Source organism: Pan paniscus, chromosome 20 (assembly GCF_029289425.2).
Source record: "Pan paniscus chromosome 20, NHGRI_mPanPan1-v2.0_pri, whole genome shotgun sequence".
NCBI classification, from domain to species: Eukaryota; Metazoa; Chordata; class Mammalia; order Primates; family Hominidae; genus Pan; species Pan paniscus.
Window position 1 is genome coordinate 16873241 of NC_073269.2, and position 72089 is coordinate 16945329.

Here is a 72089-nt window from a genome sequence, read left to right on the forward strand (position 1 = left end):
AACAAACGTGGCACCATCTAAGTCACCATGGGAAGCTTGTTTCATTGTAGTAAGGTGCTCTTGCACAACACAAAGGATGGGGGATTTCATGAATCACAGCCATTTTCAGGATTGCCCACCCACCCCCATCTCCTTTCCACACCCCTTACTCTTTTTGCATCCATGTCTTTGATTTGACTCGTCCTGAGTTGTATCCTTCATAGTAAGTGGGCAAATGTAAGTGAACTGTGGGTAGTTCTATCAAATTATGGAACTTGAGTAAGGTGTTGTACAGGACCCAGGTCTAGATGCAGTTGCTGAGAAGTACAGGTGGCCCCTGGGGCTTTGAGTGGCATCTGCCAAGTGGGGCTGTGTTGGGTGAGCCAGGAACTCATGGAGTCTCTGCTAACTCTGGGTGGCTTCTGAATTGAGTGGTTGCATAACTGCTTAGTGCTGGAGAATTGGTTGGTGTTCAGCAAGCACCACACATCTGGTGTCAGAAACAAAAGACACCATAGGTCAGAACCTTCCACTGACTCACAGTGAGTGAGTGGTCTTTGGTGGGCATTGAGACCCTGGTGGAAGGATTGTGTCCACACTGTGGGGAGGGGCTACAAGGGTGTTAGTAGAAGTCCCAGAATTAATTTTCTGACTGCTCACATTTGCCTCACACACTGCCTAGGAGTGGGCCAGCCTGGCCTGTGTCTCCACAGTCCAAGTGGTTCCTAAGCTTGGGAATGTATAACTATTGGAGTGTGGGTTTCCTTGTGAGCTGTGGGTGAGGCAGGCTGCCTACCTGAGCTGCCTCCGTTTTGTTTCTTTTATAGAATCTTGCTACCATGGAATTGCTCTTTCCGCATGCATCAGATAATTCATTCGTTTGTTTGCTTATTTATTTATTTATTTATTTATCAAACAGAATCTCACTCTGTCGCCCAGGCTAGAGTGCAGTGGCGTGATCTCGGCTCACTGCAACCTCTGCCTCCCAGGTTCAAGCGATTCTCTTTGCTCAGCCTCCCAAGTTGCTGGGACTACAGGCACATGACACCACACCCTGCTCATTTTTGTGTGTGTTTTTAGTAGTGACAGGGTTTCACCATGTTGACCAGGCTGGTCTCAAAGTCCTGACCTCAAGTGATCCACCTGCCTCAGCCTCCCAAAGTTCTGGGATTGCAGGCATGAGCCATTGCACCTGGCCACATCTGAGAATTTTGTTTTATGATTTGGGTGTTAGGATTTTAATTAGCTGGTTGGAACCTTAATGAGTAGTTTGGTAACCTTTGCAGAAGGAAATAGTTTTTTAATAAGCTGTTTTATGCCAAGTCAAAATAATAACAATATGAATACTCAGACACATACCACCCCAAAAAATAAATAGGCCTTGGGCAGTTCTGGTGTGTCTCCTTGGTCTCACTTATTTTTGATATGCAAAGGTGATCAAAGTTTTGATTCTTTTTGTTATTCTTTGTATCTTTGTCATCTCTTTGTCACAAAGCAGAATTTTCCCACTTTGGAATTCTCAGTAACATAATGTTACCATTAATACACCATTAGTATTATGCTGAGAGGGTGTGTTTCTGGGTTTTTTGCCTGAGCCTGTTGTAGACATGCTGCTCTGTGAAGTTGTGGGTCATGTAATTGATTCTCTTATTTCGCTGCTTAATGGGACTTGAGTTGGTTCAAGTCTATCTTTTGATCTTATTGATAGTACTCTTCTTGTTTTTGTCCCTAATTGGAAATAATTGCTGGCTTGTAGATTATGGATAAATTCAAATTTACTACAAAATGTCGATAGAGTATGAATGTAACTTCTGAATTAACCATCTCACCTTTCATGCACGTGTCTTTATTCTTGTGATTTGTCAACACTTTGAATTATCTAACTCACTTTTTGTTGCCCATCTACTCTTAAGTAGAATCTCTGTAAGATTATGTATTTTTTCACTGGTTGCCATTGGTTGAGCATTTTTCTTATATGATCTTTCATCTTCTGTGTTGCAGTTCCCAGTCATCCTCTTACATTTGACTAATTTGTAGTGTTTTTTTTTTTCTTTTTTTTTTTTAGACAAGAGTTTGGCTCTGTTGTCCAGGCTGGAGTTCAGTGGCGTGATCTCACCTCACTGCAACCTCTGCCTCCTAGGTTCAAATAATTCTCGTGCCTCAGCGTCCCGGGGCGCATACCACCACCCCCAGGTAATTTTTGTATTTTTAGTAGAGATGGGGTTTCACCATTTTGGCCAGGATGGTCTCAATCTCTTGAACTCGTGATCTGCCCACCTTGGCCTCCCAAAGTGCTGGGATTACAGGCGTGCGCCACCACGCCCGTCTCTTGTTTTCTTGTTTTTAATTTGAGACAACCTTGCTCTGTAGCCCAGCTGGAGTGCAGTGGTGTGGCCACTCACTGCCCACTGCAGCGTTAAGCTCCTAGGCTTGAGCAATCCTCTCACCTCAGCTTTCTGCCCAGCTAATTTTTAAAAGTTTTTTGTAGAGACAGGGGTCTCAGTGTTTTGCCCAGGCTGGTCTCAAACTCCTGGGCTCAATGAATCCTCCTGCCTTCGCCTCCCAAGGTGCTAGGATTGCAGACATGATCCACCACGCTCAGCAATGAGCGGTTTTTTTTTTTTTAAACCAAGATATCTGTACATGTTTCTGACAAATATTTTATTTAAAATCTTTAACAACTGCATACTAACCAAGGTTATTCTGTTTTTCATTTTCATTATGACTACTTGTTTTCCTTTCTTATTCTCATTTTTTACCTAGATAATTAAAATAATTTACCATGTAGTGGCCCTGGCATGCATTTTGCTCCTTCATACAGTCATACAGCTACCTCGATGTCCCTTCTTTCTGCCATTCTGAAATTGGACCTCATTCCTTGACTCTTGCTCCCCATCTGCTATGTGATAAAGTCCTGTCTGATTACATTGTCTCCAAAGCCTCTTTTATAGACTTCCATTTGCCCCTTGGCATGTCTTGCATTAACTCTCCTCGAAATATGTACTTAGAGGCCGGGTGTGGTGACTCACGCCTGTAATCCCAGCACTTTGGGAGGCCGAGGCAGGAGGATCCCTTGAGCCCAGGAGTTTAAAACCAGCCGGCGCCACAGAGGGAGACCCTGTCTCAAAAACAAAATTTATACGTACAAGCCCTAAACCCCAACACGGTCATATTTGGACACAACGAACCTTTTAGGATATCACATAACATTTATAAAAGAGGGCCCTCATAATGGGATTAGTGAGACAGAGAGAGAACTCTGTCTCTCCAACATGTGAGGACAAAGCAAGAAGGCATCTAGCTGCAAGCCAGGAAGATAGCCTTCACTAGGAACAAAATTGCTGGCAGCAAGATTTTGGATTCCCCAAGCTCCAGAACTGTGAGAAACAAATTTCTGCTGTTTAAGAAACTGAGTCCATGGTGTTTTGTTATACTAGCCTGAGCTAAGTCACCCCAAGAGTCCTCACATTAACCATATACTGTCGTACAAGTGCTGCATTTGGATCTACCTGGAATGTCTCCAAATTTTCTACTTTTCCTCTTGGACCCATTGTGAGAATAGGTTTGCTTCATAGGAAACTGCTGGTAATAGTAGTGATAGCCTAACAGCTAGGGACAAAAAGGAAACTTTCTTTTTCTTTTTCTTTTTCTTTTTCTGAGATGGAGTTTGTGCTCTGTTGCCTAGGCTGGAGTACAATGGCGCGATCTCAACTCTCTGCAACTTCTGCCTCCTGAGTTCAAGAGATTCTCCTGCCTCAGCCTCCAGAGTAGCTGGGATTACAGGTGCGTGCCACCACATCTGGATAATTTTTGTATTGTTAGTTAGAGATGGGGTTTCACCATGTTGGCCAGGCTGGTCTCGAACTCTTGACCTCAGGTGATCCACCTGCCTCGGCTTTCCAAAGTGCTAGGATTATAGGCGTGAACCGCCACGCTTGGCCTCTTTTACACACACACACACACATATATATATTGTTTTCTTTTTTAAATAAAAATAAATAGAAACTAGGTCTCACTATGTTGCCCAGGGTGGTCATAGCCCAAGATTTTGGTCTCCAGCGATCTATCTGCCTTGGCCACCCCAGTGCTGGGATTAAGGCGTAAGAAACTGTGCTAGGCCAAATGAACGAAACTTAGTGGGAGGACGGGCGCGGTGGCTCACACCTGTAATCCCAGCACTTGAGAGGCTGATGGGGGTGGATCACCTGAGCTCAGGAGTTCAAGACCAGCCTGGACAACATGGTGAAACCCTGTCTCTACTAAAAATACAAAAAATTAGCCGGGCGTGATACTCCCACTCTCATAGTGAGAGAAAGATTCTTTCTTAAGGATTCTACCTGCTGGAAAGCATTATATACTGCCAGCACTTGTTCAATACAAGACTGTCTGGTTTCATCTCCATGTCCTGTTTCCCAGGCTGGAGTGCAGTGGTGGGATCATAGCTCACTGCAGAAACTCCTGGGCTCAAGGGATCCTCCTGCCTTAGCCTCCCAAGTAGCTGGGAATAAAGGCACATGCCAACATGCCCGACTGTTTCTAAATTTTTTTGTACATACGGAGTCTCACTATATTGCCCAGGCTGTTCTTGAACTCCCAGGCTCAAGTGACCCCCCCACCTCAGCCTCCCAAAGTGCTGAGATTACAGTCATGGACCAATGCACCCAGCCCTGAAACAGATATATTTCAAAGGGAGAACATCTAATGTTCAAGTTGGTATCTATAGAGCAGTTAACCGGAACTATCATTTAGGGTCTGTGGGATTCTAGGACACTAGGTATGAAACAAATATGAGGAAGGTCAGAGAACAAGCTGACTTAATGATTAATGCTGAAGGTGCTGCAAGCTTGGTTTAAGTTTTCCTCCTCCCATCCTCCCTGATGAATTTGATAAAGTTTAAAGGGATGGTTTCACCAGGGGCTTTTTCCATTGACTGCAAGGAGGTCATCCCGCCTGGTAAATCCTCAGTAGGCCAAGCCTCTTATGTGGCGGAATGATCCAGTCCATGAGGAAATATCACCACCTGTTATGTTTTACAATTAGACCATCCAAGGGGGTCAGGGTTTCCCCAGGTAGTTTGGTGAGAGAGAGAGAGAGAGAGAGAGAGTGCGTGTGTGTGTGTGTGTGTGTGTGTGTGTGTGTGTTTTGAGACAGTGTCTTGCTGAAGTGCAGTAGCCTGATCATAGCTCACAGCAGCCTCAAACTTTGAGGCTCAAGTGATCCTCCTGCCTCAGCCTCCTGACTAGCTGAGACTATAGGTACACACCACCTCTCCAGGCTAATTCTAAACAAAGATGTATGGAGTTGGGAGTGTCTCACTTCACTGCTCAGGGTGATCTCCAACTTCTGTCTTCAAGTGCTCCTCCCACTTTGGCCTCCCAAAATATTGGGATTACAGGCGTGAGCCATGGTATCCGGCCTCCCAGGCTGTTGTTGAAAGGTTTTTGCAATCTCTCAGAGTTATGCAGCAGTTTATTCCCTGACAGTGATACTCTCATCCTTTGACCCCATTTTGCAGCAGTGGTTGAGCGTTCACTTTTCTTTCCATAAGGGGGCGAGCTTGCCGGTGACTCTCTCCCCCCTCCTCATCAATGACTTCTTTGTCATCAGAGCCTTCCTCTTCATAAATTCCCACGGAATCCAAGTTTTCACGTCCCAATCGGGCTTAGTTATGATAGCCACAGGCCCACACCAGCTGCCACAGCACCCCCGTCCCATGGAAACCACCCGACTCTCTTCTCCCCAAGCGTCCTGTCCCGGGAGCCCCCATCTCTGCTCTCCCGGGCTCCGGGCCCTAGATCCGCTCTGCTGTAGAGCCCAGTTCCCAGGGTAGCTCCCTCCACCTGTCCACATCCAGCTCCAGCTCTCCACCCTCTCTCCAACCAGCCAGGCCTGGAGTTGCTGCAGTGTCACTGACCAGGGGACCCTCAGCTGCCACCTCCACCGCGATCTGAAAGTCTTTTAAATGCACTTAAGTTATCTTAGAATTTTCCTCGCCCATTTTATACATAAACAGGAGGAGAGCAGGGGTTTGAGGGTGTTTGTCTCATAGAACTGATCAGTCGGGTGAGAAGTAGCTGAATAACCTGCAGGGGGCAGCAGAGCCCCAGGCCAGTGACTCCACGCTGAGGCCAGTGTGGATCCTGCAAAGGAAGAGAAATTCTCGAGAGATTCCCTGGGGTCTTCCCGGGCAGCCCGCCCTCCCCTACAAGTGGCCTCCAGCCGCTCAGAGCAGCTCCAGAAGGAGTGTGGATTCCGAGAAGCTGCAGAGCCCTGGAAAGCAGAAGAGACGTGCAGACGCCTTTGTGGGGTTCTGTCCTTTATGGTGTTGTACCTCTGGAGCCTGGGACTGTCTTTTGGGCAGGGTTTGGGGTTTGACACGCATGGGGTCGCTGGAGGCAGAGTTGTTTGTATATATAAAGAGAATGTGTGAATATCAGGCTAGAGACAGAATTGTTTGGGGGCGACACCTGGATAAAGGGTTCATGAAGTTGACAGTTTATTTAGGTCAGAAGGTTAAATTAACCCCAGGTGAGAGTTTCCTGCTGGTGAAAATGAAGATCTGGAAGCAGGGAGCATTTTCACACTGTGAGGAGGGGATGGGGGTGTGTGAGCAAGGCTTGGCCATGCCTCATTCCCAATTCCGGCCCGCTCAAGGACATGTGCCTCTCCTGGTGCAGTCGTGCCTGGCCTGGTCTCGGTTCCCCTGCTGCTCTGAGGCCAGCAGATGGCTCCTATGGACACTGAGTCTGAAATTCCCTGCACACTCCTGTGACCCCGTGCAGAACGAAGGAGCGGGGAAAATCCCTTGAGTGAGGAAGACGCTAGTGTTCTCTTATATCTGTAGCAAGTCTGGCTGAAATGCAAATATCCAATAATCAGAGTACAGGAAGCACCTCGCCCTTAGAGAAGCTGTGGCTAGAATCCGTCAAGTCAGTCTGGCTCTGCCGGGCCTGATACCCAAGGCTTCCGCTGTCACTCAGAAGTGAGGGGCGGGGCCTAGCATTCCATCCAATCAGAGGTGCTGGGGCAGGGCCCTGCCCATTGTTTATCCAGGCACAGAGTGGGTCGCATTCCTGTCCTCACCTTTGTCCTTGCGCAGCCGGTGGTTGATATCCGCTGTATCCATCCCCGAGAGGGACCTGGTGCCTCTACCCGGGTGTCTATCGCTCTGTCTCCTGCGCTGTGCCCTGCTGTAGTCACAGGAGCTGTAGAGAGGACCCCAGGACATCTGAAAGCCAGGAAATGGTGCGTGTGCATGGCCGGTTGTCCCAAGACGGGGTAGAGGCTGCCTGGAACCGGCCGGAACCGGCTGCGGCGGGACCCGGGCTTCCCTGCGGGCGACTCCAGGGTCTGGGACCGAGTCCTCCTGGAGCTGCTCGGCCCTCGGTCCCCTCGGCCGCTGGATGGGGCGGGGCTGGGCTGGCAGCCGGGACCCCGGGTGTCCTGTCCTGTCCCTGCGCGGTGACTGCGGCCCTGCCCCTGAGCCCTCTCTGGGCAGTTCCGCGCCCGCAGCCCCGCGTCTCCCCAGATTGTGCGGAAGCCACGGGAGGGTCATGGGGGAAATCCCGACTCGTGTGTAGGGTTCGTGCGTGGGAGGAGCAGTGGTCTGTGGGGCCCCCAGTTCCCACTTTCTCCTGTTAAAAATGAAGCTGAAGTACATTAACAATTAAAGAGTTCATTTGAGCAAACAGCAATTCAGTAATGAGAACCACCCAGTCCTGGCTTGTGGTTTGTCAACTGAAAAAGCCAAACAATGTAAAATAAAGTTTATTCGTAGCCAAATAGGAGAGACCTTGGCAAGGGAAACACAACCCCAAGAAGCCTATAGTGAGTGGTCCCGAGGCGGCTCAAGACAATTTGGTTTTATTCATTTCAGAGAGACAGGAATTGCAGGGAAAATCATGAATCAGTGCCTGGAAGGTGTAAGTTCCATTGGCAGAAAGGGCGGGACCTGTGGAAGGGGGGTTAGAAGGCACAGGTGGTTGAGGGATTCTGTAGGTGGCCGCTGGTTGAGAGTGTGAAGCTTTGTCTAAAGTTTGGAGGAGGTAGGAAGGAATGCTGAAGGAAGGGGGTCTGTTATCTGCCACTTGATTCCATCCCAGCCAAAAAACAGTCCTGTTTCTCTAGATTTTATGAATTCCAAGGCATGACTTACCCTTACCTGGCGTGGCCTTAGGTCTTGTTTGTAATTTGGTATCTTCTTGCCACAAGCAGTCTGTTTTTCCAGTCAGATAATGTCTGTTTTTACATGAATGTGCGTCAGTTGCTGCATGTAAACTCCTAAAGGGAGAGGGTATAAGGAGACCTGTCTCACCTCCCATCCTGTCATACAGAGGCACTCAATTTTCAGGGTTTTTTGGGGGTTCCCTTAGCCAAGAGCCAGTCACTTCACTTACCTGGGAAGGTACTTTGTTTGTTTTTGTTTTTGTTTGAGACAGAGTCTCCTTCTGTCGCCCAGGCTGGAGTGCAATGGCTGGATCTCAGCTCACAGCAGCCTTTGCCTTCTGGGTTGAAGCAATTCTCCTGCCTCAGCTTCCTGAGTAGCTGGGATTACAGACATGCATCACCATGCCTGGCTAATTTTTGTATTTTTAGTAAAGATTGGGCTTCACCATGTTGGCCAGGCTGTTCTCAAACTCCTGACCTCAAGTGATCCACCTGCCAAGGCCTCCCAGAGTGCGGGGATTACAGATGTGAGCCACCTCGCCTGGCCGCAAGGTATGTTTTTAAGTTTGCAGGTTGAAGACTGGGCTTTTATAAGGTACATGAGGAGACAAATGAGATAAATGCCTGATTGGTTGCAGAGATGCAGTTGCCTTATTTGGACTTGTCACTCCGAAATAATCGAAAGGTTCAGATTTCAGTTGGAAGAGTTTATTCAAGCAGAAAGATAGCAATGGCCCAAACAGGAAAAACACAGACTCTAGAGAGAAGGACTCAGTCCTCCAAAATTGGAAGTTAAGTTCTGGCTTTATATTACCCGGAAAAGAGGTCCTCATCAGCCCCCAAGAGGGTTCTTGGATCTCACACAGGAAGGAATTCAAGACAAGTTGCAATGTACAGTGTGTAGAGAGTTTATTGAAAGCTACTCTGGGCCAGCATGATGGCTTAGGCCTGTAATTCAAGCACTTTTCAAGGCCAAGGCGGGAGGATCACTTGAGGTCAGGAGTTCGAGACCAGCCTGGGCAACATAGCGAAACCCCTTGTCTTCCAAAAATAACAAAAATTAGCCGGGTGTGGTGGCCTGTGCCTATAGTCGCAGGTACTTGGGAGGCTTAAGCGGGAGAATCACTTGAACCCAGGAGGCAGAAGTTGCAGCCCAGCCGAGGACTCGCCACTGCACTCCAGTGTGGGTAACAGAGTGAGACCCCATCTCAAAAAACAAAAAGAAAATAAACAAGAAAGAGTTGAAGACCAACCTGGCTAACACAGCAAGACCCTGTCTCTTTTTTTTTTTTTTTTTTTTTTTGAGACGGAGTCTCGCTCTGTTGCCCAGGCTGGAGTGCAGTGGCGCAATCTCGGCTCATTGCAAGCTCCACCTCCCAGGTTCACGCCATTCTCCTGCCTCAGCCTCCCGAGTAGCTGGACTACAGGCACCCGCCACCACGCTCGGCTAATTTTTTGTATTTTTAGTAGAGACGGGGTTTCACCGTGTTAGCCAGGATGGTCTCAATCTCCTGACCTCGTGATCCACCCACCTTGGCCTCCCAAAGTGCTGGGATTACAGGCATGAGCCACCATGTCCAGCCCCTGTCTCTATTTTTAAAAAAAGAAAAAAGAAAAAGAAGGAATGTTCTCTGTTACAGAGTAGGGCATCCTCATAAAGCAAGTGGAGGAACATTCTGTCTAAGTTTTTCTTATGTAGGGGTCTTGTCTATGTAAAGACTAAACTAAGCTGTGCCACATGAACGTAGGTTCATGTGGGCTGACAGTGTCGCAAAATTTATTACTCTGTTGATTTAAAGAAAACTATCCTTTACCTTTTAGCACACAAGTGCATTAAAACATAACTATAATTATCTTGAAAGCACATACTATTATGAGTATTGGGACATCCGGATGTTCTGTTGTTGTGGGAGTGTAAGGATACTTGCAGGCATCTTCAGGCTGTTTTCTTAATGTCAAACATTTTATGACCATGGGTTGTGACTGGCAAGGAGTGTTTCTTGTTAGTCTCAAGATGGAGCTGAACTTAAATTGGTGTTTCTCTGGCTCCCCTAGGCACTTGCTTCCCTAACACTTATATAGGCAAAAGGCAAATAAATATAACAGGATTACATTTTCCATAGAAGGCTGATGTATGAGGTACAATAATTTAATTTTTTTTTTCTTTGAGACAATGTCTTGCTCTGTGGCCCAGGCTGGAGCAGTGGTGCGATCATGGCTTACTGCAGCCTTGACCTCCCCAGCTCAAGCACCTCAGCCTCCCCAGTAGCTGAGAGTACAGTTGCCCACCAGCACACCTGGCTAATTTTTTGTATGTTACGGAGATGGGGTCTCGATATGTTGCTCAGGCTGGTCTCTAGCTCCTGGCCTCAAACAGTCCTCCTTCCTTGGCCTCCAAAAGTGCTGGGATTATAGACATGAGCAAATGCACGTGGAAAACAACTTAATTTGTAGTGGTTTGCTTTTTTCCCCCAGAGCTTGTTTTCTTTTCTTTCTAGCTGGTTTATATTTCCTTTTCAATTTAAAAAAGTGAATTTAATATTCTAGCTGAAGACAACATGATAGCCATGAAGTCTTCGTGTGAGAAAGTTAAGAGGGAAATTAGTCTACTATAGAGATCAGTAGTAGAGAGGGGCCTGGTAGGATGGCTCACACCTGTAACCCCAGCACGTTGGGAGGCCGAGGCAGGTGGATGGCTTGATCTCAGGAGTTGAAGACCAGCCTGGGCAACATAGTGAGACCCCATCTCAATTGTGAAAAATCATATTAAATTTAAAAAAATAGTGACAAGGGAAAGGGTCTTTCCTGTTTCCCTTCAGTCATTTACAACATTTTACAAAACACTATAGGTAAGAAAGAAGGCAAATCTGTAATCAGGGAAAGGAGGGTTCCAGCTAGCTATGTGAAAGCTGTGTGTCATGTGACTCAACCCCATGATCACATTGCTTCAAGATGATGTAGAGATTCATCAGCTTAAATTTTTGAATTACTTGGTTGTTTTTGCTTGTTTGTTTGTTTTGAGACAGGGTCTCACTCTGTCGGCCAGGCTGGAGTGCAGCGGCGTGATCTCAGCTCACTGCAGCCTCTGCCTTCTGGGTTCAAGTAATTCTCTGGCCTCAGCCTTTCCAGTAGCTGGGATTACAGGTGCGTGCCACCACACTCTATTTTTAGTAAAGACAGGGTTTTATCACGTTCGCCAGGCTGGTCTTGAACTTCTGTCCTCAAGTGGTCCATCCACCTTGGCCTCCCAAAGTGGTGGGATTACAGGTGGGAGTCACCGCACCAGGCCTGACTTACTTGTTCACACAGCCTATATAGGTAGAAAATTTCTAGTTATGTAATCAGCGGTTAATTGGTGGATTGTGCCTGATTAAGCATAAATTTCATTTCCCTATACATTAGTAATTTCCACGAGTTGTATTTAAATATCATTTCAGGATCCTTAGGTAGGACCTTAGGACACTACACACAGTTTGGCCTCATTGCTTCTTATTTAAATTTTTTCACATTCTCCAGGGCAACTGGTTTCCCCTTACATTTTCCAAATATATGGGATGCAGCGTCTCAAATCCTCCACCCTCATACCACAGCCTAACTCTTCAAGGGCTTGCAGTGAAATCTGTTTCTGAACATTTAACATGACAGGAAAGCAGAGAATAACCACTAGACATTTTCCTGAAAAAACCTTTCTGCCTCTCCTCCTTTTATCTTTCCTAGACACAGACACCTTATCAGGATGTCTTTGGGATGAGATTCCTTTCTGGAAACTTTACAGGGTGATGTGTCTTCAGTACACCCTCCTATCTTTTCCTGGTTTTGGGTTTTAGAATTGCCTGGGGCTGGCTCAAGATCCCCACAACTGCCACGTCTCCTGGAGGGTCTCATGGGTATTAGTGCCTAGGGGAGTGAGACCTCCCGAGGGAGCAGCTGAATGCCTTATGGTGGAGGAGATGCCTGGTATACTCTTCATCTACATAACCAATTCTTGGGGTGCTCAGCTTCTGTCTCCCAACTCCACTTTCCATTAATTGGAGACACATGGCTGTTCTGCCAATCGGATGTTGCTAATGAGGAAAAACAGAGATGATTCCTGTCCTCTGGATTGTCTCAACTGTGAAGAGAGAAATATCCCAAAAGACAAGGAAAGGCCACTCCAACAAGGATGTATTTAGCTGTCCCACAGGTGGTCACCAGAATGCAGCTGAGTAAGTCCTATATGTGAGTTAAACACATGGAGGAACTGGGAGGAGGTGGAGAAATAGAAACTGTTCAGAGTTTGAGTAAAGTTTTCTTCTGTTATAACAACGTTAAATCCATAAAGAAAATGCATGCTAAGGTAATATATAAATATAAGAACTCACTATAACAGGTAACTCTAGAATTAATTAAATTATTGTATATGGAGATGATGGGAGTAGATTGATTATTCTCCTGTAGATAACCATTTGTCCCTGCTTTTTCTGTTAAGTGTTCACCACTTGTATCATTGGCTGGCAATACCTGGTTTGTCATAGTTTCACATTACCTTAAATAGATGTCCAGACCAGGTGCAGTGGCTCACACACTTTGGGAGGCTGAGGCTGGCAGATCACCTAAGGTCAGGAGTTTGAGACCAGCCTGACCAATATAGTGAAACCCCATCTCTACTGAAAATACAGCATTAGCTGAGCGTGGCAGCGCATGGCTATAATCCTAGCTACCTGGGAGGCTGAGGCAGGAGAATCGCTTGAACCTGGGAGGTGGAGGTTGCAGTGAGCCGAGATCCCGCCTTTGCCCTCCAGCCTGGGCAAGAAGAGTGAAACCTTATTTCAAAAAATAAAAAAAAACTAAAAAACTAGATGCCCTGGTCTCACAATTTGCTGTTTTCCATTGGTCTGTCTTTCCATCTCTCTGTTAATACCATTTTCTCTTAATTAGTGTAGAGTTCAAAGCTGCAGTGTATAGTAGGGATATTGCTTCTCTATCTTAGTCATCTTGGGCTGCTACATCAAATTACCATAGACTGGGTAACTTAAAGAATAAACATTTGTTTCTGACAGTTCTTGAGGTTGTGAAGTCCATGTTCAGGGAGTTGGCAGATCTAGTGTCTGGTAATGGCCCTCTTCCTGGTTTGCAGATGGTCATCTTGTGGTTTCTTCACATGACAGAAAAGAGAGGAAGCTGGCTGTCCTGTGTCTTCCTATAAGAGCACTAATCTCATTCAGAAAGCATCTACCTTTATGCTCTCATCTAATCCTAATTAATTCCCAGAGATATCAACTTCTAATACTATAGTGGGGGGGTAGGTTATTAATGTGTGATTTTTTTAGAGTGATGCAAATATTCACGCCGTAACGCCCTCCAACCATATTCTATAGAGCATCTTGGCTGTTCTTAGTCATTGTCTTCTATTTCAGTTTTTAGAAGTACTTTTTTTCTTAATTTTAGTGAAAAAAACAAACTGCCTTATAAATTTCATGGAATAAAATATAACTGTAGTCGTATTTCAAAGAGGTTACATCATAGTGTTATTTAATCTCCTTTTAAGGACACATGACATTTTTCCATTTATTGCATTTTATATTGATGTTTTTCAGTGTAGACTTTTTGTATAATAATCATTTTATATCCTTCCTGAGACTTTTTTGGACTTCAAGAAAATTAGTTTTAATAGAAATTTTTGGCTGGGCGCGGTGGCTCACGCCTCTAATCCCAACACTTTGGGAGGCCAATGTGGATGGATAGCCTCAGTTCAGGAGTTTGAGACCAGCCTGACAAACATGGAGGTTTCCATGTCTACTAAAAATACAAAATTAGCCAGGCGTGGTGGCAGAGGCCTGTAATCCCAGCTACTCAGGAGGCTGAGGCAGGAGAATCGCTTGAACCCAGGAGACAGAGATTGCAGTGAGCCAAGATGGTGTCATTGCACTCCAGCCCAGGCAACAAGAGCAAAACTTTGTCTCAAAAAAAAAAAAAGAAAAGAAAAGAAATTAGTCCAGCCTGGGTAACGTGGCAAACCTTGTCAATACAAAAACATACCTGGTCATGATGATGTGTACCTGTAGTCCCAGCTACTCAGGAGGCTGAGGTAGAAGGATCTGTTGAGCCTAGGAGTTTGAGGCTACAGTGAGCTATGATTGCACCACTACACTCCAGCCTGGGCAACAGAATGAGCCTGAGACCCTGTTAAAAAAAAAAAAAAGGGAAGAAAAGAAAAAAGAAAAAAATTAGTTTCAATAGAGTATGTTGTCTTTTAAAAATTACATTCAACAGGTTGTGGCTGATAATTGAAATTCACTGAGATTTATTTCTGTATAAAGTGTGCATTCTAGAAACTTAGTAAAAATATTACATATGCACAAAATACATAAAAGAATGCACAACGAATCCAAATAATGATGGAGCCAGTATTGGGAATAAGATAATTGCCTTACTTTTTATACTTTCACAACCTGGGTATGCATCCCCATCAGTATATTTTATTTTTGCACGTTTTTTATGCAAATGATAACCAATATGTGATATTTTATATTGGATTTTAACTCAGTTATGAACCTTACATGGAATGTTAGTTAATTCACTTTCTTATTTCATTGATTTTATTATTTAGAACAGTGGTTGTTTGCCCAAAACGTTGAGCAGATAATCCACAGAGTTCCCACATTTTTCTTCCAAGCTCATAGTTCCCCCTGTTTTAAACATCTTGACTGGCCAGATGCTGTGCCTCATACCTGTAATCCTACCACTTAGGGAGGCTGAAGCAGTAGGACAGCTTGAACTGCAGTGTTGGAGTTCAGCCTAGGCAACACAACAAGACCCTGTTTCAAAAAAAAAAAAAATGGTTTTAAACCATATTGACTGTGTGTAGTATATCCCACAATTGATGCAAGAATATATTACATGTGAATACGATGGAAATTGAAGAAACCAATATTATTATTACCTAAAGTCCATCTTTTACATTAAACTTCACTCTTTTTGTTCTGTGGTTTAAGACAACTACATGTGTCTTGTATCCACCATCACAGTCTTATACAGAAACGTTTCACTGCCTTCAAAATCCCCTGTGCTCCTCCTAATTCTATCTCTCCCCTCCCTCTTTTGCCACCCCTGTTTATCCCTGGCAACAAATGATGATGTTCCTTCCTCTAGAGTTTTGCATTTTCCAGAATATCACATATTTGGAATGATGCTGTAAGTGGCCATTTCAGACTTGCTTCTTTCATGTAAAAATATGCCTTGAAGGTCTCTCGATACCTTTGTTGCTTGACGACTCATTTATTTTTTATTTTTATTTATCTAAAAAATTTTTGTTTTGTGAGAGACAGGGTCTCAAACTCCTCAGCTCAGGTGATTCTCCCACCTCAGCTTCCCAGAGTGCTGGGATTCCTCTTGTGAGCCACCACGTTCGGCCACTCATTTTCTTTCATCACTAACATTCCATTCTATGGGTGTTACCATAGTTTGTTTCTTTATTCACCTATTGAAAGGCTCATCCTGAGCCTGGTGTGATGCCTCATCCCTGAATTCCCAGCATATGGGAGACTGAAGTGAGAAGATTGCTTGAGGCCAGCAGTTAGAGACCAGCCTGGTAGATACAGTGTGAGACCTCATTAATTTTTTTTTTTTTTAAAGACTCACCTTGTTTGATTCTAGTTTTTGGCAGTTATGAGTAAGGCTGCTAAAAATGTTTGTGGGAGGACTTTTGTGTGAACATCAGTGTTCAGTTCATTTAGGTTAATATGTAGGATTGAGACTACTGAATCAGTAAGACCATGCTTATTTTCTTCAGAGCTCCACAGACTGTCTTCCAAATTGGCTGTAGAATTTTCCATTCACATCCATAGTGAAGGAGAGTTCACTGTCTCCAGCATTTGGAAGTGTCAGTGTTTGGGATTTAGGCTACTCCACCAGGTGTTTGCTGGTGCCTCATTGTTTTCTTTTCTTTTCTTTTCTTTTCTTTTCTTTCTTTCTTTCCTTCCTTCCTTCCTTCCTTCCTTCCTTCCTTCCTTCCTTCCTTCCTTCCTTCCTTCTTGCTTTCTCTCTTTTTTTTGTTTTTTGTTTTGTGTCTAGTTCTTGTTACCTAGGCTGGAGTGCAATGGCATGATCTCAGCTCACTGCTGCCTCTGCCTCCCAGGTTGAAGCAATTCTCCTGACTCAGCCTCCCAAGTAGCTGGGATTACAGGCATGGTCCTCCACTCCTGGTAAATTTTTGTATTATTAGTAGAGATGACATTTTACCATGTTGGCCAGGGTGGTCTCAAATTTCTGACCTCAGGTGATCCACCCGCCTTGGCCTCCCAAAATGCTCAATTATAGGTGTGAGCCACTGCCCCTGGCCTGTTTTCATTTACTCTTTAATAACATGCAATGTTGAGCATCCCGTCATATGTTTGTTTGACATAATTACATTCTTTAGGGGGAGGTATAGTTGGAAATATTTTGCCTTTTTTGGGGGGGGGGGTGGGGTGTAATCTGGCTCTGTCGCCCAGACTGGAGTGCGGGGGCATGATCTCAGCTCACTGCAACCTCCACCTCCCAGATTCAAACAATTCTCCCACCTCAGCCTCCCAGGTAACTGGGACTACAGGCACATGCCACCACACCTAGCTAATTTTTGTATTTTTAGTAGAAATGGAGTTACATCATGTTGGCCAGGCTGATCTTAAACTGCTGACCTCAAGTGATACGCCTGCCTCGGCCTTGCAAGGTGCTGGGATTACAGGCATGAGCCACCACACCTGGCTGCTACCATGATTGATTTTCATTACTTACTGTGAAACAAAACTTAAAACCTATCAGCTTAAGGAATTTTACATGTACAGTTGAGATAGTTGGAGAAATCTACATAAGTTCTGTAAGATGAATTCTATTGTGTTCTGCCTTTTGCAATTATCCTGATGTTTCTTGCATGTCATAGTACGGGCCAAGATGTTATTTTCTTTTTTTTTTTTTTCGTTGAGACTGAGTGTTACTCTTGTTGCCCAGGCTGGAGTGCAATGGTGGAATCTCGGCTCACCACAACCTCCGCCTCCCGGGTTCAAGCGATTCTCCTGCCTCAGTTCTCCTGAGTAGCTGAGATAAAACGCATGTTTAGTAAAGATGGGGTTTCTCCATGTTGGTCAGGCTGGTCTTGAACTCCCAACCTCAGATGATTTCTGCCCCACCCACACCCCCCAAAGTTCTGGGATTACAGGTGTGAGCCACTGCGCCCGGCCAAGATGTTATTGATTTTTTTTTATTATTATTACTTTTTGAGACGGAGTCTTGCTCTGTCGCCCAGGCTGGTGGCGCCAGTGCAGGCACAATCTCGGCTCACTGCAGTCTCCTCCTCCCGGGTTCAAGTGATCCTCCTGCCTCATCCTCCCGAGTAGCTGGGATTACAGGACCCCACCACGGCACCCAGCTAATTGTTGTATTTTTTAGTAGAGATGGGGTTTCACCATCTTGGCCAGGCTTGTCTCAAACTCCTGACCTCATGATCTACCAGCCTCCACTTCCCAAAGTGCTGAGATTACAGGCGTGAGCCACCGCCCCAGCCAAGATGTTATTTTCTTTTTTTTTTTTTTTTTTTTTTTTTGAGATGGAGTCTTGCTCTGTCGCCCAGGCTGGAGTGCAGTGGCGCAATCTTGGCTCACTGCAAGTTCCGCTTCCCGGGTTCACGCCATTCTCCTGCCTCAGCCTCCCGAGTAGCTGAGACTACAGGCGCCCGCCACCGCGTCCAGCCAATTTTTCGTATTTTTAGTAGAGACGGGGTTTCACCGTGGTGTCGATCTCCTGACCTCATGATCCGCCCGCCTCGGCCTACCAAAGTGTTGGGATTACAGGCATGAGCCACCGCACCCGGCCTTTAAGATGTTACTTTCTAAGACTAAATAATATCCCATTGTATGTGTATGCTTACTACATTTTGTTTATCCATTCAGTCATCAGTGGATATGTGGGTGGCTGCACTGCTCATTACTGCCACCCCAGGAAGGTTGTATAGTGGTTAAATCTATGCTTATTACACCTGGATATATACACCTGGATATAAACTGGAGTTTCTTGTTTGCCCTCTTGTGTACTTACAGTGCCAGGTTTTTCTTAGGAATGTCCCATCTGCCCTTGTTATCAGCATCTATCTAGCTACACTCTGACAGGATAACTGCAAACTGAATGATTCCTGGGCATCATAATGGATGTTTCTTTCTACTTAGGTGTCTCCCCTCCTCTCTGCTTATATCTAGCGTGCCCGATTTGGGTGGTCCCTGGGGTGTGGGATTTCCCAGGGGCTCTCTCTCCTGCTCTTGGCTAGCTATCTGCCTTCTCTAACAATGTCATCAAAGATTACACTTTGGGAACAGGCATTTTCAAGGATACACAGCCTCAGGGCTGCTAATGTTAACTTTTTTCTGCATATTAATTCATAGGACTCTATTATGACAGGTGCTACAGACCCACAGTTCAAAGAGACATTAGGGACAGCCCAGGCAGCTCCCTTTTCTCCCTAGATTCAGTGAATGCACACATTTTCCCAACCCACTGTGGCTTTACCCCTTGTTCAGTTCTAGCATCACAATTGCTTTATGAACCAGCAGAGCATGGTGGCACATGCCTGTGGTCTCAGCTACTCAGGAGGTTGAGTCATAAGAATTGCATGAACTCAGGAGGAAGAGGTTGTAGTGAGCCAGTATCGTGCCACTGCACTCCAGCCTGGGCAGCAGAACAAGACTCTGTCTCAAAAAAAAAAAAAAAAAATTGCTGGCCAGGTGTGGTGGCTCATGCCTGTAATTTCAGCACTTTGGGAGGCCGAGGCTGGCGGATCACCTGAGATCGGGAGGTCAAGACCAGCCTGACCAACATGGAGAAACCCTGTCTCTACTAAAAATACAAAATTAGCCGGGTGTGGTGGCGCATGCCTGTAATCCCAGCTACTCGGGAGGCTGAGGCAGGAGAATCGCTTGAACCCCGGTCATGAGCCAAGATCGCATCATTACTCTCCAGCCTGGGCAACAAGTTGTTGTTTTGAAAATCCATCTCAAAACAACAACAAAAATGCTTTATGGGAGAAAGTACAGAAAGCGAGAAAGGGATGTGATGACCAAAGCAGGGAATAAATGTTTGGAGTCCACGGCAACTTCTTGGGAATAGAGTCTAGGCCCCCAGTGCTGTCACTCTCACCCATCCTCCTCTACACATGTGAGATGTTTCAGGACCCAGTGGCCTTTGATGATGTTGCTGTGAACTTCACCCAGGAGGAGTGGGCTTTGCTGGATATTTCCCAGAGGAAACTCTACAGGGAAGTGATGCTGGAAACTTTCAGGAACCTGACCTCTATAGGTAAGGATGACATATTCCTTCCCTCAGTCCATTAGTGAACCAGTGTTTCTAGCTCATGAATGCTGTTGAGTCATTTGGAACATAGACAGGAAATACTTTGATGAATAAATGAGGTATGGCTGCAGTAAATGATGGGCATAGAATCTAATAATTTTTTCACAGTTTTATATTGCTTCAGGACTATTTTTCTGTGTCTGTATTTTAGGGAAAAAGTGGAAAGACCAGAACATTGAATATGAGTACCAAAACCCCAGGAGAAACTTCAGGTAATTGGCACTTAAAGAGAAAGCAGTGTCTCTAGATGATTTTAGTATATGATAATATGTTGAAGAGAAGTAAAACAAAGAACTAAGTCCAGTATCAAATTCATTTCTTCTTAGAATATTTTCTCAAAATCATATATTTACATGTGACTAAGTCTGAGGGCTCACTCCTGTAATCCCAATCCTTTGAGAAGTGGAGATAGGAGGATAGCTTGAGGCCAGCAGTTCAAGAACAGCCTGGGCAACATAATGAGACCACAAATCAACAACAGCAAAAAATTAGCTGGGCATTGTGGTATGCATCGTAGTCCTAGCTACTCAGGAGGCTGAGGCAGAAGGATCACTCGAGCCCCCAGGAGTTAAAGGCTGTGGTAAGCAATGATGATATCACTGTACTCCAGGATGGTCACAGGATGAGACCCTGACTCGAAAGAAAAATCACACAGAGTATTTAGTACTTGTAAAATAGTTTACATGGGAATAGTATTAAGCCCCTTATGAATATTTTTTTAAACAATAGGTATGACTATGTCACCTTGTAGAACATGTTGTCCATTTACCTTCAAACAATTCAGCCAGGGCAGAAAGCCTACACCTTGATGGACCATGTTAAAAATGCAAGTGCAATACTTGTTGATTAATACAAAATTACTCATAAACCCTTCATAATGTGCTTCTCACTTTTGACAGGAGTCTCATAGAAGGGAATGTCAATGAAATTAAAGAAGACAGTCATTGTGGAGAAACTTTTACCCAGGTTCCAGATGACAGGCTGAGCTTCCAGGAGAAGAAAGCTTCTCCTGAAGCAAAATCATGTGATAACTTTGTATGTGGAGAAGTTGGCACAGGTAACTCATCTTTTAATATGAACATCAGAGGTGACATTGGGCACAAGGCATACGAGTATCAGGACTATGCACCAAAGCCATATAAGTGTCAACAACCTAAGAAAGCCTTCAGATATCACCCCTCCTTTAGAACACAAGAAAGGAATCACACCGGAGAGAAACCCTATGCTTGTAAAGAATGTGGAAAAACCTTTATTTCCCATTCAGGCATTCGAAGACGCATGGTAATGCACAGTGGGGATGGACCTTATAAATGTAAGTTTTGTGGGAAAGCCTTCCATTGTCTCAGATTATATCTTATCCATGAAAGAACTCACACTGGAGAGAAACCGTATGAATGCAAACAATGTGTTAAATCCTTTAGTTATTCTGCTACCCTTCGAATACATGAAAGAACTCACACTGGAGAAAAGCCTTATGAATGTCAGCAATGTGGGAAAGCATTCCATAGTTCCAGTTCCTTTCAAGCACATAAAAGAACCCACACTGGGGGAAAGCCATATGAATGTAAACAATGTGGCAAATCCTTCAGTTGGTGTCATTCCTTTCAAATACATGAAAGAACTCACACTGGGGAGAAGCCCTGTGAATGTAGCAAATGTAATAGAGCATTCCGTAGTCACAGATCCTATCTTAGACATAAAAGGAGTCACACGGGAGAGAAGCCTTATCAATGTAAGGAATGTAGAAAAGCATTCACGTATCCCAGTTCCCTTCGTAGACATGAAAGGACCCACTCTGCGAAAAACCTTATGAATGTAAGCAGTGTGGGAAAGCATTATCTTATCTTATAAGTTTTCAAACACACCTAAGAATGCACTCTGGAGAAAGACCTTATAAATGTTAGATATGTGGGAAAGGCTTTTATTCTGCCAAGTCATTTCGAAGACATGAAAAAACTCACACTGGAGAGAAACCCTATAAATGCAAGCCATGTGGTAAAGCCTTCAGTCTTTCCAGTTCCTTTCAATATCATGAAAGGACTCACACTGGAGAGAAACCCTATGAGTGTAAGCAATGTGGGAAAGCCTTCAGATGTGCCCCACACCTTTGAAGGCATGGTAGGACTCACACTGGAGAGAAACCCTATGAGTGTAAGGAATGTGGGAAAGCCTTCAGATCTGCCTCACACCTTCAAATTCATGAAAGGACACAAACACACATAAGAATACACTCTGGAGAAAGACCTTATAAATGTAAGACATGTGGGAAAGGCTTTTATTCTCCCAAGTCATTTCAAAGACATGAAAAAACTCACACTGCAGAGAAACCCTATGAATGCAAGCAATGTGGTAAAGCCTTCAGTAGTTCCAGTTCCTTTCGGTACCATGAAAGGACTCACACTGGAGAGAAACCCTATGAGTGTAAGCAATGTGGGAAAGCCTTCAGATCTGCCTCAATCCTTCAAATGCATGCTGGGACTCACCCTGAAGAGAAGCCCTACGAGTGTAAGCAATGTGGGAAAGCCTTCAGATCTGCCCCACACCTTCGAATCCATGGTAGAACTCACACTGGAGAGAAACCCTATGAGTGTAAGGAATGTGGGAAAGCCTTCAGATCTGCCAAGAACCTTCGAATTCATGAAAGGACACAAACACACGTAAGAATGCACTCTGTAGAAAGACCTTATAAATGTAAGATATGTGGGAAAGGCTTTTATTCTGCCAAGTCATTTCAAATACATGAAAAATCTTACACTGGAGAGAAACCCTATGAGTGTAAGCAATGTGGAAAAACCTTCAGATCTACCTCACACCTTCGAAAACATGGTAGGACTCACACTGGATAGAAACCAAAGCAAGCCAAAGCAGGTGAATCACCTGAGGTCAGGAGTTCAAGACTGGCCTGATCAATATGATGAAACCCCTGTCTCTACTAAAAATACAAAAATTGGCCAGGCGTGGTGGCCTACTTCTGTAATCCTAGCTAGTTGGGAGGCTGGCACAGGAGAATCGCTTGAATCGGGGGGGCAGAGGTTGCAGTGAGCCAAGATTGTGCCATTGCACTCCAGCCTGGGCAACAGGAGCAAAACTCCGTCTCAAAAAAAAAAAAAAAAAAAAGACTTGGCCTTGTGGTGAGGGGATGTCAGCTCTAGACTCCTGGAGCTGTTTTTGCCTTATTCTCTAAAGACTAAAATATTTCATAAAATGTATGGGTGCTGTTTACCAGAAAGCACCTTGGGTAAAACATAGAAATTCATTTATGCCTTATAAAGCTATTTTTTTAAGGTTGGTTTAGTGAGTCACAGGAAGCTAATAAATTTGTATAAATTGTCTAAATACAGCCTTTTCTTTCTCTGATAATGTGCTGTTGATACTAACTTGTCAACAGCCTGTTTATTTCAGCCATGTAAAGTTAATGGCAACATGGAAGAGTCACTTTTATATATTATGCAATGGCATGGAAAAATTCATTTTCATTAAGGTTCCAATGAAGCTGCTCTTCAGAAACGCATATTTAAAACTCCCTAAGGTCAAAGTCCAGGCATCACAGGATGCAGCATCAATCACTGACCAAACCCTGTCTGTGTGTGGAGATGACATACCCAGTCCCAGATAATGTATCCACATCAGTGAAGGGTGGAATCATTGATTGTCAGATCACACAGCATGACTCACAGCAGGGAAGACAGGGCAGTGACAGAGGTGGGGGCACCTGAGCAGGTACAGTGGCTCACACCTGTAATCTTAGCACTTTGGGAGGCCAAGGAGAGTGGATCACTTGAGGTCAGGAGTTCAAGACCAGCCTGGCGAACATGGTGAAACCTTAAGAAATAGATAAATTAGCTGGGCATTGTGGTGTATCCCTGTAATCCCAGATACTCAGGAGGCTGAGGCAGGAGAATCGCTTGAGCCTGGGAGGTGGTTGTTACACTGAACTGAGATCACACCATTGCACTCTCCAACCTAGTCGACAGAGCGAGACTCTGTCTCAAAATGAAAAAAACAAGAGTTGGGTGCACCTGAATCCAACCCTGGCCTTATCCTCCCTTGAAGGCCAAATACACCCTGACACTTTTAACCAAACAGTAGAAACAACACCATCCACTTGACCCCAAATGTGACTTTCCACAGGATGCAAGCACAGTGTTGGAATGGCCAATGACAGTGACAATGAAAGTGCAGGGTGAGGGTGATGAACAGGACACACTGGAGAGCCTGACATTGGCCTAGACTATGGAGGTGTCTTGATGCTTCACAAAGAGCCCAAGGAGCAACCCAAAGAGACACTGGAGCACAGGCCCATAGGGTGTTCATATGCCAGGAAGGCCACTAATTTTAGAAGGCAGTGATGGTGCCTGTTTGAGTCCGGATGCTTTATAACTTCTGCTTTTCTGCATCTGCTTAGATAAAGAAATCTGCAGTTTTTGAGTTTCAGTATTTAGAAGTAAGTTATTTTAGCAATCTACACACTTGTGGTTTATTCTGAGCTAACTTCAGACACACAGCTACAGATAGGGAATATCACGAGTATTTCCAAGGCTAAAAGTCTTCATGAAGTCAGTGGGACCCTCTTATGGGAGGGTTTTAAGACCCACAATCAAAAAGGTGGGGAAACATTAGAGTGGAAGGAGGGCAGCAGGTCAGGGGCCTTCCCCAGAGGTCTAACACAACCAACATTATTACCCTGGATGAAAACCAATACATATCACAACACCACACACACTCTTCAATGTTTCACAGACGAAATGTATTCAAAGCTAAGCTTCCAGAATTCCACTTTACACAATAAGGTTTTAATATCACTCTGTGTTGATGTTAGGCAATTACTAAATAGCATTTTCTGGTTATCCATGGAAAATACCTTGATTTCTGGGATATGAAAATGCTCATTTTTAGATATGCTTGTTTTTGAACTTTTTTAATAAAATAAGGTGAGAAAACAGGAAAAAAATTTTCAGATCAAGGAACTTAGGTGAATTAATAGGAGAAAAGTCATACAAATTTATTTAACATGTATATATGGGAGCCTTCAGAATGAAGACCCACCCAACAATAAGACAAAAAAGCTTACATACAATTCTGAGGCCAGGAAAAATGCAGACTTGGCATGGCCAAAAAAATTCCAGGTTTGGTGGGGAAGTCATTTTTAATGGCAAGACAGATTATGCTAAAGGAAAGGAAGAAGCTTGGCTAGCAAAGGAGACCTTGTTATGTAGATGAAGGCTCCCTCAGAGAGAATAGGTGGGAAATGCTGCTTTTCAGACTTTTATTTAGAATTTTAAGTAATAGAGTCAGGATTATGCTGTGTTGCCCAGGCTGTTCTCTAATTCTTTGTCTCAAGCAGTCCTCACAGCTCAGTCTCCCAAAGTGCTAGGATTCCAGGCATGAGCCACCATTTCCAGACAGGGTTTGTCCCCTTGTAAAGAATTATTCATTGCTGGGCACAGTGATTCACAGTGACGTCTGCCTGGTATCTGCCTGTAAAGGAAGCATGGCACCAGCATCTGCTCAGCTTCTGGTGAAGGCCTCAGGAAGCTTTCAATCATAGCGGAAGGTGAACGGGGAGCAGGCAGTCACATGGCAAAAGCAGGAGTGAGACAGACAGTGGTGTAGGAAGGTGCAGCTCACTAGAACTCACTGATTATCACAAAGACAGCAACAAGCCATGAGAGAAACAAGCCATAGATCCCCCTGACCCAAACAACTCCCATCAGGACTCACCTCCAACACTGGGGATTGCAGTTCCTCATGACATTGGGTGGGAACATACATTCAAACTATCACGTGACAATATTACTTCCCTCAGTTTATTAAAGAACAAGTGTTTCTAGCTCTTCAGTGCTGTTCAGTGATTTGGAATATGGACAGGGAAAACTTTGATAAATCAGGCATGGCTGCAGTGAGCCATGAACATAGAATCTAATAATTTTTAAACTAATTTTATAATAGCTGGGCATGGTGGCTCATGCCTGTGGTTCTAGCACTTTGAGAGGCCAAGGTGGGTGGATGACTTGAACCCAGGAGTCTGAGAACAGCCTGGGCAACATGGTGAAACCCTGTCTCTACAAACTTTTTAGCCAGGATGGTGACATGCACCTGTAATCCCAGCTACTTGAGAGGCTGCAGTAGGAGAATCACCTGAACCCAAGAGGTTGAGGCTGCAGTGAGCTGTGATCATGCCATTGCACTCCAGCCTGGGTGATAGAGTGAGACCCTCATCTCCAAAAAAACCCCATAATTTTAGAATCAGGACTATTTTTTATGGATCTGTATTTTAAGAAAAAAATGGAAAGACCAGATCATTGAAGATCAGTACAAAAATCTCAGGAATAATCTAAGGTAAGTTTCCCTCACAAGATAAAGCATTCTCTCTCTAGAAAATCTTATACTGCCTGAAAATGTTTTGGTTTTTTTGGAGACAAGAGTTTCACTCTTGTTGCCCAGACTGGAGTGCAATGGCTCAATCGCGGCTCATCGCAACCTCTGCCTCCCAGGTTCAAGTGATTCTCCTGCCTCAGCCTCCCAAGTAGCTGGGATTACAGGTGCCCACCACCACGTCTGGCCAATTTTGAATTTTTAGTAGAGATGGGGTTACTCCGTGTTGGTCAGGCTGGTCTCGAACTCCTGTCCTCAGGTGATCCGCCTGGCTTGGCCTCCCAAAGTGCTGCAATTACAGGCGTGAGCCATTGTGCCCGGCTGAAAATGTTTAAAATATGCAAATAAAAGAAATAAAACCAGCATCACATTTATTTACTCTTAGAAAATTTTCTCTAAAAACATAATATTTAAATGTGACATAGGCTAGGCACAGTGGCTCACACCTCTACTCCCAGCCCTTTGGGAGACCAAAGCCAGATGATTGCTTGAGGCTAGTTGTGAGACCAGCCAAGGCAACATGGTGATACATCACCTCATTAACAAAAAATGTTAGCTGCGCATGGTGGCACTTGCCTGTAGTTCCTGCTACTTGGGAGGCTGAGGCAGGAGGATGGCTTGAGCCCAGGAATTCCAAGCTACCATGAACCATGCTCAATTAGACTCCTGCCTTATCACAAGGACAGAGGGCTTTCTGTATCCTAAGGTTCTTGCCTTGGTATACTGGAAGAATTGTATCACACGTGGGCTTGGAGAATGAGTGCAAGTTTGTCTTTTTTTTTTTTTTTTTGAGAAAGGGTCTCACTCTTGTCGCCTAGGCTGGAGTGCAGTGGCCTGATCTCGGCTCACTGCAACCTCCACCTCCCAGGTTCAAGTGATTCTCCTGCCTCAGCCTCCTGAGTAGCTGGGATTAGAGGCACCCGCCACCACGCCCAGCTAATTTTTGTACTTTTAGTAGAGATGGGGTTTTGTCATGTTGGCCAGGATGGTCTGCAACTCCTGGCCTCAGGTTATCCACCCATCTACGCCTCCCAAAATGCTGGGATTACAGACGTGAGCCACTGCGCCCGGCCGAAAATGCGAACTTTCTACTTTGGGTACTACCATTTTGGCGGGCATCAGATTCATGCCCGAGCTCTGTGGGCGCTGCTGCCTCTCTCCACCTCAGGCACCACATCCCAGGAGCCCCAATCCCACTGCCTGGCTTGTGCTTTAGAACAGCTGCTGCTGCAGGGCCCTCAGCTGCCACTACCAAGTTGCGATTTAGAAGTCTTTTAATGCATTTAAATATCTTAGAATTTGTCTTCCCCACTTTATACACACAATCATGAGGAGAGCAGGGACTCTATTGGTGTCTTATTCACACAGTGGGATTGAGGGTGTTTGTCTCATGAAACTGATCAATGAAGTGAGAAACAGCTGAATAACCTGCAGGGGGGCAGCAGAGCCTGAGGCCAGTGTGGAGCCTGCAAAGGAAGGGAAAGGGAGCTCCTTGGGGGCTTCGGGGGCTCCCCGCCTTCCCCTGCAGGTGGCCTCCAGCTGCCCAGAACAGCTGCAGAGAGTGTGGATTCTGAGAAGCTGCAGGGCCCTGGAAAGCAGGAGACCCACGTGCAGGTGCGCTTAGGGGGTTCCATCCTTTCTGAGGTTGCCCTTCTGGAGCCTGGGGCCATTTTCTGGGAAGTGTTTTGGTTTTGAAATGTATAGGGTCGCTGGGGTCAGAATGTAATTGTTACATATGAAGAAAATCTGTGAAGGTCAGCCTCAGTGAGACTTGTTGGGTTTGTCTTATAACAGGGTTTATGAAGTTGACAGTTTATTTAGGTCAGAGCTTAAATTATCACCAGGTGAGAGTTTCCTGCTGAGGAAAATGAAGATCTGGAAGGAGAGAGCATTTTCTACACTGTGAAGGGGCGCAGAGTTGGGGTGAGGGGAGCGAAGATGAGGACGCTTTGGCCTTGCCTCATCTGCATTTCTGGCTCCCTGGAGGACATCTGCTTCTCCCTCCTGGTGTGGTCATTCTTGGCCTGGTCTGGGTTCCCTTCCTGCTCTGAGGCAAAGGGGGTGGCTTTGTGGGGGCAATAGGCCCTTGGTGTCTGTCCTAAAGGTTTGCTGAAAACTCATTGACATGAGGCAGTTGGAGTAACTCTGAAAAGGCATACAAATTTATTTAGTGTATACACACAAGAGCCTTCAGAATGAAGACTCCCCAGCAATAACACAGAAAAGCTTATATACCATCCTGAGGACAGCAAAGAATGCAGACTCATTATGGTCCAAAAATCACGTTATGTTGGCAAATCGGATGTAGTGGCAAGACATCTTCTGAGAGAGGGAAAGAAAGGGGCTTGGCTAGCAAAGATGGACTGTTATATAAATGAAGCCTCTCACAGAGAGAAGAGAAATGCTTCTTTTCCAACTTTTTAACATTTTTCTTTTTATTTGGATACTTAAATAATGAAGGTGGGAGTCTCCCTGTGTTGACCAGGCCTTCAACTCCTTGCTTTAAGGCAGGGATGTCCAATCTTTTGCCTTCCCTGGGCCACACTGAAAGAAGAATTGTCTTGGGCCACACATAAAACACACTAACACTAATGATAGCTGATGAGCTAAAAAAAAAAAAAAAAAAAGAAAAGAAAGAAAAAAATCGCAAAAAAACTCCTTTTTTTTTTTTTTTTTTTTTAGCCAGAGTCTCACTCTGTCGCCCACACTGGAGTGTAGTGGCGTAATCTTGGCTCACTGCAACCTCCACCTCCGGGTTCAAGCGATTCTCCTGCCTCAGCCTCCTGAGTACCTGGGACTACAGACGCCTGCCACCACACCTGGCTAATTTTTATATTTTTAGTAGAGATGGGGTTTCATCATATTGGCCAGGCTGGTCTTGAACTCCTGACTTTGTGATCTGCCCGCCTCGGCCTCCCAAAGTGCTGGGATTACAGGCGTGAGCCACAGTGCACGGCAGAAAATCGCAAAAAAATTTTTTTAATATTTTAAGAAAGTTTACTAATTTGTGTTGGGCTGTATTCAAAGCCGTCCTTAGCCCGCAGGCCATAGGTTGGACAAGCTTGCTTTAAGGGATCCTCCAGCCTCGGCCTCCGCAATTGCTGGGATTGGAGGCGTGAGTCACGGCTTCCTACCTGTGTTCAGGTTTTAAAGACGTCAGACCCCGAATCTCTACTAGTTCCAGTGAAGGGAAATAAGCAGGGAGGAGGCCATGGCTTTGTTAACGGAGATTCTCCGCAGATGCGCATTTTCCTCCCAAAGGCACCTTTGCAAGACCACACTGTTGGCCAAGCGGCCACGATTTCAAAATATGTCAAAGGAGTAACCGGGTGCGGTGGCTCACGCCTGTAATCCTAGCACTATGGGAGGCTGGGGCGGATCGCTTGAGCTCAAGAGTTCGAGACCAGCCTGGCTGAAACCCCGTCTCTACTAAAAATACAAAAATTAACAGGGGTAGTGGAGCACGCCTGTAGTCCCAGCTACTAGGGAGGCTGAGACAGTAAAATCGCTTAAACCCAGGAGGTGGAGATTGCCGTGAGCCAGGATAGCGCCACTGCACTCCAGCCTGGGTGACAAAGTGAGACCCAGTGTCAAAAAAAAAAAAAGTCAAATATATTTTGGGGTAAAAAAATTTAATTTCCTTCACCTCCATTGGACTCTTGAGTCTGGAATTCCCTACACACATTTGTGACCCTGTGCAGGACGAAGGACCCCATTGAGTGAAAAAGACAACAGTGTCCCTTGTAGCAGTTAGGAGCAAGTTTGGCTCAAATGCCAGTATCCGAAGAGCAGGGAGCTGAAAGTGAGCCCATTTAGGGAACCTGCAGCTGGAATAGCAGCGACCGGCTCTGCAGCGACCTGTTACCCAGGGCTTCTGCTGTCACTCAGGGCTGAGGGGGCGGGGTAGGATGCCCTATCCAATCGGGGTGCTGGGGCGGGGCCCTGCCAACTGTTTATCCGCCGGAAGGAGGGCGCCGCATTGCCGGTCTTCTCATTGCGGGGCTGCTAGAGGCAACCTGAAGTCAGGATTCTTTCTTTCCTGCTGTGAGAGGGACGTCCCTCCTCCGTAGCTTTTGTCTCTCTATTGCCTGCGCCGTGTCCTGGACTGCTCACGGGAGTTCTGCAGGAGACGCCGGAATATCTGGAAGCTGAAAAATGGTGAGTGTGCGGAGCCGGAAACCCCGAGGTGGGTTTGGGGGTTAGGGGACGGTCTGGTCAGAACCGCGGAATCGGCTGTGGCGGAACGCGGGCCTCCATGTTGCGACTCGGGGGTCTGAGGCCCGAGTTCCCCTGGCGCAGCTCAGCCCTGGGTCCCCTTGGCCTCAGGGTGGGTCTGGGCGGCAGTCGGGACCCCAGGCGTCCTGCCGTCCCTGCGCGGCGACTGGGACCCCTGCCCCGGAGCTCTCTCTGGGGAGCTCTGCGCCCGCAGCCGCGCGTCTCCCCAAATTGTGCGGAAGTCATGGAGGGAATCCCGCCTCGTGTGTGGGGTTCCCAGTCACACGTTTCTTCTGTTAAAAATTAAACTGAGACACTGTTAACAAGTAAAGAGTATTTTGGGTAAACAGCCAATCATGAAGGAGAAACACCGGGTCATGACTTGTTTGTTAACGGAAAAAAAAACCAAACAGTAAAATAACTTAAAGAAGTTTTATTTTGACCTGGCGTGGTGGCTCACACCTGTAATCCTAGCACTTTGGCTGGCCGAGGTGGGTGGGTCACCTAAGGTCAAGAGTTTGAGACCAGCCTGGCCAACAAACCCTGTGTAGGGTCCAGCCCTACTGGGCCTGTGGGTTTTTCTCCTCGTGTACGGAGACAAGAGATCGTAGAAATAAAGACACAAGACAAAGAGAAGAAAAGACAGCTAGGCCGGGGGGACCACTACCACCTAGATGCGGAGACCGGTAGTGGCCCGGAATGCCTGGCTGTGCTGTTATTTATTGGATACAAGACAAGGGGGGAGGGTAAGGAGTGTGAGTCATCTCCAATGATAGGTAAGGTCACGCGAGTCACGTGTCCACCAGATAGGGGGCCCTTCCCTATTTGGTAGCTAAGGCGGGGAGAGAGGACAGCTTATGTCGTTATTTCTTCTATGCATTTCAAAGACTTTAGTACTTTCACTATTTCTGCTGCTGCTATCTAGAAGGCAGAGCCAGGTGTACAGGGTGGAATATGAAAGCGGACCAGGAGCGTGACCGCTGAAGCACAGCATCACAGGGAGATGGTCAGGCCTCCGGATGGCTGCGGGTGGGCCTGGCTGATGTCAGGCCTTCCCCAAGAGGTGGTGGAGCCGAGTCTTCTCTAACTCCTCCGGGGAAAGGGAGACTCTCTTTCCCAGTCTGCTAAGTAACGGGTGCCTTCCCAGGCGCTGGCGTTACCGCTAGACCAGGGAGCCCTCTAGTGGCCCCGTCCAGGCGTAACAGAGGGCTCACACTCTTATCTTCTGGTCACTTCTTACCGTGTCCCTTCAGCTCCTGTCTCTGTATGGCCTTGTTTTTCCTAGGTTATAATTGTGGAAGAAATATAATTATAATATTGGAATAAAGAGCAATGCTACAAACTAATGATAATGATATTCATATATAATCATATCTATAATCTATTTATAGTATAACTATTCTTATTCTATATATTTTCTTTATTATACTGGAAACAGCTTGTGCCTTCGGTCTCTTGCCTTGGCACCTGGGTGGCTTGCCGCCGACATCTCCCCCGTTTTTATTGACTAGGATCGTCATCGCCATCATTGCTTGTCGCTGACTTCGGACTTGTCCTCGGACTCCTTGGAGACATCTGCAGACTAGAAGTAGACAACATAAACATACCAATATTAATAATGCCAGTGACAACAATGATCCTCCGAGGGGTTTGATCCATTTAAAGGGATTAAGATCAGACAATCTTTTAGTTATTCCCTCAAAAATGTCTGAGCCAGGACAGTAGTTAAATGAGCCTGTGAGGCCTCAAAAATTTGTTCTTTAAGTTTTGAAATATCTAAGGTTAAATTATCATCCTATTCTAAATGATGAGGTTATTGAACAATTATGAAAATGTTGCCTAGATGCTTGGGATAAGAGTCAAGATGATGGCAAAGTATGTCCATCTTTTATGCCCGTCAGACAGGGACAACATGAACCCTATGCAGACTTCATTGCCCATCTTCAAGACGCAGCAGAAAAAGCTATCCCTGATAGCCATGGCCAATGACTTGTTGTAGAACTTATGGCTTATGATCAAGCAAATCCAGATTTCTTCTCCTTATCACTGTTTAGGAATGCAGCTAGGAGCTAGAAGACAAGAATTAAGCCCCACGATGGTCACTTCTCATCGTGTCCCTTCAGCTCCTATCTCTGTATGGCCTGGTTTTTCCCAGGTTATAATTGTAGAACAAAGATTATTATAATATTGGAGTAAAGAGCAATGCTACAAACTAATGATTAATGATATTCGTATATAATCATATCTATAATCTATTTCTAGTATATTCTTATTCTATATATTTTCTTTATTATACTGCAACAGCTTGTGCCCTCGGTCTCTTGCCTTGGCACCTGGGTGGCTTGCTGCCCACAACCCTGTGTCTAAAAATACAAAAATTAGCTGCGCATGGTGGTGGGTACCAGTAATCCTAGCTACTCCGGAGGCTGAGGCAGGAGGATCACTTGAACCCGGGAGATGAAGGTTACAGTGTTATGAAAGACCTTGGCCGAGGGAAATAACCCCAGGAAGCCTCGAGTAAGTGGTCCCGAGGCAGCTCATGACAGTTTGGTTTTATTCATTTCAGGGAGACAGGAATTGCAGGGAAAATCATGACTTAGTGCTTGGAAGGTGTGAGTTCCTTTGGCCGAAAGGCGGGACTTGTGGTAATGGGTTAGAAGGCACAGGTGGTTGAGGGATTCTGTGGGTGGCAGTTGGTTGAGAGTGTGAAGTTTTGGTCTAAAATTTAGAGGTGGATAAAAAGGAACAAACTAATGGCATTTGCAGCAACCTGGATGGAATTGGAGACTATTCTAAGTGAAGTAGCTCGTTAAAATGGAAAACCAAGCATCACTTATATTCTCACTCATAAGTGGGAGCTAAGCTATGAGGATGCAAAGGCCTAAGAATGATACAATGGACTGTGGGGACTGGGGAGGGTGGGAAAGGGTGGGAAGGTGGGTGTGAGGGATAAAAGACTACAAATTGGGCCGGGCATGGTGGCTCACGCCTGTAATCCCAGCACTTTGGGAGGCTGAGGCGGGCAGATAACCTGAGGTCAGGAGTTCGAGACCTGCCTGGCCAATATTGGGCAGCCCCGTCTCTACTAAAAATACAAATGTTAGCTGGGCATTGTGGCACATGCCTGTAGTCCCAGTTACTCGGGAGGCTAAGACAGGAGAATTGCATGAACCCAGGAGGCACAGGTTGCAGTGAGTCGAGATCCTGCCACTGCACTCCAGCCTGGGCAACAGAGCGAGACTCCATCTCAAAAACCAACAAACAAAAAACCCAAAAACCGAAAGACTACAAATTGGGTTCAGTGTATACTGCTCCAGCGATGGGTGCACCAAAATTTCACAAATCACCACTAAAGAACTTACTCATGTAACCATATACCACCTGTTCCCCATAAACCTATGGAAATATATATATATGTATTTAAATTTTTAGAGGCGGTAGGAAGGAATGCTGTAGGAAGAGGGGCTGTTATTTGTCACGATTCCATCCCTGCCCACAAAACAGGCCTGTGTCACCAGATTTTATGAATTCTGAGACATGAATTACCCTTTTCCTTAAGTCCCTTTAGATGGTGTTTGTAATTTCGTGTCTTACTGCCACAGAATCTGTTTTGTGAGTCTGACGATGTCTAATGAACATGAATGTAGATCAGTTGCTGTGTATATATTCTAAAAGAGAGACAGTATAAGGAGGCTACTCTGATCATCCCCGTCACAGCGGGGAACTCCGTTTTGAGAGTTTTTATTGGTGATCTTGGCCAAGAGCAGGTCAGTTCACTTAGTTGTTGGTCGGGGAGCTGCTTAATTTTGTTAACAGCTTATAGGTTGGAGGACAGGCTTTTATAATGTGAAAGGAAAATAAAACCTCAGGACCCCAATTTTTATACCAAAAGGAAAATATTAAGCTAAAAGCTGAGTCAAGCAAGAAGTTGCCTTTCTTTTTGTTGCTAAGTGAATAGCTACAGATAAAAAGTTATATATCTCGGGCCGGGCACAGTGGCTTACGCCTGTAATCTCAGAACTCTGGGAGGCTGAGGCAGGCGGATCACTAGATCAGGAGTTCAAGACCAGCCTGACCAAAATGGAGAAACCCTGTCTCTACTAAAAATACAAAACTTAGCCAGGCATGGTGGCCTGTGCCTGTAATCTCAGCTAATCAGGAAGCTGAGGCAGGAGAATCACTTGAACCTGGGAGGCGGAAGTTGCAGTGAGCCAAGATCGAGTCACTGCACTCCAGCCTGGGTGACAGGGCGAGACTGCATCTAAAAAAAAAAAAAAGTTATATATCTCCACAGGAAACTGTGTATCTCATGTAAAGTGTTGATTTACTGGGTGAGACACAAATACCTAACTGACTATTCTCTTGCCTGCTTCTTTCCTGTTGCAATATGTGGATTACATACTAACCCTCCCTCTTACCTATCCAGCACACTTTTCCCCTTTATATATTGAAGTCCTCAAAATTGTCCTTGGAGAAAGTCACAGACTGTTTCTGTGATTCCGTGTTGATTTCTTCTGGGTCTGTTCTTAACCTTGGGAAAATAAACTTCTAAGCTGATCCAGAAACATCTCCAATATTTTTGGTTTACAATATGTTGCATGAGGAGCCAAACCATATTAAATACTAGATTGGTTACAGTGATGCAGTCGCCTTCTTTGGACTTGTCAACTTGAAGTAATTGAAAAGATCAGATTCCAGTTTTGAAGCATTTATTCAAGTAGTAAGCTGAGAATGGCCTATTTGGGAAAACACAGACTCCAGAGAAATGTCTCAGTGCTCTGAAGTCAGATGTTAAATTCTTCCCTATATAGGCAAAAGGCAAAGAAATTGAACAGGATTACATTTTCTATAGAAGGCTGATGTATGAGGTACAACAATTTAATTTGTTACAGTTTGCTTTTTTTCTCCTAGGCCTTTATTTTCTTGACAGCTGATTTACATTTCCTTCCCAATTTAAAAGAATGAGTTTGGCCAGGTACAGTGGCTCATGCCTGTAATCCTAGCACTTTGGGAGGCCATGGTGGGTGGATTGCCTTAGCTCAGGAGTTTGAGACCAGCCTGGGCAACACGATGAAGCCCCATCTCTACTAAAATACAAAATTAGCTGGCTGTGGCGATGTGCACCTGTAATCCCAGTTACTTGGGATGTTGTGGGAAATAAAGGACTAGAGAGACTGATACAAGGAACGGGAGAATTGTTTATTTAAGGTACTCACCGGCTCAGTGGATTCACATCTAAAAAGCTGAGCACTGAACAAAGACTGAGCGAGGTTTTTATAAGCAAACTTACAGAAGCAAAACAAAAGTAATCATACAGTGATAGGTCACGTAATCTATAGCATAGCATAACTTGTGGCCTTGCATAGCTGGTGGCCTTGTAGCTGCATTTAAAGAAAAACAAGAACTGACTAAATACAGACTTCTTTCCTTTTTTTTTTTTCCTTCACCTTCGTTCTGGAGGGGGGATGTCTGGAACCTATTCTTTTGGCTTTGACTTCTCAAACAGCATTATAACTCTTTGAAGTGAGCTTGCTAGGCAGAGGAAAACTTGTTCTTTTCTTTTTAACCTTTGCCTTGCCTGTTACTTTTCTTGGAGTGAATGAATGCATATTTATTTTTTAAATTTCTGCCTTAGGGAGGCTGAGGTAGGAGAATTGCTTGAACCCAGGAGGTGGAGGTTGCAGTGAGCCGAAATCATGTCATTGCACTCCAGCCTGGGTGACAGAGCAAGAGTTGGTCTCAAAAAAAAAGAGTGAGTTGAACATTCCAGCTTAAGACAGTGTGATAGCCATGAAGTCTTTGTGTGAGAAAGGGTAAGATGAAAGTTCATCTACAATGGAGATCAAGAGTGAAGAGGGAAGGGGTCTTCCCTGGCTCCCTTCAACATTTACATGTCAACATTGACATAATTTTATGAAACAATATAGGTAAGAATGAAGACAAAAAGGCAAATCCACAGTCTGGGAAAGGAAAGTTCCAGCTGCCTGTCATGTGACTCAATGCCACCTTTATCACATTGCTTTAAGGCTCAAGATAATTTAGAGATGGAACAGCTCAAATTTTTTGCTTTAGTTTCACAGACTGTACAGGTAGAAAATGTTCTGGTTATATAATCAGGTTAATTGGGGGATTTTGGTTGTTTAAGCCTAAATTTCATTTCCCTATAAATTATTATTTTATCAGAATTGTATTTGAGTTGTATTTCAGGGTCCTTAGGTAGGTCCTAGGGCACTACACACAGTTCAGTCTTACTGTTTCTCATTTATTTATTTATTTATTTATTTATTTATTTATTTATTTATTGAGACAGGGTCTTGCTCACTGCAACATCTGCCTCCTGGGCTCTGGGCGCAAGCAGTCCTCCCACCTCAGCCTCCTGAGTAGCCAGGACTGCAGGCATGCACCATCACACCTGACTTAATTGTTGTATTTTTTGTAGATGCCAGGTTGTCCAGTCTAGTCTCAAAATCCTGAGGTCAAGTGGTCCACCAGCCTCTGTGTCTCACCCAAAGTGCTGGGATTACAGGCGTGAGCCACAGTGCATCACCTCATTTAATTTTTTTTTTTTTTTTTTTTTTTGAGACCAAGTCTTGCTGTGTCACCCAGGCTGGAGTGCAGTGGTGTGATCTCGGCTCACTGCAACCTCCGCCTCCCGAGTTCAAGCGATTCTTCGGCCTCAGCCTCTCTAGTAGCTGGGATTACAGGCACACACCACCACGCCCCGCTAGTTTTTGTATTTTTAGTAGAGACTGGGTTTCACCATGTTGGCCAGGCTGGTCAAGAACTCCTGACCTCAAGTGATCCACCCACCTCGGCCTCCCAAAGTGCTGGGATTACAGGCGTGAGACACCGTGCCCGGCCTATTTAAATTTTTTAGCACTCCCCTTGGGGACTGGTTTCCCCCACATTTTCCAAATAGATTGGATGCAGTGTCTCCTATTCTCCACCCTGTATCCGAGGCTAACTCTTCAAGGGCTTGCAGTAAAAATCCTAAATGTTCAGTTTCTCTCCCACATTTCCAACATCAACTCCATTCTCCAGTTCACAATATTATCAACTATTTCTTCTTTATAGTACAACATTGTATTTATTCATCCTGTTTAAAACAGACGCAGTGTATTTTAATTGTTTATTATTTTATCACAGAGCAATAGATGATTCTTTTTAAAGTATTTGTTTGCTATTTCTGAAAATTTCACTTGAGAAGAAGGCAGAGAAAAATGACCACACATCTCAGTGAACAAAACCTTTGTGCCTCTCCTTTTATTTTTCCTAGGCACAGACATCAGGATGTCTTTGGGTTGAGGTTCCTTTTTGGAAACTGTACAGAATGATCTGTCTTCCGTTCCCCCTCCAATTTTTCCTGGTCCTGGGTTTCAGAACTGCCTAGGCTGAGCCAAGATACCCACCACTGCCATGTCTCTTGGAGGGCCTAGTGCATATCAGCCCCTGAGTCATGCCTCCAAGAGGACAGCCTGAAGTAGAGGAGTGGGGCCTCCCAAGGGAGCAGCTGAATGCCTTGTGGTGGGAGGAGACTCCTGGTATACTCTTCATCTAGATAACCAATCCCCTTGGGGTGCTCAGCTTTTCTCCCTCAACCCCAGTTTCCATTATTTGGAGATACATGGCTGGTCAGCCAATTGGATTTTGCTCCTGAGAGGAAAGAGAAATGATTCCTGTCCTCTGGATTGTCTCAGAAATGTAAAGAAAGAAAACTTTTTTTTTTTTTTTGCCTTTCCCACGCATTCTGAGGGAGAAAACTCAAAACATGTGGGAGAAAACAAAACAAACAGAAAAAGTTGGTGCAAAAGTAATTGTGCTTTTTGCATTGTTGAAATTTGCTGTTTGATATTGGAATACATTCTTTTTTTTTTTTTTTTGAGACAGAGTCTCGCTCTGTCGCCCAGGCTGGAGTGCAGTAGTGCAATCTTGGCTGACTGCAAGCTCCGCCTCCTGGGTTCACACCATTCTCCTGCCTCAGCCTCCCGAGTAGCTGGGACTACAGGCACCCAACACCACGCCTGGCTAATTTTTTTGTATTTTTAGTAGAGATGGGGTTTCACTGTGTTAGCCAGGATGGTCTTGATCTCCTGACCTTGTGATCCGCCACATCGGCCTCCCAAAGTGCTGGGATTACAGGCGTGAGCCACTGCACCTAGCCTTCTTTTTTTTTTTTTTTTTTTTTTTTTTTTGAGACAGAGTCTTGCTCTGTTGCCCAGGGGCATGATCTCTGCTCACTGCAACCTCTGCCTCCCAGGTTCAAGTGATTATCATGCTTCAGCCTCCTGAGTAGCTGGGATTACAGGCGTGCACCATCATTGCCAGCTAATTTTTGTATTTTTAATAGATTTGGGGTTTCACCTTGTTGGCCAGGCTGGTCTCCAACACCTGACCTCAAGTGATTCTCCCACCTTGGCCTCCCAAAGTGCTGGGATTACAAGTGTGAGCCACTACACCTGGCGCCAAAAATGTTAATGATCTTGGACTTAGGAAAAAGATTCTATGACATGACACCAGGAGCCCTAGGATCAAAGAACAAGTATGTCATTTAGACTACATCAGAATTTAAAACTTTTGTGCATCTGGCCAGGAATGGTGACTTACACCTGTAATCCCAGCACTTTGGGATGCGTAGTTGGGTGGATCATGAGGTCAGGAGTTCAAGACCAGCCTGGCCAACACGGTGAAACACCGTCTCTACTACAAATAGAAAAATTAGCTGAGCGTGGTGTCACGCACCTGTAATCCCAGCTACTCAGGAGACTGAGGCAGGAGAATCGCTTGAACCCAGGAGGTGGAGGTTGTAGTGAGCCAAGATCACGCCACTGCACTCCAGCCTCGGCAACGGAGCAAGACTCCGTCTAAAAACAAAAACAAAAAACTTTTGTGCTTCAAAAAACACCATCAAGAAATTGAAGCCTGTGTGGCCATGCCACCCTAAATGCATCTGTTTGGCATAGCTAAGCGGGATTGGGCTTGGTTAGTAAATGGATGGAGAATGCCTGGGAATACTGGGTGCTATATGCTTTAAAAAAAAGAAGAAAAAGAAAAGAAGAAGAAGAGGGTGGGGAATTTGACAAGAGAATTCCCCAAATGAGAGAAAACCTTCCATATTGAAAATCTGGTCATTCCCCTTCATGACATAGGGTGGAGGCTGTATTGGTAGCCAGCACTCTGAGGCATCGTGGCCCATTACTGCAGGAAATGAACTCTACCCCGCAGTTCTCTCTGGTAGTGGTGTGCCCACAGTCCCCTAGTCTCTCCCAGTTTATGGGGTGACAACAAAGTGGTCATCCGGAGAGAAATCTGACCTTGTGTTTGGATTTGTGAGTACAGACACTCTTCAGGACACCCTCCTTCCTCCCCAAAGAAAGGCAGCTTTTTATCACCAACCATTCCAGTCATAGGAAGCAGGGTCTGAAGTCTAAGTCCTTATTCCATGCAAAGGGAGATTGCACTGAAAACTTGTTAAAAATGTCAAGGAAGGCTTCATTCAACACAATTGCAATATGTGTCAGGAGAACTGTAATATGGGAAAGAGATTGAACTCAATCTTGAATGCATCAACAAGAGAATTATAGCTAAAGAGCAGGGTGAGGGAGAGGATGGAATTTGGTTAGGTGTCAAGAGTTGGGAGACTGATTAATTATCATAGATGGGGGAAATGGAACTTGATTAGATATCAAGTTTGAGGGCATTCTAAGCTCTAAGTCTGGTCAAGAAGAGGGTTCTGAGGAGCCTGACTCAACTTTGGTCAAGGAATGAGTCCTTGAGATTCCCCCAGCCTAGTTCTTGCTAGGGCTGATGATAAATCCTTAAATTTCTGGTTTCCTCCCCATGTTCCAGAACACCCATTTCTTCTCTCTAGTGGGCATTATCAACTATGTGTCCCCAATGATACATTTGAAACTGCTGCAATATTGTTTATTTTTTGACAGAGCAATAAGTGGCTCTGTGTAAGTTTGAGACAGTCTCCCTCTGTCGCCCAGGCTGGAGTGCAGTGGCGCAATCTTGGCTCACTGTAACCTCCACCTCCTGGGTTCAAGCTGGTATCCTGCCTCAGCCTCCTGAGTAGCTGGATTACTACCTATGTATGCCACCACACTGGGCTAATTTTTTGTATTTTTAGTAGAGACAGGGTTTCACCATGCTGGCCAGGCTGGTCTTGAACTCATGACTTCAAGTGATCCACTCGCCTCAGCCTCCCAAAGTGCTGGAATTTACAGGTGTGAGCCACCGCACCTGACCTCTGTGTAAATTTTTAAATTTTGTTTATAAATATTTTTCATGAGCGGAAAACACTCAATAACCACTCAACTACATCGTGTAAATCCTTGTGCCTAATGACTCCTGATGTCGACCATCTTTAGCATGCTTACTAGCCATTTGTATGTATCTTGCAGAGGTGTTATTCAGATACTTTCCCATCTTTTAAGGAATCAGTATTTTTTTTTTTTTTTTTTTTTTTTTTTGGTGAGACAGAGATTTACTCTTGTTGCCCAGGCTGGAGTGCAGTGGCGCGATCTCGGCCCACCGCATCCTCCGCCTCACAGGTTCAAGCGATTCTCCTGCCTCAGCCTCCTGAGTAGCTGGGATTACAGGCATGTGTCACCACGTCTGGCTAATTTTGTATTTTTAGTAGAGACGGGGTTTCACCGTGTTGCCCAGGCTGATCTCGAACTCCTAACCTCAGGTAATCCACCCGCCTCTGCCTCCCAAAGTGCTGGGATTACAGGCATGAGCCACTGCGCCCGGCCAGGAATTAGTTTTTTACTTGGTACAATAATTCATTATAGTTAAGTACTGTAAGAAATCTTAAAATGTACCAGCTGAAGGAATTTTACATGTACAGTTAAGATAGTTTGACAAATCTACTTCTCTAAGATGAATAATACTGTATTTTTATTTTTGTGACTGGCTTTTTGCAATTAGTATACCATTGCTTATACCATGGAACAGGATGTTATTTTCTAAGGCTAAATAATATTCCATTGTATGTATATGCTTACCACATTTTGGTTATCCGTTCAGCCATCAATGGACATTGATGGATTGATCCACCTCTTGGCTATTGTGAATCATGGTTTTCAAATATCTCTTCAAGATCCAATTTTCAATTTATTTGAATTGAATAAAAATAGACCTGGAAGGCCGGGCGCGGTGGCTCACGCCTGTAATCCCAGCACTTTGGGAGGCCGAGGTGGGCAGATCATGAGATCAGGAGATCGAGACCATCCTGGCTAACATGGTGAAACCCTGTCTCTACTAAAAATACAAAAAATTAGCCAGGGGTGGTGGCGGGTGCCTGTAGTCCCAGCCACTCAGGAGGCTGAGGCAGGAGAATCGCTTGAACCCGGGAGGCGGAGCTTGCAGTGAGCCACAGTGAGCCAAGATCGCACCATTGCACTCCAGCCTGGGCGACAGAACGAGACTCCGTCTCAAAAAAAAAGACCTGGAAATGGGTTGCTGGAGGATAACATTTTTTAAATTAGCTTTTGAGTACCACCATACTGTTTTCCATAGAGGTTGAACCATTTTACAATCCTTTGGACAGAACACATGAGTTCCAGTTTTTCAACATTCTTTCCAAAACTTTATATTTGGGGTGTTTGAATTTTTTTCTTTGTAGTTGAGTGTAGGAGTTGATTATATTTTCTGAATATTAAGACCTTGCCAGATGCATGACTTGCTTATATTTGCTCCAATGTCATGGTGATACCGACGTGTTGGGAAGGGAAGAGCGTGGTCCCTTTAAATAATACGGAAGTGGGTAAGGGAAGTACTGGGTAGAGGAGGGTGTGATCCCTGGCTAGGGCTCCACCCCCACAGACCTAGGTGAGGACAGTTATTTCCTGCCCAAATGTTGCATTTCCCAAAACCACCCTGGCCCACCATGCCCCATTCTGGGCCTATAAAAACCCCAGACCCTAGTGGGCAGACACACAAGCAGCTGGTTGTCAAGAGGAGCACGCCAGCAGAAGAGCACACTGACAGGCACTGGCACGCCAGCAGGCCATCAGCTGGCGGATGAGGCAGTCCATCAACTGGCGGGGCTGGCGGGACAAGGCAGAGTTTGGCTGAGCCAGGGCCATTGAGCAGCCCAGCTCCCAGGAAGACCATCTTGCTTCTGGCTCCCCTATCACTTCCACTCAATAAAACTATTCACTCATTCTCCAAGCCCACGTGTGATCTGATTCTTCCGGTACACTAAGGCAAGAACCCGGGATACAGAAAGCCCTCTGTCCTTGTGACAAGGTAGAGGGTCTCACTGAGCTCATTAACACAAGCTGCCTATAGGCAAACTAAAAGACCACCTGTAACACACGCCCACTGGGGCTTCAGGAGCTGTAAACATTCACCCCTTGACACTGCTGTGGGGCTCCACTGCTGTGGGGTCGGAGCCCCACAGCCTGCCCATCTGTATGCTCCCCTAGAGGTTTGAGCAACGGGGCACTGTAGAAGCAAGTCACACCCCCATTGCACACCTGCTAGGGGAACGAGGGAAACTTTCCCTTTTCGGTAGGGTGCCTTTTCCCTCTGTTTGTAGTGTCCTCTCATGGGCAAAAGTTTTAAATTTTGATAAACATTTGCTTTTTGTTAAGACTGAGCTCCCTGGAGGTTTTACCTCTGAACCTTGTCCCCATTCAGCCTTCAGCAGTTCATCAATTACAATTTAAGTTTTTCTACCACAATACTGTTTCTCACAAAGGTTTCTGCTCTTCAGTTTTTGATTTAGTTAGTTATGACTCATCAATTAGGTTGGTTGAGTCCCTTGCAAAAATCGAGTTGTGGTTTTTTTGTTTTTTCTTTCTGCTAATTGAATCAGAACAAAATCTCCCTTTCAGGTATCCTCAATGGTTAAACTTTGTGAACAGGCATTTTCAAGGAAACACACTCTCAGGACTGCTAATGTTAACATTTTTCTGCATATGAATTCAGAGGACTTTGTTATGACAGGCGCTGTAGACACACTACAGACAGACATTAGGGACAGCCCAGGCAGCGTGCTTTTCTTTCTGGATTCACTGAAAAGACATTTCCTGTTCTGCTGTTGGTATTGCTTAGTTCAGTTTTAGCATCAGAATCGCTTTATGGAAGAAAGTGGGTTTACACCAAGTGATAACCAAGTCATGGAATAAATGTCTGGAGTCCACAGCATCATGGGAACTTCTTAGGAATAGAGTCTAGGCCCCCAGTGCTGTCAGTCTCACCCATCCTCCTTTACATGTGTGAGATGTTTTAGGACTCAGTGGTCTTTGAGGATGTAGATGTCAGCTTCACCCAGGAGGAGTGGGCTTTGCTGGATCCCTCCCAGAAGAATCTCTACAGAGATGTGATGCAGGAAACCTTCGGGAACCTGTCCTCTATAGGTGAGGGTGACAATATTACTTCCTTCCTTCAGCGAATTAGAAAACATGTTTTTTTTTTTTTTTTTTTTTTTTTTGAGACGGAGTCTTGCTCTGTCGCCCAGGCTGGAGTGCAGTGGCGCGATCTTGGCTCACTGAAAGCTCCGCCTCCTGAGTTCATGCCATTCTCCTGCCTTAGCCTCCCAAGTAGCTGGGACTACAGGCGCCCGCCACCGTGCCTGGCTAATTTTTGTATTTTTAGTAGAGACAGGGTTTCATTGTGTTAGCCAGGATGGTCTCGATCTCCTGACCTCCTGATCCGCCCCCCTCGGCCTCCCAAAGTGCTGGGATTACAGGCGTGAGCCATCGCACCCGGCCGAGAACGTGTTTTTAGCTCATTAATGCTGTTCCACAATTTGGAATATGGACAGGGAATATGTCAGTGAATAAATGAGGCACGGATGCAGTGTACCATGAACATAGAATATTATTTTTATTATAGCTTTATACTAATTAAGACTATTTTCCTGGTTCTGTATTTTAGGAAATAAATGGAAAGACCAGAATATTGAAGATCACTACAGAAATCTAAGGTAATTTACACTTACAAAATGAAGCAATGTCTTTCTAGAAAATCTTAGAATGTGAGACTATGTTTAAAAAAAAAAAAAAAGGCTGGGCGCGGTGGCTCACAGCGCATTTTGGGAGGCTGAGGCAGGCGGATCACAAGGTCAGGAGATCGAGACCATCCTAACACGGTGAAACCCCGTCTCTACTAAAAATTAGCAGGGCATGGTGGCACGTGCCTGTAGTCTCAGCTACTCGGGAGGCTGAGGCAGGAGAATTGCCTGAACCTGGGAGGCAGAGGTTGCAGTGAGCCGAGATCTCGCCATCGCACTCCAGCCTGGGCGACAGAGCGAGACTCTGTCTCACAAAAAAAATAAGAAAAGCAAATGAAGGAAATAAGCCCAGCATCAAATTTGTTTATTTATTATAATAATAATTATTTTTTCTTTCTGAGACAGAGTTTCACTGTTGCCCAGGCTGGAGTGCAGTGGCATGATCTCAGCTCACTGCAACCTCTGCTTCCCAGATTAAAGCAATTCTTGTGCCTCAGCCTCCTGAGCGGCTGGGATTACAGGAGTGCGCTACCACCCCTGGCTAATTTTTGTATTTTTAGTAGAGACAGGGTTTCATCACCTTGGCCAGGCTGGTCTTAAACTCCTGGCCTGAAGTGATCTGCCTACCTCGGCCTCCCAAAGTGCTGGGATTACAGGCATTAGCTGCCGCACCTGGCCACTTTTTCTTTTTTTTTTTGAGATGGAGTCTTGCTCTGTCGCTCAGGCTGGAGTGCGATGGCGCAATCTCGATCTCCTGACCTCGTTGATCTGCCTGCCTTGGCCTCCCAAAGTGCCGGATTACAGGCGTGAGCCATCGCGCCTGGCTGCCACATTTATTTATTCTTAAAACATTTTATCTAAAATCCTATATTTCAGTGTGACATAAACTGGGCACAGTGGGTCACACCTGTAATCCAACTATTTGGAGGTAGAGGTGGAAGGATTGCTAGAGGCCTGGAGTTTGAGAACAGCCTGGGCAAAACAGCAAGACTTCATAACAACAAAGAACTAGCTAGACACTGTGGCATGTACCTGTAGTTCTAGCTGCTCAGGAGGCTGAGTCAGAATCACTTCAGCCCAGGAGTTTGAGGCTGCTGTAAACCACAATGATGCCACTACACTCCAGCCTGGGCAACAGGATGACCCCCATTCAAGAAAAATGATAGAGGTTTAGTATTTGTAAAGTACTCTATGGGAAAATAGTATTAAGAATTTCCAGGCCAGGCACAGTGGCTCATGCATGTAATCCCAGCACTTTGGGAGGCCAAGGTGAGTGGATCACGAGGTCAGGAGTTCGAGACCACCCTGGCCAGTATGGTGAAACCCCGTCTCTACTAAAAATGTAAAAATTAGCCGGGCATGGTGGTACTCAGCTGTAGTCCCAGCTACTTGGGAGGCTGAGGCACAGCCTCAGTCTTGAACCCGGGAGGTGGAGCTTGCAGTGAGCCGTGCGTGCCACTGCACTCCAGCCTGGTCAACAGAGCGAGACTTTGTATTAAAAAAAAAAAAAATTTTCTATATAGGGTCAGGCGTGGTGGCTCACACCTGTAATCCCAGCACTTTGGGAAGCAGAGGCAGTTGGATCACTTGAACCTGGGAGGCGTTCTGGAGGTCAGGAGTTTGAGACCAGCTTGGCCAACATGGTGAAACCCTGTCTCTGCTAAAAATACAAAAATTAGCCAGGCATCATGGCACATGCCTGTAATCCCAGCTACTCTGGAGGCTGAAGCAGGAGAATCGCTTGAACCTGGGAGGCGGAGGTTGCAGTGAGCCGAGATCACGCCACTGCTTCTTGCTTTAAAAGAAGCAAGAGTGTTGGACCAGTATTGCAGTTCTGTAGTATCATTTCTTATAAAAAACAAAACAACAATAATTTATCAAAGTTGGCATATAAAGACTGACAACATTCTAATAAAGGCACAAATTTCTTTTTAATACTTGTTTCAGGCTCTTTAATCTCTTTATAAGTTAACTAATCTATTTTCTTCAAACTTCTGCATTAGTTCTTTAAAATCACAACACTTAGCAAGCTGACTTTTTTAATGTGCTCAATACAAATACTTGTGAACTTTTAATATGTTGAGTGCTTTCATTGTGATAACTGGATCTCCATTTGATATTTTCATTTGTATAACTCATTTGCAGTCTGAAAATTTTTAGTGCCAGTCCCTGAATATATCATTGAAAGTTAATTTTCTTTGCATTTTAAAATATCTGGATTATGAAGAAAAAGTGATGAAAATAAATTAAAACTGAATTACCTTAAAAAAAAAAAAAAAAAGACCAAGCGTGGTGGCTCACGCTTGTAATCCCAGCACTTTGGGAGACTGAGGCGGGCAGATCACCTGAGGTCAGGAGTTCCAGACCAGCCTGACCAACATGGTGAAATCCCATCTCTACTAAAAATACAAAAGTAGCCAGGCGTGGTAGTGTGCACCTGTAATCCCAGCTACTTGGGAGGCTGAGGCAGAATTGCTTGACCCTGGGAAGTGGAGGTTCCAGTGAGCCAAGATCATGCCACTGCGCTGCAGCCTGAGCAATGAGAGTGAAACTCTGTCTCAAAAAAAAAAAAAAAAAAAAAAAGAATGTCACTTTCTGACAGGCCCAGGAGCCTCAAGTTATTTTGGGACCTTGACAGGAGGAAAATTCACTCAACTCATACAGGTATTTGCAGGCATAGATAAGTCTGTGGCTGGGCTTCAAGGCTTTAAAAAGTACAATCTGAGATTCCTTAGTGAACAAAGTTTCAGCAAAGCCAATTTTTAAAAAGAGTTTAGTCTCAGAACTAGGAAATTGGCTAAAAAGATATGGGACAAGATATTTAAATTTGCCTTTTTCTGTCTATCCCAATCTAACAACCTCTGACCCAAATCTCTTGCTGCTAATGACCCCATGTCTGATTGGTTTTCAGAGCTGCTTTTTTTTTTTTTTTTTTTTTTTTATTATTATACTTTTAAGTTTTAGGGTACATGTGCACATTGTGCAGGTTAGTTACATACGTATACATGTGCCATGCTGGTGTGCTGCACCCACTAACTCGTCATCTAGCATTAGGTATATCCCCCAGTGCTATCCCTCCCCCCTCCCCCCACCCCACAACAGTCCCCAGAGTGTGATGTTCCCCTTCCTGTGTCCATGTGATCTCATTGTTCAATTCCCACCTATGAGTGAGAATATGCGGTGTTTGGTTTTTTGTTCTTGCGATAGTTTACTGAGAATGATGGTTTCCAATTTCATCCATGTCCCTACAAAGGACATGAACTCATCATTTTTTATGGCTGCATAGTATTCCATGGTGTATATGTGCCACATTTTCTTAATCCAGTCTATCATTGTTGGACATTTGGGTTGGTTCCAAGTCTTTGCTATTGTGAATAATGCCACAATAAACATACGTGTGCATGTGTCTTTATAGCAGCATGATTTATAGTCCTTTGGGTATATACCCAGTAATGGGATGGCTGGGTCAAATGGTATTTCTAGTTCTAGATCCCTGAAGAATCGCCACACTGACTTCCACAATGGTTGAACTAGTTTACAGTCCCACCAACAGTGTAAAAGTGTTCCTATTTCTCCACATCCTCTCCAGCACCTGTTGTTTCCTGACTTTTTAATGATTGCCATTCTAACTGGTGTGAGATGGTATCTCACTGTGGTTTTGATTTGCATTTCTCTGATGGCCAGTGATGGTGAGCATTTTTTCATGTGTTTTTTGGCTGCATAAATGTCTTCTTTTGAGAAGTGTCTGTTCATGTCCTTTGCCCACTTTTTGATGGGGTTGTTTGTTTTTTTCTTGTAAATTTGTTTGAGTTCATTGTAGATTCTGGATATTAGCCCTTTGTCAGATGCGTAGGTTGTGAAAATTTTCTCCCATTTTGTAGGTTGCCTGTTCACTCTGATGGTAGTTTCTTTTGCTGTGCAGAAGCTCTTTAGTTTAATTAGATCCCATTTGTCAATTTTGTCTTTTGTTGCCATTGCTTTTGGTGTTTTAGACATGAAGTCTTTGCCCATGCCTATGTCCTGAATGGTAATGCCTAGGTTTTCTTCTAGGGTTTTTATGGTTTTAGGTCGAACGTTTAAGTCTTTAATCCATCTTGAATTGATTTTTGTATAAGGTTTAAGGAAGGGATCCAGTTTCAGCTTTCTACATATGGCTAGCCAGTTTTCCCAGCACCATTTATTAAATAGGGAATCCTTTCCCCATTGCTTGTTTTTCTCAGGTTTGTCAAAGATCAGATAGTTGTAGATATGCGGCGTTATTTCTGAGGGCTCTGTTCTGTTCCATTGATCTATATCTCTGTTTTGGTACCAGTACCATGCTGTTTTGGTTACTGTAGCCTTGTAGTATAGTTTGAAGTCAGGTAGTGTGATGCCTCCAGCTTTGTTCTTTTGGTTTAGGATTGACTTGGCAATGCGGGCTCTTTTTTGGTTCCATATGAAGTTTAAAGTAGTTTTTTCCAATTCTGTGAAGAAAGTCATTGGTAGCTTGATGGGGATCGCATTGAATCTGTAAATTACCTTGGGCAGTATGGCCATTTTCACGATATTGATTCTTCCTACCCATGAGCATGTAATGTTCTTCCATTTGTTTGTATCCTCTTTTATTTCCTTGAGCAGCGGTTTGTAGTTCTCCTTGAAGAGGTCCTTCACGTCCCTTGTAAGTTGGATTCCTAGGTATTTTATTCTCTTTGAAGCAATTGTGAATGGGAGTTCACTCATGATTTGGCTCTCGTTTGTCTGTTGTTGGTGTATAGGAATGCTTGTGATTTTTGCACATTGATTTTGTATCCTGAGACTTTGCTGAAGTTGCTTATCAGCTTAAGGAGATTTTGGGCTGAGACAATGGGGTTTTCTAGATATACAATCATGTCATCTGCAAACAGGGACAATTTGACTTCCTCTTTTCCTACTTGAATACCCTTTATTTCCTTCTCCTGCCTAATTGCCCTGGCCAGAACTTCCAACACTATGTTGAATAGGAGTGGTGAGAGAGGGCATCCCTGTCTTGTGCCAGTTTTCAAAGGGAATGCTTCCAGTTTTTGCCCATTCAGTATGATATTGGCTGTGGGTTTGTCATAGATAGCTCTTATTATTTTGAAATATGTCCCATCAATGCCTAATTTATTGAGAGTTTTTAGCATGAAAGGTTGTTGAATTTTGTCAAAGGCCTTTTCTGCATCTATTGAGATAATCATGTGGCTTTTGTCTTTGGCTCTGTTTATATGCTGGATTACATTTATTGATTTGCATATATTGAACCAGCCTTGCATCCCAGGGATGAAGCCCACTTGATCATGGTGGATAAGCTTTTTGATGTGCTGCTGGATTCGGTTTGCCAGTATTTTATTGAGGATTTTTGCATCAATGTTCATCAAGGATATTGGTCTAAAATTCTCTTTTTTTGGTTGTGTCTCTGCCCGGCTTTGGTATCAGAATGATGCTGGCCTCATAAAATGAGTTAGGGAGGATTCCCTCTTTTTCTATTGATTGGAATAGTTTCAGAAGGAATGGTACCAGTTCCTCCTTATACCTCTGGTAGAATTTGGCTGTGAATCCATCTGGTCCTGGACTCTTTTTGGTTGGTAAGCTATTGATTATTGCCACAATTTCAGCTCCTGTTATTGGTCTATTCAGAGATTCAACTTCTTCCTGGTTTAGTCTTGGTAGAGTGTATGTGTCAAGGAATTTATCCATTTCTTCTAGATTTTCTAGTTTATTTGCGTAGAGGTGTTTGTAGTATTCTCTGATGGTAGTTTGTATTTCTGTGGGATCGGTGGTGATATCCCCTTTATCATTTTTTATTGCGTCTATTTGATTCTTCTCTCTTTTTTTCTTTATTAGTCTTGCTAGCGGTCTATCAATTTTGTTGATCCTTTCAAAAAACCAGCTCCTGGATTCATTAGTTTTTTGAAGGGTTTTTTGTGTCTCTATTTCCTTCAGTTCTGCTCTGATTTTAGTTATTTCTTGCCTTCTGCTAGCTTTTGAATGTGTTTGCTCTTGCTTTTCTAGTTCTTTTAATTGTGATGTTAGGGTGTCAATTTTGGATCTTTCCTGCTTTCTCTTGTGGGCATTTGGTGCTATAAATTTCCCTCTACACACTGCTTTGAATGCGTCCCAGAGATTCTGGTATGTTGTGTCTTTGTTCTCGTGGGTTTCAAAGAACATCTTTATTTCTGCCTTCATTTCGTTATATACCCAGTAGTCATTCAGGAGCAGGTTGTTCAGTTTCCATGTAGTTGAGTGGTTTTGAGTGAGATTCTTAATCCTGAGTTCTAGTTTGATTGCACTGTGGTCTGAGAGATAGTTTGTTATAATTTCTGTTCTTTTACATTTGCTGAGGAGAGCTTTACTTCCAAGTATGTGGTCAATTTTGGAATAGGTGTGGTGTGGTGCTGAAAAAAATGTATATTCTGTTGATTTGGGGTGGAGAGTTCTGTAGATGTCTATTAGGTCTGCTTGGTGCAGAGCTGAGTTCAATTCCTGGGTATCCTTGTTGACTTTCTGTCTCGTTGATCTGTCTAATGTTGACAGTGGTGTGTTAAAGTCTCCCATTATTAATATGTGGGAGTCTAAGTCTCTTTGTAGGTCACTCAGGACTTGCTTTATGAATCTGGGTGCTCCTGTATTGGGTGCATATATATTTAGGATAGTTAGCTCTTCTTGTTGAATTGATCCCTTTACCATTATGTAATGGCCTTGTCTCTTTTGATCTTTGTTGGTTTAAAGTCTGTTTTATCAGAGACTAGGATTGCAACCCCTGTCTTTTTTTGTTTTCCATTTGCTTGGTAGATCTTCCTCCATCCTTTTATTTTGAGCCTATGTGTGTCTCTGCATGTGAGATGGGTTTCCTGAATACAGCACACTGATGAGTCTTGACTCTTTATCCAGTTTGCCAGTCTGTGTCTTTTAATTGGAGCATTTAGTCCATTTACATTTAAAGTTAATAGTGTTATGTGTGAATTTGATCCTGTCATTATGATGTTAGCTGGTTATTTTGCTTGTTAGTTGATGCAGTTTCTTCCTAGTCTCGATGGTCTTTACATTTTGGCATGATTTTGCAGTGGCTGGTAGCGGTTGTTCCTTTCCATGTTTAGCGCTTCCTTCAGGAGCTCTTTTAGGGCAGGCCTGGTGGTGACAAAATCTCTCAGCATTTGCTCGTCTGTAAAGTATTTTATTTCTCCTTCACTTATGAAGCTTAGTTTGGCTGGATATGAAATTCTGGGTTGAAGAATGTTGACTATTGGCCCCCACTCTCTTCTGGCTTGTAGGGTTTCTGCCGAGAGATCTGCTGTTAGTCTGATGGGCTTTCCTTTGAGGTTAACCCGACCTTTCTCTCTGGCTGCCCTTAATATTTTTTCCTTCATTTCAACTTTGGTGAATCTGACAAATATGTGTCTTGGAGTTGCTCTTCTCGAGGAGTATCTTTGTGGCGTTCTCTGTATTTCCTGAATCTGAACGTTGGCCTGCCTTGCTAGATTGGGGAAATTCTCCTGGATAATATCCTGCAGAGTGTTTTCCAACTTGGTTCCATTCTCCCCATCACTTTCAGGTACACCAATCAGACGTAGATTTGGTCTTTTCATATAGTCCCATATTTCTTGGAGGCTTTGCTCGTTTCTTTTTATTCTTTTTTCTCTAAACTTTCCTTCTTGCTTCATTTCATTCAGTTCATCTTCCATTGCTGATACCCTTTCTTCCAGTTGATTGCATCGGCTCCTGAGGCTTCTGCATTCTTCACGTAGTTCTCGAGCCTTGGTTTTCAGCTCCATCAGCTCCTTTAAGCACTTCTCTGTATTGGTTATTCTAGTTATACATTCTTCTAAATTTTTTTCAAAGTTTTCAACTTCTTTGCCTTTGGTTTGAATGTCCTCCCGTAGCTCAGAGTAATTTGATCCTCTGAAGCTTTCTTCTCTCAGCTCGTCAAAGTCATTCTCCGTCCAGCTTTGTTCCGTTGCTGGTGAGGAGCTGCGTTCCTTTGGAGGAGGAGAGGCACTCTGATTTTTAGAGTTTCCAGTTTTTCTGTTCTGTTTTTTCCCCATCTTTGTGGTTTTATCTACTTTTGGTCTTTGATGCTGGTGATGTACAGATGGGTTTTTGGTGTGGATGTCCTTTCTGTTTGTTAGTTTTCCTTCTAACAGACAGGACCCTCAGCTGCAGGTCTGTTGGAGTACCCTGCAGTGTGAGGTGTCAGTGTGCCCCTGCTGGAGGGTGCCTCCCAGTTAGGCTGCTCGGGGGTCAGGGGTCAGGGACCCACTTGAGGGGGCAGTCTGCCCGTTCTCAGATCTCCAGCTGCGTACTGGGAGAACCACTGCTCTCTTCAAAGCTGTCAGACAGGGACATTTAAGTCTGCAGAGGTTACTGCTGTCTTTTTGTTTGTCTGTGCCCTGCCCCCAGAGGTGGAGCCTACAGAGGCAGGCAGGCCTCCTTGAGCTGTGGTGGGCTCCACCCAGTTCGAGCTTCCCGGCTGCTTTGTTTACCTAAGCAAGCCTGGGCAATGGTGGGCGCCCCTCCCCCAGCCTCGCTGCCGCCTTGCAGTTTGATCTCAGACTGCTGTGCTAGCAATCAGCGAGACTCTGTGGGGTAGGACCCTCCGAGCCAGGTGCGGGATATAATCTCGTGGTGCGCCGTTTTTTAAGCCTGTCGGAAAAGTGCAGTATTCGGGTGGGAGTGACCCGATTTTCCAGGTGCCGTCTGTCACCCCTTTCTTTGATTAGGAAAGGGAACTCCCTGACCCCTTGCGCTTCCTGAGTGAGGCAATGCCTCGCCCTGCTTTGGCTTGCGCACGGTGCACGCACCCACTGACCTGCGCCCACTGTCTGGCACTCCCTAGTGAGATGAACCCGGTACCTCAGATGGAAGTGCAGAAATCACCTGTCTTCTGCGTCGCTCAGGCTGGGAGCTGTAGACCAGAGCTGTTCTTATTCGGCCATCTTGGCTCCTCCTCCTCTTTTTTTTTTTTTTTTAAGATTGAGTTTTGCTCTTGTTGCCCAGACTGGACTGGAGTACAGTGGCGGGGTCTCAGCTCACTGCAACCTCCGCCTCCTGGGTTCAAGCGATTCTCCTGCCTCAGCTTCCTGAGTAGCTCCACTTACAGGCACCCACCACTACACCCAGATAGTTTTTTGTATTTTTAGTAGAGATGGGATTTTATTATGTTGGCTAGGCTGGTCTCAAACTCCTGACCTCAGGTGATCCACCCACCTTGGTCTCCCAAAGTGCTGGGATTACAGGCGTGAGCCACCATGCCTGGCCGGTTCTCAGGGCTTTTTACCTGTATCCCTTAGAGCTTAAGATCAATTCTACAAAGGCTTCTGAAGCTAAGACTTTCACTCTTTATCCTGGGACTCATTATTTACCTTATAGTTCACTGTTCTGTGCTAAAACTATAGTATGCTGTTTGCATAAATATTAATACTGTACTAAAACTATAGATGAGAATACTAATGCCTTTGTCATGCAAGCCTTCGAACCCCAACCCAGCCTATGTGAGCATGCTCAGATGGCTGCAAAGTGGTTCCATTCCTCACACTTTGGGGTAAGCACCTACCCCCACTACATCCCCTGTCAGCAGGAAGAAGTTAAAGTGGTCTTCATCCTTTTTCCATCCTTATAGCCCACACCTTAAGAATAAGGTGTTATGAAACCCAAAGGGAGAGATTGAAACTACCTTTATAAAAATTATAAATGAGACAGTTAGTACAGTGAAAAGAGATCTGACGTAACTCCACCTTACTTTTTTTTTTTTTTTGAGACAGAGTCTTACTCTGTCGCCAGGGCTGGAGTGCAGTGGTATGATCTCAGCTCACTGCAACCTCTGCCTCCCAAGTTCAAGAGATTCTCCTGCCTCAGCCTCCCGAGTAGCTGAGATTACAGGCACCCGCCACTACGCCCAGCTGATTTTTTGTATTTTTAGTAGAGGCGGGGTTTCACCATGTTGGCCAGGCTGGTCTCAAACTCCTGACCTCGTGATTTGCCCGCCTCAGCCTCCCAAAGTGCTGGGATTACAGGTGTGAGCCACCACACCCAGCCGGCTCCATCTTGCTTCTAACCTCCAAGCTGTCCTTGTTCATTCCTGGGCATAGGCCAAACTAATCTTGGGAGGGAATTTAGCTTATAGTTTAACTCTGAAACGAAATTGAAAATAGCCCTTCCCCCTCCGCCCCCCAAAAAATTTTGCTCTTGGACTGTTGGCATATTTCTGTATGCTTTCAGGTCCCAGTGTAATCCCAGCACTTTGCGAGGCCTAGCCAGAAAGATCGCGTTAGCTCAGGAGTTCCAAACCAGTTTAGGCAACATAGGGAGTCCTCATCTCTACAAAAAAAAAAAAAAAAAAAAAAATTAAAATTAGCCAGGAGTGGTGGTGAATACCTGTAGTCCCAGCTACTGGGGAGGTTGAGGTGAGAGGATCGCTTGAGCCCAGGAGTTGGAGGCTACAGTGAGCCATGATGGCACCACTGTACTCCAGCCTGGGCAACAGAGTGAGATCTTTTCTCAAACACACAACAAACAAATAAAGCATAACAGTTTTTTATTTTTTTTGAGACAGAGTTTCACTCTTTTTGCCCAGGCTGGAATGCAGTGGCACGATCTTGGCTCACTGCAATCTCCACCTCCTGGGTTCAAGTGATTCTCCTACCTCAGCCGCCCGAGTAGCTGGGATTACACGTGCACGCCACCACACCTGGCTAATTTGGTATTTTTAGTAGAGATGGGGTTTCACCATGTTGGCCAGGCTGGTCTCAAACTTCTGACCTCAGGTGATCCACCTGCCTCAGCCTCCCCACACACTGGGATTACAGGCATGATCCACCGTGCCTTCGGGGAGGCCAGGATTTGAACCTTTATCTTCCTGGTCCTTCTTGCCTGGGGCTCTGCAGTAAGAGCCTTTCTTTCTAGTAAATATCTAGTTTTCCTGGGCAACATGAGTGGATCTCAGTTCTGTTCTACTTTTTTTTTTTTTTTTTTTGAGCAAGATGCTCAGTCACCCAGGCTGGAGTGAAATGACACAATCACAGCTCACTGCAACCTCCACCTCCTGGGTTCAAGGAATTCTTGTGCCTCATGCTCCTGAGTAGCTGAGGCTACAGGTGTCTGCCACTATGCCCAGCTAATTTTTTTTTGTATTTTTAATAGAGACGGGGTTTCATCATGTTGCCCAGGCTGCCTCCTGAGCTCAGGCAATCCACCCAGGTTGGCCTCTCAGTGTGCTAAGATTATAGGCATGAGCCACTGCACCTGACCCACATTTCTTTATAATAGTGAATTTCTTTATAATTGTGAATTCCGGTATGCTTTGGGGAAGAGGGTCTTTTTTTTTTTTGAGAAGGAGTCTTGCTCTGTCACCCGGGCTGGAGTGCAGTTGCGTGATCTTGGCTCACTGCAAGCTCCACCTCCCGGGTTCACGCAATTCTGCTGCCTCAGCCTCCCGAATAGCTGGGACTACAGGTGCCCACCATCATGGCTGGCTAATTTTTTTGTATTTTTTTTAGTAGAGATGGGGTTTCACCATGTTAGCCAACATGGTCTTGATCTCCTGACCTCGTGATCCACCCATCTCGGCCTCCCAAAGTGTTGGGATTACAGGTGTGAGCCACCGTGCCCACCTCGGTAAAGGGTCTTAAAATGTATCTTCCCTTGCTGCAGAAGCTATTTTGAAGTGCCATATTTTTCATTAAGCATTAAGTAGAGAACATCAGGATAATTAGTAGGATCATCAGTATTACATGAAACATTAGATTGCTGAATGAATTGCATAATTTAACTAGAAACATTTTATTCTCAAGTAGAAAAGTTGTTTGCTTTGGAGAATTTAATCATCTGTTACTTGTTCATAAATATTCCCCCGAAGGGCTCTGACCTCTCCCTCCAGTGTGAGCCTAATTCCTAAAACTGAATAATTATTTGCTGCTGCCTGTTTCACAAACACACATGGATGGGTCAGATGTGTCTCCTTTTCCTCAACCTTATATGAAGGAAGGAGCATCTGAGCACAGCACAGAAATGATCCAAACCAAACTACTGTGAAGTGTAAAGAGAGCAGCATGGCTTTTCCAAACAGGACAGCATCACAAACCCTCCCAAGGGTACAAGGAGAGCAGTTAGAACAGAAGGAAAGGTGACCTGAAGACTGTTAGGACTGGTGAAAATGATTCATTGAAAATCTAAGAAAGAACTCTTGTCTTTGGAGCCCTGTGCCCATTTCTCTGGAGTGTGTGTTTTCCTGAATAGCCATTCCCAGCTTTTCACTTGAATAAACTCTTCACAACTCAGTCCTACGTTTTTGCATGATGTGAGGTTGACAGGACACACACCCAATACCCATGGACTCTATGCTCCCTGCCACCACCTTCCTCTTCCCTCCTGGCCTGCACAAATGTCCAGGATCCAACCCTTCACTCTGAATCCCCCTAACTCCCTGACTGGACCCAGTCATGCTGGATCCCTCAGCAGACCCATACAACTTAGAAACTCTCCTCTGTCCCCCAAACCTGGCTTGACTCTCGTGCCCTCCCCAGGCACCTTTACCCTCAGCTTGAACTGGCCTCAGCCATGATTTGAACTTCACGCTGTGCTCCTTCATGCTCCACACCTACCTCCCTCAGGTGCCATTGCCCCCAGCAGTCCTGGACCTAAGGACATCACCATGTCTCCAGCATTGCATCCTGGGAGCCCTCACCTTTTCCCACCTCTCCCTGGCCTTTAAAGTCATTGCTGCTGTGAGACCCAGACCACCATTTTGTTCCAGTAGCCCCCTGCCCACCCATTCTCCCTCTGTGACTTCTCTGCCCTGCCCAGCAGATGCCATTGTATCCCAGCCACGGATTTCTCAACTGCCATTACCACCAACTGGAAGTCTTTTTATTTATTTATTTAATTTTTATAACAGAGTCTCACCTTGTTGCCCAGGCTGGTCTTGAACTCCTGGGCTTAAGCAGTCCTCCCACCTCAGCCTCCTAAAGCCTGGGGTTATGGGGTGTCTATGCAGTGAGCCCTTCCATGCACTTGAAGTTGTGAAGAACATCTAAAGACTTTACCACATTGGTTACATTTATAGGGTTTCTCTCCAGTGTGAGTCCTTCCATGCCTTCGAAGGTTTGAGGGACATCCAAAAGCTTTCCCACATTGCTTACATTTATACGGTTTCTCTCCAGTGTGAGTCCTTCCATGCATTTGAAGTCGCGAGGCACATCCAAAAGACTTCCCACACTGCTTACATTCATAGGGTTTCTCTCCAGTGTGAGTCCTTCCATGCATTTGAAGGTGTGAGGCAGATCCAAAGGCTTTCCCACACTGCTTACATTCATAAGGTTTCTCTCCAGTGTGAGTCCTTCCATGAATTTGAAGCTGTGAGGCAGATCTGAAGGCTTTTCCACATTGCTTGCATTCATAGGGTTTCTCTCCAGTGTGAGTCCTTCCATGATATCGAAAGGAGCTCGAACAGTTGAAGGATCTGCCACACTGCTTGCATTCATAGGTTTTTCCTCCAGTGTGAGTCCTTTCATGTCTATGAAATAAACTGGGCAAACTGAATGTTTTCCCATAACCCTTACATTCATACTGCTTCTCTTCTCTGTGCATCCTTTCATGTATTTGAAAGAAAGAGAAATTACTAAATGGTTTTCCACATTCCTTACATGCATAGGGTTTCTCTCCCGTGTGAGTCCTACCATGTGTTTGAAGGAGTGAGGCAGATCTGAAGGCTTTCCCACATTGCTTACACTCGTAAGGTTTCTCTCCAGTGTGAGTTCTTTCATGATATCGGAAGGAACTGGAAGAATTAAAGGCTTTACCACATTGGTTGCATTTATAGGGTTTCTCTCCAGTGTGAGTTTTTTCATGTGTTTGAAGTGAACTGGGAGAATAAAAGGCTTTCCCACATATCTTACATTTATGAGATATCTCTCCAGTGTGCATTCCCAAGTGGTTTTGAAAGCTGGTAAGATAAGATAATACTTTCCCACAATGTTTACATTCATAGGGTTTTTTCCTAGAGTGGGTTCTTTCATGTCTACGAACAGAACTGGGACACTTGAATGCTTTTCCACATTCCTTACATTCATATGGCTTTTCCCCCGTGTGAGTTCTTTCATGTATTTGAAAGGAATGGGAAGAGCTGAAGGCTTTCCCACACTGTTTACATTCATATGGCTTCTCCCCAGTGTGAGTTCTTTTATGAGCATGAAGGCATGTGGAACTATGGAATGCTTTCCCACATTCATTACATTTATAAGGCTTCTCCCCAGTGTGAGTTCTTTCATGTATTCGAAGGCTACTAGAATGACTAAAGGCTTTACCACACTGTTTACATTGATATGGTTTCTCTCCAGTGTGAGTTCGTTTGTGGATAAGATACAAACTGAGAAACATCAAGGCTTTCCCACAAAATTTACACTTATAAGGTCCATCTCCACGGTGCAGTATCCTGTGTCTTTGAAGGTTTGAATGGGAAATAAATGTTTTTCCGCATTCCTCACAAACATAGAGTTTCCTTCCACTATGAGCCCTTTCATGTGTCTGAACAGAGGAGAGACAGTTGAAAGGTTTTTTACAGTATTTACATTTATATGGTTTCTGTCCATATTCTTGATACTCATATGCCTTGTGTCCAGTGTCATCTCTGATGTGCCTATTAAGAGATGAATGAGCACTGCCTACTTCTCCATACACACTGCTTTCGCATGATTTTACTCCAGTAGTTGTTTTCTTCTTCAGCATGTCATCTGGAACCTGGGTCAAAATTTCTCCATGCTGATGACCTTCTTTACTTTCAAAGAGTCTCTCTCCCACAATTCTGTGAACAATAAGAAGTACATTATAATGGGTTTGATTATCAGTGATTTTATATTCATTCACGAGTATTGCACTTGCATTTTTTCTTTTTTTTTTGAGATGGAGTCTCACTCTCTTGCCCAGGCTGGAGTGTAGTGGTGCAATCTTTGCTTACTGCAACTTCCACCTCCTGAGTTCAAGCAATTTTCCTGCCTCAGCCTCGTAAGTAGCTGGGACTACAGGTGCATACCACCACACCCAGCTAATTTTTTGTATTTTAGTAGACGGGGTTTCACCATGTTGGCCAGACTGGTCTCGAACTCCTGACCTCAGGTGATCCACCTGCCTCGGCTTCCCAAAATGCTGGGATTACAGGCGTGAGCCACCGTGCCTGGCCTGCACTTCCATTTTTAACATCATCCAGCAAACTGTAGGCTTTCTGCCCTGTCTGAATTGTTTGAATATGAACGGACCACAGGCTCTACAAGATGGCCCAGCTATATCTATTATCAAAAAAGATGATAGAAGGCTTCTGAATACTGTTTTTTGTTTTGTTTTGTTTTGTTTTGTTTTTTTGAGATGGAGACTCACTCTGTTGCCCAGGCTGGAATGCAGTGGGGCAAACTTGGCTCACTGCAACCTCCCCCTCCTGGGTTCAAGCGATTCTCCTGCCTCAGCCTCCCAGGTAGCTGGGATAACAGGTGTCCACCACGATGCCTGGCTAATTTTTATATTTTTAGTAGAGATGGGGTTTCACTATGTTGGCCAGGCTGCTTTTGAACTCCTGACCTCAAGTGACCCACCCTCCTCGGCCTTCCAAAGTGCTGGGATTACAGGCGTGAGCCACCGCGCCTGGCCTCTCTGAATACTATTTTAAAGTAAACTATTTTACAAATACTAAATATCTGTCTTTTTAAATTTGTTTTTGGGTCAGGGTCTCACACTCTTGCCCAGGCTGGAGTGCAGTGATGCCATCATGGCTTAGTATGGCCTCAAACTCCTGGGCTCAAGTGATCCTCCAGCCTGAACCTCCCAAAGGGATGAAATATAGGCCTGGGCCATTGTGTCAAGCCTACATCACACTTCAATATGTGTTTAGAGAAAATTTTCTAAGAATAAATAGATTGAAATTGTGCTTATTTCTTTTGTTTCCTTTTTTTTTTTTTTTAACATTTTCTCCCATTCTAAGATTTTCTAGAGACACACGTCTTTGTCATGTGAGTGCAAGTTACCTTAGGTTTCTCCTTAGATTTTCGTACTCTACATATATGTTCTGGGGTTTCCATTTTTTCCCTACAACACACAACAAGGAAAATAATCTTGAATTAGTATAAAATTATTAAAAAATTACATGATTCTATGTTCATGGTACACTGCAAGCATGCTTCCTTTATTTATCAAATATTCCCTGTCCACATTGTAAATCACTCAACAGCATACATGAGCTAAAAATACTTGTTCTCAGAAAAAAAAAAAAACTTGTTGTCTCATTTACTGAAGGAAGTAATATTGTCACCCTTACCTATAGAGGCCAGGTTCCTGAAGGTTTCTTGCATCACATCTCTATAGAGATTTTTCTGGGAAGGATCCAGCAAAGCCCACTCCTCTTGGGTGAAGGTCACAGCCACATCCTCAAAGGCCACTGAATCCTGAAACATCTCACATGTATAGAGGAAGATGGATAAGACTAACATCACTGGGAGCCTATACTCTATTCCCAAGAAGTTTCCATGATGCTGTGGACTCAAAACAATTATTCCATGACCATCAGACCTCATACTCTCTGTCTACACTCAGTTTCTTCCATAAAGTAATTCTGAGGCTACAATTGAACCATGTGGTAAAGCAACAGTAGAATAGGAAAATGTGTATTTTTGGTAAATCCAGAAAGGTGTGCTGCCTGGGCTGCCCCTAATGTTTGTTTGTAAAGTGGGAGTACGGCACCTGCCATAACAAAGTCTTCCAAATTCCTGTGCAGAAAAAGTTAACATTAGCAGTCCTGAGGCTGCATATCCTTGAAAAAAATGCCTATCGACAAAGTTTAACCTTTGATGTTATCTAGAAAGTGAATTTTGTTCTGAGTGCTGCAGCAGAAACAAAAACAAAAAAACTGGATTTTACAAGGGGTCTTATCAATCTAAATGATGAGTCATAAATAACTAAAACAAAAACTCATGAGCTCATGCCACTGCACTGCAGCCTGGGCAACAGAGTGAGACTCGGTCTCAAAAAAATAAAATTAGCCAGGTGTGGTGGTGCGTGCCTGTAATCCCAGCTACCCAGGAGGCTGAAACAGGAGAATCGCGGGAATCCAAGAGGCAGAGGCTGCAGTCAGCCAAGATCACACCACCACACTCCAGCCTGAGTGACAGAGCAAGACTCCATCTTAAAAAAAAAAAAAAAAAAAATTTCCAGGCACCTAGTCTCAACAAAAAGGCAAATATTTATCAAACTTTTAAAAACTTTTGTGGCCAGGCATGGTGGCTTATGCCTGTAACCCCACCACTTTGGAAGGCTGAGGCAGGTGCATCACCTGAGGCCAGGAGTTGGTGACCAGCCTGGCCAACATGGTGAAACACCGTCTCTACTAAAAATACAAAAAGAAGCTGGGCGTGGTGGTGTGCACCTGCAATTCCACTACTTGGGAGGCTGGGGCAGGAGAATCACTTGAACCCAGAAGTTGGAGGTTGCAGTGAGCTGAGATCGTGCCACTACACTCCAGCTTGGGCAACAGCAAGACTCCATCACAAAAAAAACACTTTTGTGCATGAGATGACACCATCAACAGAGGGAAAAGGGACTCCTTGTGCTCTGTTTAAAGGATAATAAATGGCTCAGCTTCTATGGAAACAGTACAGTAGTGCCTAAAAAAATAAAATTACTGTATTTTCCCATATCCCACTTTTGGGTCTAGTTATATTAAATTTGAAAAAACTGAAGACTGAATCTTGAAGACATATTTGAAAACCACTCTTCACAAAATCAAAGAGCTGGATCAATCCACATGTCCATTGATGGCTGCATGCATAATGAAAATATGCTAGGCATATATATACATTGAAATATTAATCTTATAACATCCTGTCTCATGCTACAACAATCACAAAACTTCAGGATGCTATGGTAATTGCAAAAAGCTAGGCACAAAAAGAAAATTACAGTATAATTCACCTTAGATGAGTTATGTAGTGTTGTGCAACTATACACTTAAAACTGCTTAAGCTGGTAAAATTGAAGTTTATTATTTTACAATAATTAAAAATAATCATAGTACCAAGTAAAAAAAAAAACTAATTGATATTGATTAAAAGATGGGCATAGGCCAGGTATGGTGGCTCACACCTGTAATCTTAGCACTTTGGGAGTCCGAGGTGGGCGGATGACTTGAGGTCAGGGGTTCAGGACCAGCCTGGCCAAAATGGTGAAACCCCATCTCTACTAAAAATACAAAAATTAGCCGGGCATGACAGCACATTCCTGTAATCCCAGCTACTCAAGAGGCTGAGGCAGGAGAATCGCTTGAATCTGGGCAGCAGAGGCTGCAGTGAGCCGAGATTGTGCCACTGCACTCCAGCCAGGGCAAGAGAGCAAGACTGTGTCTCAAAAAAATTTTAAAAAAAAAAGCAAAAGTATTTGAATGACATTTCTGCAATACATAGAAATGACCAATAAGTATATGAAGTGGTGCTCAACATCAGGAGTCAACAGGCATAAGTATTTTACACAGTGTAGTTTCAGGTGGTTATTGAGCACTTTCTCTCATGAAAAGTATTCATAAAATAATAAAATTTTAAATATAGCCATTTATTAAAGTAAAAAATAATAATTTAAATACTGCAGCTGTTTCAAGTGTATCATGAGAAACACAATTGAAGACGTCCTTTCGAGAGAGGAGTGAGTGTTTTGGAATGTAGCGAGGAAAGCAGAAATTTAGGGATTTATTGTCATTCCTAAGAAGAGCTGGCTGAGCGCAGTGGCTCATGCCTGTAATCCCAGCACTTTGGGAGGCAGAGGTGGCCGGATCACCTGAGGTCAGGAGTTCGAGACCAGACTGACTAACATGGTGAAACCCTGTCTCTACTAAAAACACAAAAATTAGCTGGGTGTAGTGATGCGCGCTACTGGGAAGGCTGAGGCAGGAGAATCGCTTGAACCAGGGAGGCGGAGGTTGCTGTGAGCCGAGATTGCGCCATTGCACTCCAGCCTGGGCGACAGAGCGAGACTCTGTCTCAAAAACAAAAATAAAATAAAATAAAAAAACAGCACTAAGCTACAGGGGTCTTAAGGACTCCTGCTTTACTGGTTTTTTTTTTTTTTCTTTTTTTTTGAGACAGAGTAGTCTCACTCTGCCACCCGGGCTGGAGAGCAGTAGCGCAATCTCGGCTCACTGCAACCTCTGCCTCCAGGTTCAAGCAATTCTCCTGCCTCAGCTTCCCAAGTAGCTGGGATTACAGGCACCCACCACTAGAGCCGGCTAATTTTTTTGTATTTTTAGTAGAGACGGGGGTTTCACCATGTTGGCCAAGCTGGTCTCGAACTCCTGACCTCGCGATTCACCCACCTCAGCCTCCCAAAGTGCTGGGATTACAGCTGTGAGCCACTGCACCTGGCCAGGACTCCTTCTTTGACCAAACTTGATCTCACAGCCCTCTTCTTGTCTAGGCTTTGGCCTTCTTCTGCAGAGCCCAGTTATAGCAAAAAGCCTTTTAAGGCAGTGCACAGAGAATCTCTCCCACCAAAACTTAGTATTTCCCATCAAGTTCAATTTCCCTCACTCATGATAATCCATCAACTTTCTCTTCCCTAACTGCTGACACTTCACCAAGTTCCATCCTTTCCCTCGCCTTGCCCTGTAATATAGGAGAGAGATTAAACTCAGGGAGACAGCCTATTACATGTCGTGAGAACTGTAATATACAGAACTGTAATCTCCATATTATAGTTCTCATGACACATATTACAATTGTGCTGAATAAAGCCTTCCTTGATATTTTAAACACATTTTCAATACAATCTCTCTTTATAAGAGATAGGGACTTAGACTGGAGACTCTGCTTCAGAAATCTAGAATGCATAGGGGATAATAGGCTCTCTCCCTGTGGGGAGACAGCTGAGACTACCTCCCACTCACAAAACCAAAACACCAGGTCAGATTTCTCTCCTGAAGACCACTCCCTGCTGTTATCCCATAAACTTAGTAAGATAGGGGACTGTGGGTGCACTATTTCCCAGACAGGGTAGTAGGGTAGAGCTTACCTCCTGCAGTGATGATGCAGGATGCCTGGTGGTACTGGCTGCCAATTCAACCATCACGCTGTGATAGAGACTTAGGTGTTGGGAACAGGCCCCCAAATCTGGCCATAAACTGGCTCCAAAACTGGCCATAAACAAAATCTCTGCAGCACTGTGACATGTTCGTGATGGCCATGACACCCACAATGAAGATTGTTGGTTTACCGGAATGAGGGCAGGGAACACCTGGCCCACCCAGGGCAGAAAACCACTTAAAGGTGTTCCTAAACCACAAACAATAGCGTAAGTGATCTCTGCCTTAAGGACATGTTCCTGCTGCAGATAACTAGCCAGAGCCCATCCCTTTGTTTCGGCCCATCCCTTTGTTTCCCAAAAGGAATACTTTTAATCTATAATCTACAGAAACAATGCTTATCACTGGCTTGCTGTCAGTAAATATGTGGGTAAATTTCTGTTTGTGGCTCTCAGCTCTGAAGGCTGTCAGCCCCCTGATTTGCCACTCCACACTCTATATTTCTCTGTGTGTGTCTTTAATTCCTCTAGTGCCCCTGGGTTAGGGTCTCCATGACCGAGATGGTCTTGGCAAGTGGTGTACATATGTGGGGCTTGAACCCGGGTCAAAGTGTCACCGGAGTAACAGTTGGAGAATGTGGAACTAAGCTGGAGGACACCCGAGTACTCTAAAGCAATGCCCGTGGTAAGAAGGGGAGCTTGGAAGCATCAGGGTAACAATGGGACAAGTGTGGGCTCTGGTTCCTTCCCTCTTGTAACCTTTTCACACTGATGAGGAGGAGGAAGGAGAGTATAACAAAGTAACAGAAGACATGACAGAGCAGGTTTGTTTGCCAGCTAAAGCTAAAGCAGCAAAGGAGGAAGAGTCCATCCCTACCCTTCTGCACCCCCTCCTTATTTTGAAGAAAAAGAGTGGCCTGACCCACCAGATCTTTCTTTTCTGGAGGACACTGGACGAAAAGTAGTTTCCCCAATGAGTGTTCGAGCAGCACCTTGAGCAATGGCTCTCAGTTCTATTCAGGCAGGAATTCACCAAGCTACACGAGAGAGTGATATAGAGGCTTGGCAGTTCCCTGTTAGGATACACCCCCCAGATCAACAGGAAAATATTATAGCTACATTTGAGCCTTCTCCTTTTAAGTTTGGGAAACACCATGAGGGGCCTGTCCCGGGCCCCATTCCAAACCAAGGCATTTCCGGCTGAGGCCATTCCCTAACCCTTGTACAATATCTATCCCCCGCCACAGCCAGTAGTGCCACGGTAGATTTATGCTGCACAAAAGCTGTGAGTCTTCTGCCTGGGGAACCCCCACAAAAAGTTCCAACAGGGGTCTGTGGACACTTGCCAGTAGGGACAATCAGATTACTTCTAGGTAGATCTAGTTTAAATTTAAAAGGAGTGCAAGTACATACAGGAGTCACTGATTCAGATTACAATGGGAAATTCAAATTGTTATAGCTACTTCTGTTCCCTGGAAAGCAGAGCCCGGAAAGCACAACTCCTGATTGTGCCATATGTGGAAATGGGGAAAAGTGAAATTAAACGAACAGGAGGATTTGGAAGCACAAATAAACAAGGCAAAGCAGCTTACTGGGTGAATCAAAGTACTGATAAACGTCCTACCTGTGAAATAACTATTCAGGGAAAGAAATTTAAAGGATTGGTAGATACAGGAGCAGACATTTCCATCATTTCTCTACACCACTGGCTGTCCGCATGGCCAATTCAACCCACTCAATTTAACAGAGTTGGAGTTGGTAAAGCCCCTGAAGTATATCAAAGAATCTATATTTTGCATTGTGAAGGGCCCAATGGACAACCTGGGACTATTCGATCAATTGTAACTTCTGTACCTATAAATTAATGGGGGAGAGATTTTACTACAACAATGGGGAGCACAAGTTCTAATTCCAGAGCAATTATATAGCCCTGAAAGTCAACATATGATGCATGAAATGGGGTATGTCCTAGGAAAAAAATTGCAGGGTTTGAAGGAACTGCTCCAAGCAGAAAGACAAAGTTCCCACCAAGGTTTAGGGTATCATTTTTGATGGTGGCCATTGTTAAGCCTCCAGAAACTATACCTTTAAAATGGTTAACAGATAAGCCAGTTTGGATAGAACAATGGCCGCTAAGTAAAGAAAAACTGGAGGCTTTAGGGGACTTAGTTACTGAACAATTAGAAAAAGGACACATAGCTCCAACATTTCCCCCTTGGAATTCTCCAGTCTTCGTAATTAAGAAAAAATCAGGTAAACGGAGAATGTTAACTGACTTAAGAGCCATTAATTCAGTTATATAACCTATGGGGACATTACAGCCAGGACTGCCTTCTCCTGTGGATTCCAAAAAATTGGCCTTTAATTGTCATAGATTTAAAAGACTGTTTCTTTACTATCCCTTTAGCTGAGCAAGACTGTGAACGGTTTGCATTTACAATTCCTGCAATAAACAACCTGCAGCCTGCTAAGCATTTTCATTGGAAAGTGTTGCCATAAGGCGTGTTAAACAGTCCAACAATTTGCCAGACTTATCAATTGAAAACATTAAATGACTTTCAAAAAGTACTAAGGGAGATCAACTGGATACAACCTGCTCTAGGCATTCCTACCTATGCTATGAGTAATTATTTTCTATCCTTAGAGGAGATCCTAGTCTCACTAGGCAATTAACAAAAGAAGCTGAGGCAGAGGTACAGCTGATTGAAAAGCAAGTCCATAAAGCTCAGATAAATAGAATAGATCCAGAGAAGACTCTAGATTTGCTAATTTTTTCAACTCAGCATTCACCTACTGGTGTTATTGTCCAAGAGCAGGACTTAGTAGAATGGCTTTTTCTTCCACATACTAACTCATGGACTCTTAACTCCTTATCTGGATCACATCGCTACTATGATACGAAATGGGAGAACTCGGATTGTTAAATTACATGGATATGATCCTGGAAAAATTATTGTCCCTCTCACAAAGACACAAATACAGCAAGCTTTTATAAACAGTCTTACTTGGCAAACCCATTAGCTGACTTTGTGGGTATTCTCGATAATCATTTTCCTAAAAGAAAACTATTTCAATTTTTGAAATTAACTAATTGGATTCTCCCTAAAATAACTAAATTTAAACCAACTGAAGGTACTGAAAATGTCTTCACAGATGGGTCTAGTAATGGTAAAGCTTCTTATTCCAGCTTGAAAGGTAAAGTTTTTCAGAAGCCCTGTACTTCGGCTCAAAAAGCAAGAGCTTGTAGCTATAAGTGAGGTATTGACTGCTTTTGATATGCCTATTAATGTGATTTCTGATTCTTTGTATGTGGTTCATTCCACACCATTAGTTGAAAATGCTCAGTTACCATTTCATACAGATGAACAACTGATGACTTTATTTACCCAATTGCAAACAGCAGTTAGGAGTAGAATGCACCCTTTTTACATCACTCACACTAGGGCTCATACACCTCTTCCAGGACCTTTAACTGAAGGGAATCAAATGGCTGATGGCCTAGTTGCTACTACAATATCTAATGCCAGACACTTTCACAATTTAACCCATGTTAATGCCTCTGGTCTCAAATGCAGATACAGCATTACCTGGAAAGAAGCTAAAGCTGTTATTCAGTGATGCCCAACTTGCCAAATGGTGCATTCCTCATCTTTTATAGGAGGAGTTAATCCTCAAGGATTGGAACCTAATTCTCTTTGGCAAATGGATGTCACACATGTTCCCTCGTTTGGGAGACTAGCTTATGTACATGTATGTGTGGACACCTTTTCTCAGTCTGTCTGGGTTACATGCCAAACAGGAGAGTCTTCTGCCTGTGTTAAACGTCACCTTTTGCAGTGTTTTGCAGTGATGGGCATTCCAGCTTCTATTAAAACAGATAATGCCCCAGGCTATACTAGCCAAGCTCTAGCTACATTTTTCTCCATATGGAATACTAAACACATTATTGGCATTCCATATAATTCTCAAGGATGAGCCACAGTGGAAAGAATGAATCTCTCCCTGAAACAGCAGTTGCAAAAGCAAAAAGGGGGAAACAGGGACTACAGGACACCCCATATGCAACTGAATCTAGAATTATTGACTTTAAATTTTTTGAGCCTGCCTAAAGCCCAGATGCTATCAGCAGCTGAACAATATCTACAGAAACCAGCTGCAAAGACAGAAGCAGAACAACTGGTTTGGTGGAGAGATCCGATAACAAAAAGTTGGGAAATAGGTAAAATAATAACTTGGGGTAGAGGTATGCTTGTGTTTCCCCAGGATGAAATCAACAGCCAATCTGGGTGCCATTGAGACATCTAGAGCCTTACTATGAGCCAGATACCCAGGAAGAGGTTTTGGGAGGATCCCAAAGACTCCCTGGTTGCAGCCATGTCAAGACTGATGCTGAGGAGGACCCCAACTGTCACGAGCAACACCTGCCTGGGGACAGATCAAGAAGCTGTCACAGATGACGGAGAAAAACCTGAGAAAAGCGGGACAACTAGTCACAATGAGTAATTTAATGATAGCTATGACAGCGGTGATCACCATTGCCATGAGTATTCCTTCAACAAGGGCTGACACAGAGAACAATTACACTTATCGGGCATATTTATCAATCTTGGCTGGCAATAATGCCTGGATGTGATCACTCTATGACACAGTTACACATGCTTTCTGGTCTCAGTATTTACCATAATAATCTGCTCCTATAATTGAGGCATACTGCCCTCAAAAAACTATTTGTAAACAGGATTGGACCTGGTCAGAAAAAATGAACGTACTTGTTTGGGAAGATTGCATTGCAGAACAGGCAGAGGTGCTGCGCAATGATTCCTATGGAGTCATTATTGATTGTTCCCCTAAGGGGATGTTTAGCTTGAATTGCACCTCTCAGTCTGCCTGCCACGGCCACACTATGTTCAGCTGGTCTGAACAAAATGGTCAGATGGTAGAAATGATAAGAAGTATGGCAAGAGTTCCTATTATCTGGAAACATGGTGGTATAGTGGCACCTCAACCTTAAATGATATGGCCTGCTGTAGGAGCTAAACATAAGGATTTGTGGAAACTATTAATGGCTCTTAATAAGATCAAAATTTGGGAAAGGATAAAAAAGCATCTAGAAGGACACTCTAGAAACTTGGATATTGCAAAATTAAAAGAACAAATATTTAAAGCATCCCAAGCACACCTGACCTTAATGCCAGGAACTGGAGTGCTTGAAGGAGCTGCAGATGGATTAGCAGCTATTAACCCATTAAAATAGATAAAAACACTTGGAAGCTCTGTGATTTCAATGATGATTATGCTTTTAATCTGTGTTATCTTTGTATAGTCTGCAAATGCGGATCCCAACTCCTGCGAGATGTAGCTCACCATGATAAAGCCACCTTTGCTTTTATTGTCTTGCAAAAACAAAAAGGGGGAACATGTTGGGGACAGGCTCCCAAATCTGGCCATAAACAAAATCTCTGCAGCACTGTGACATGTTCATGATGGCTATGATGCCCACGCTGAAGGTTGTTCGTTTACTGGAATGAGGGCAAGGAACACCTGGCCCACCCAGGGCGGAAAACTGCTTAAAGGTGTTCCTAACCCACAAACAATAGTATGAGCGATCTGGGCCTTAAGGACATGTTCCTGCTGCAGATAACTAGCCAGAGCCCATCCCTTTGTTTCATGTAAGGAATATTTTTAGTTAATCTATAATCTACAGAAACAATGCATATCACTGGCTTGCTGTCAATAAATGTGGGTAAATCTCTTTTCATGGCTTTCAGCTCTGAAGGCCGTCAGCCCCAATTTGCCACTCCACATTCTATTATTTCTCTGAGTGTGTCTTTAATTCCTCTAGCACCACTGGGTTAGGGTCTCCATGACCAAGCTGGTCTTGGCACTTAGGCTTCAGCTGATATAGATATATGTCAGGACCAGGTATAGAATTTGCATGTCTTTCTTCCATTTGGTGAATTCTCTTGCAATTTCTGTTTTTTAAGGCTATAGCAACCAGTATTCCCAGGAATTCTACAAACCATGTACTAACCTGGCCTGAACCTGCTTAGCTGCTAAGATCAGGTGCATTCAGAGTGGCATGACCATATACTCTTTTATCTTTTTTTGTTTTTTTCAATTTTGTTTTTTTGAGACAGGGTCTCACTCTGTCACTTAGTCTGGAGTGCAGTGGCATGATCATATTTCACTGTGGCTTCAATCACCTGGGCTCAAGTGATCCTCCCACCACAGCCTCCCCAGTACATAGGACTGAAGTACCATAGGAAGAACTGTGACCTAAGAAAAAACAAGTGGGACCCATGTAGATTATCTGCTCAATGTTATGGTCAAATGACTACTGCTGTAAAAAACAAAATCCATTAATCAAGAAAGTGAACTACCATTCCATGGAAGGTTTGTTACTAAGTAAAAATAAAATATGATATAAAATATCACATATCTGATGTCAACTGCATAAAAAAAGTAAAAATAAAATATACTGATAGGGATGCATACCCAGGTTATGAAACTATGAAGAAAATAAGAAAACAATAATTATCATTCGCAATACTGGCTCCATCAATATTTTGGTTCACTGTGAAATTGTTTTATGTGTTTTGACCATATGTAATATTTTTAGTTTCTAGAGTGGAAACTCTGTGCAGAAATAACTATCAGTGCACATGGAAATACCAGCAACAACCTACTGAATATAATTTTTAAAAAGACAACATAGCCTGTTAAAACAAATTTGTATTACAGTTAATTTTCTTTTTAAAAATGTTTTTATTATTTTTGTTTTGTTTAGGGACAGGTTCTTGCTCTGTCACCCATGCTACGGTGCAGGGGCATGATGACAGCTCACTGTAGCCTTGACTTCCCAGGTTCAAGCTATCCCTACCTTCCTGAGTAGATGATAATACAGGCTCCTGCCACCACACATGGTGAATTTCTTAATTTTTGTCAAGACGGGGTCTCTTTATGTTGTCCAGGCTGGTCTCAAACTCCCGGGCTCAAGCCATTCTCCCACCTTGGCCTCCAAAAGCAATTAATTTTCTTGAAGTCCCAAAATGTCTCAGAAAGGATATAAAATGATTATTATCCAAAAAGTACCCATGGAAAGATATCTATGGAAAATGTAATAAATGTAAAGATGTCATATGTCCTTAAACACACACTGATTATCACTGTGATGTAATCTCTCTGAAATACATCTAGTATTTTATTATATTCCATGAAATGCATAGGCAGGTTTGTTTTTTCATTAAAATTAAGAAAAACTACTTCTAAACACTGAAATAGAAGACAATGACTAAGAATAGCCAGCATAAGCTGGGTGTGGTAGCTCACACCTATAATCCCAGCACTTTGGGAGGTGGAGGTGGGCACATCACCTGAGGTCAGAAGTTCAAGACCAGCCTAGCCAACATGGTGAAACTCCTCTCTACTAAAAATACAAAAATTAGCCTGGCATGGTGGCATGTGCCTGTAGTCCCAGCTACTCGGGAGGCTGAGGCAGGAGAATTACTTGAACCCGGGAGGCAGAAGTTGCAGTGAGCTGAGATTGCACCACTGCACTCCAGCCTCGGTGACAGAGCAAGACTCTTGTCTCAAAAAAAAAAAAAAAAGAATAGCCAGGATGTTGTATAAAATATGATTAAGGGATGTTAATGACATAAATGTTTGCATTTTCCCACTCCAAATCATACAGTGACACCCTAACCTGTAATACGATGGAATTAAGATGGCATCTCTGAGAAGTCATTAGAATTAGATTAGAGCATGAGAGTAGATCCCTCGTGAATGGGATTAGTACTCTTAGGAGACACAGGATAGCTTGTTTCCTCTTTCTCTCTGCCATGTGAAAAAATAAAAAAATAGCTGGCCGGGCGCGGTGGCTCACACATGTAATCCCAGCACTTTGGGAGCCTGAGGTGGGTGGATCACGAGGTCAGGAGTTTGAGACCAGCCTGGCCAAGATGGTGAAACCCTGCCTCTACTAAAGAATACAAAAAATTAG

At 44.2% G+C, this 72089-nt stretch overlaps 2 protein-coding genes across 5 annotated transcripts in view; one reads left to right on the top strand and one right to left on the bottom strand.

Moving 5' to 3' along the window:
- Positions 1-7738: 7738 nt before the first annotated feature.
- Positions 7739-30034, top strand: LOC100986980 (zinc finger protein 763). The gene is given in 4 exon segments (XM_008966326.6): positions 7739-19446; positions 19652-19712; positions 20400-21295; positions 21298-30034. Coding segments are annotated over 4 exon segments (2229 nt in total). The 5' UTR covers positions 7739-19223; the 3' UTR covers positions 22347-30034.
- A 26861-nt stretch (positions 30035-56895) lies between these two features.
- LOC103785277 (zinc finger protein 433) overlaps positions 56896-72089 on the bottom strand; it is a 21118-nt gene continuing 5924 nt past the window's right edge. For 3 of the 4 annotated variants that reach the window (XM_008966335.6, XM_063599911.1, XM_014342514.5), the window contains 3 exons: positions 60348-60474; positions 60058-60118; positions 56896-58847 (listed from right to left, as the gene is read on the bottom strand). In XM_008966335.6, coding sequence (XP_008964583.3) covers positions 57023-58847; positions 60058-60118; positions 60348-60474 — 2013 coding nt within the window. In that variant the 3' untranslated portion in view covers positions 56896-57022. Of the gene's footprint in view, positions 58848-60057; positions 60119-60347; positions 60484-72089 lie in introns of all 4 variants that reach the window. The other variant, XM_008966334.6, reaches the window with a different exon arrangement.